This window comes from Triticum aestivum, chromosome 7A, assembly GCF_018294505.1.
Source record: "Triticum aestivum cultivar Chinese Spring chromosome 7A, IWGSC CS RefSeq v2.1, whole genome shotgun sequence".
Classification (NCBI taxonomy): domain Eukaryota; kingdom Viridiplantae; phylum Streptophyta; class Magnoliopsida; order Poales; family Poaceae; genus Triticum; species Triticum aestivum.
In genome coordinates, this window is record NC_057812.1 from 511,595,355 (window position 1) to 511,667,443 (window position 72,089).

Here is a 72,089-nt window from a genome sequence, read left to right on the forward strand (position 1 = left end):
TTTTGAATTAAACTAATCTGTTAATTCTAGAAAATGATTTAAAATCTTTAAAATTAATATAAAATAATCTATAACTCAGATGAAAATACTTGGTACATGAAAGTTGCTCAGAAAGACGAGACGAATGCGAATACGCAGTCCGTTCTTCCACTACACGTCTCTAGCATAGCGAACATGCAATAATCCCTCTTCGGTTCGTCTATCCGAAAATGTAACACACTGGGAATATTTTCCCGGATGTTTCCCCCCTTCGCCAGTAGCACCTACTACCGCATTAGGGCACACCTAGCACCGCTCATTGTCATGTCATGCATATGTTTGCATTATATTTACAGTTTCTTCCCCCTCTTCTCTCTTTAGACACCGAGACCGATGACGCTGCTACCCAGTATGACTATGGTGTTGACGACCCATCCTTCTCTGCCAAGCTTCCAGGCAAGCCAACCCCCTTGTTCATCCCGATATCGCCTACTCTTTCCCTCTATTGCTTGCATTAGAGTAGTGTTACTGTTTCGTCGGTTTGATCCTATACTGCTGCATAGCATGTCCTTGTTACTACCGTTGATACCTTTACCTGCAATCCTAAATGCTTAGTATAGGTTGCTAGTATATTACATTAGTGGCCCTACACTCTTGTCTGTCTACCATGCTACGCTACTGGGCCGTGATCACTTAGGGAAGTGATCACGAGTATATACATACATACATACATACATACATACATACATACATACTATACAGGTTACATGATGTGACTAAAGTCGGGTCGGCTCGTAGAGTACCCGCAAGTGGTTCCGATGTGGGGGGCTAAAGGGGCAGGTGGTTCCATCCAGGTAGTGATGGGCCTGGGTTCCCGAAGGCCCCTGACTATTACTTCGTGACGGAGCGACAGGGCAGGTTGTGACCACCTAGGAGACATGTGGGCCTGATCCCTGGTCGGCGTCCGCGGATACTTCAAATAACACGCTTAGCGAGATCTGGATATTTGATCTGAGTCTAGCCACTGGCCTATATGCACTAACCACCACGCGGGAACAATTATGGGCACTTGATGTTGTAGTATCAGCCGAAGCCTCCTAGACGTCAGCGACTGAGCGGCGCGCGCTGGGTTGGACCGCGTAACACAACTTCCTCTGTAATGGAGGTTGCTAGGTCTACTCCTCGGCCACGTTCGCAACATGCAGGTGTGCAACGGGCGACGGGCCCAGACCCCTGCGCGCTTAGGATTTAGACCAGTGTGCTGACCTCTCTTCTAGGCCTAGGTAGGGCTGTGGTGTGTTGATCTTCCGAGGCCGGGCATGACCCAGGAAAGTGTGTCCGGCCAAAGGGATCGAGCGTGTTGGGTAATGTGGTGCACCCTTGCAGGGAAGTTTATCTATTTGAATAGCCGTGTCCCTCGGTAAAAGGATGACCCGGAGTTGTATTCTGACCTTATGACAACTAGAACCGGATACTTAATAAAACACGCCCTTTCAAGTGCCAGATACAACCCGGTGATCGCTCTCTCATAGGGCGACGAGGAGAGGATCGCCAAGTAGGATTATGCTATACGTTGTTACTTGGTGAACTTACCAGCTACTCTCTTCTACAAGCTTCAAGATGGAGGCTGCCAGAAGCATAGTCTTAGATAGGACTAGCTATCCCCCTCTTATTCTGGCATTCTGTAGTTTAGTCCATAGATACTACCCATTTCATTGATACCAATGCATATGTAGTGTAGACCCTTGTTTGCGAGTACTTTGGATGAGTACTCATGGTTGCTTTGCTCTCTCTTTTCCCTCTTTGCATTCTTCTCAGATGTCGCAACCAGATGTTGGAGCCCAGGAGCTAGACGCCACCGTCGACGACGACCCCTACTACACCGAGGGTGCCTACTACTACATGCAAGCCCCCGATGACCAGGAGTAGTTAGGAGGATCCCGGGCAGGAGGCCTGCATCTCTTTAGATCTGTATCCCAGTTTGTGCTAGCCATCTTATGACACCTTGTTTAACTTATGTCTGTAATCAGATATTGTTGCTTCCGCTAACTTGTTTTCGATCGAGCACTTGTATTCGAGCCCTCGTGGCCCCTGGCTTGTAATATGATGCTTGTTTGCCTTATTTGTTTTCAGAGTTGTGTTGTGATATCTTTCCATGAGTCCCTGATCTTGATCCTACATGTTTGCGTGTATTATTAGCGCACGGTTAAATCGGGGGCGTCACAACACTACTAGGGAAAAGCCTATACACAGAACTTCAGCAGTAGCGCATGTTAAAAAAGGGCGCTACTGCTAGACAGCAGTAGCGCGCACTAAATAACCGCGCTACAGATACATATATAGTAGTAGCGCGTCCCGTTGTAAAAGTGCTACTACAAAAATTCCCACCTCTAAGCCGATCGGCTACACATAGTAGTAGCGCTCTTTTAGAAACAGCGCTGCCGCTAATTTTGTTGTAGCAGCGTGTTTATGTGTAAGGCGCTACTGCTAAGGAAAATAAAATAAAATGAAAAACAAGTAGAAAAGTAAATGAAAATGAAAGAAATATAAAATGAGAAAGGAGAAAAAAATAAAATGTAAAGAAAAATAAACGAAAAAAGGGAAAAGGAGGAAGGAATATTAGTAGCGTGTTTCAGGAAACGCGTTGTAGCTAACTTAGCTATAGCGCGTTTTCAGGAACGCGCTACCGTTACGTTTCACCTAAACAACGGTTTCCCACCCCCGGCCACCACTTCTCCCCCAAATCCCTCGCCCTCACCGCCATCTCCCTAATTCGCCGTCGCCCCACTTCGCCGCCGTCTCCTGCCAATGTGGACGCCCGCAACCTCACTGTCTCCCCCTCGAGGCCGCTGTTATCCTCACCGCCGCCGCCCGAGGCCGCCCTCAGCCTCACCACCGCCGCCCTCGACCTCACCATCGCCGCCCTTGACCTCCCCGCCGCCCAAGCCCGCCCAGGACCACCGTTGCCCGTGCCCGAGCCCTTCCTCTCTGCCCCTGCTGAGGGAGTCCTGGACCAAGGGGTCCTCGGGCGTCCGACCTGTTATCCATGGGCCGGACTAATGGGCTGTGAAGACATGAAGGCTGAAAGACTGCACCATGTCCGTATTGGACTCTACTTGGTGTGGAAGGCAAGCTTGGCGACCGAAGATTCCTTCTTATATAAGCGACTCCATGTAAACCCTAGATCCCCTCGGTGTCTATATAAACCGAAGGGGATAGTCCATAAAGGACAACACATATACTCATTACCATACCCACATAGGCTAGACTTCTAGGGTTTAGCCATTACGATCTCGTGGTAGATCAACTCTTGTAATACTCATATTCATCAAGATCAATCAAGCATGAAGTAGGGTATTACCTCCATAGAGAGGGCCCGAACCTGGGTAAACATTGTGTCCCCCGTCTCCTGTTACCATCGATCCTAGACGCACAATTCGGGACCCTCTACCTGAGATCCGCCGGTTTTGACACCGACATTGGTGCTTTCATTGAGAGTTCCACTGTGCTGTCGATGAAAGGCTCGATGGCTCGCCTTGTCATTAAAGACAACATTACCGTAGGGGTAGTTTGGGCCTCGGGCCAAACTCTCCGGCTGGGCGACTTTACTATGATCGCCCGTTCAGCTGCGGAGCCGACGATGACCTCTCGGGCCATCGAAAATCCCCTTCGCATCAACTCCGAGCACTCCAAGCAGATGGATCCGGTTGAGTTTTCGTCCTTAAACGAGCTCCTAGATCGCATCACCGCTTTGGGAATCGTCACAGATTATGATCAGATTGGGCCTAAAACCGATCAAGGAGAAATCGAAACTCTACTGGTCACCCACCAGATCGCGGCAGTCCTAGGGCAGGACAGCGAGTCTTCTCCTATATTGAAGACGAACTATGCTTGGGTCGCCGTTCATGAAGAGCCGGATACTCACCTGTGAAAGGACGCAACCAGCCCTCCGAACATATCATCGGACGACGGTTCCAAACAATTAGAAGATATTCCGGAACCTGGACTGTCTAGTCCGGAAGGTCGTCGGACTCCGGACAACCGGTTAGGTCGGGGTTCGGATTTAATTCCACCCACCCACCCGGACATAGAGGCTCTCATGAGCATAAAACAAAAATCTCAGGAGAAGGTCCACCACTTTTGGGCTAGATTCCTCCTTGTCAAGGACAAGGTAAAAGATTGCCGTGACGAGGACACAATAGTAGCTTTCTACAAAAACTGTGCGGACGAAGGAATCCTCAATGCCATCAATCGACGCCGCATACTAAAAGTTGCTGACTTAGCAACCATCGTACAAAAATACTGCGCGATGGAAAGCGCCTGGGAAACTCGGGCAGCTCGCTGGGAACCACCAGCCCCAACCCAACTTCCCCTATAGGTGAAAAGGGCGTACCCTAGGGGCACGCTTAGTCCAACAGTGAAAAAACACAAAGCCACTATACGGCACGGCACCGTTCTGGAAGGGTGGCTCGATGGCCCATGCAAAATACATATGACAACAGATACCGTGGCAACCCACAGCCTTAGAGCATGTTGGATACCACGATAGGTAGCCAAGAGCGGAGAGGACATCCTTATCAAGGACGCCCCAGAACAACACCCCGCAGAAGACGACGACCCAAGAGTATTGACAGTCTTCAAGACATTCGCTTCAAATAACAAGCGCAAAAGGGCACTTCGCGAGCTCAACAAAGTCTGCCAAATTGATGTAATAAACCCGTGGAACCACATGGCTATAACATGCAATGCTGGTGATGAGCCAAAGTACAGAACAATACGAGCACCAGCCGTGTTAGTCCTCAGCCCCATCGTGGATGGGTTTCGACTCACCAAGGTCCTCATGGACGGCGGCAGCGGACTAAATCTCATTTATGAGGACACACTCCATAAAATGGAAATAGATAGGAGCTGCATCAAACAAAGTAACACAACCTTCCGGGGAATTATTCCTAGTCGGGAGGCGCGGTGCGCGGGCAAAATCACACTTGACGTGGTATTCCGATCGCCGGAGAACTATCGGTCCGAAGAAATAACCTTCCAAGTGGCCCCTTTCAGCAGCAGATATCACACCCTATTGGGGCGGGATGCTTTTACACGCTTCCAAGCTATACCTCACTACGGATATATGAAGCTCAAAATGCCCGGACCAAACGGTATAATCACTCTCGTCAGTGATCCGGACATAGCACTCCGCGCTGAAAACAAAACCGCAACCCTGGAGGCGCTATCCGAAGCCCTCACGGCCGAAGAATTAAACGCACTACACTCCACAGTGGAAAGTGACAATGTGATCATCGACAAACGCCCCAAATCCACCTCGTTTAAACCGACAGAAGAAATAATCAAATTCCAGGTCCACCCAACGGACCCCAAGAAGACAGCATCCATCGGAGCTCAACTGAACCTAACAGTCGATGCCGCACTACAAGAATTCCTACGCAAAAACAGGGACATATTTGCCTAGCACCCTTCGGATATGCCAGGGATCCCACGCAAGTTGGCCAAACATAGCCTCAACATATTAAAGGGATTTAAACCAGTCAAGCAAACACTTCGGCGCTTTTCCGAACCTAAGCGACAAGCCATGGGGGAGGAGCTGGCCAAGCTCATCGAGGCCGGATTCATCAAAGAAATCAAGCATCCGGACTGGCTGGCAAACCTGGTAATGGTACCAAAGAAAGATAAATCCTGGTGCCTATGTGTCGATTTCAAGGATCTCGACAAGGCTTGCCATAAGGACCCCTTTCCCCTTCCCCGCATTGATCAAATCATTGACGCCACCGTAGGACACGACTCACTGTGTTTCCTCGATGCATACTCTGGATACCATCAAATTAAAATGAAGGAATCCGATCAAGCTGCAACAACATTTATTACCCCATACAGGCCATTCTGCTTTAATACCATGCCCTTTGGGCTCAAGAACGCCGGCGCCACATATCAACGCATGATTCAAACATGCCTGGAGAAATAGATTGGCAAAACAGTAGAAGCTTATGTTGATGACGTCGTCATCAAAACTAGGCACGTGGAAACACTAATAGACGACTTACGTCTTACATTCGACAACCTCAGGGTGTATGCACATCAAGCTCAACCCAGAAAAGTGTATCTTCGGCGTCCTCGCTAGAAAACTTCTGGGCTTCATCGTCTCCAATCGGGAAATCAAATCAAACCCAGCCAAAATCCGAGCTTTGTCACAATTGGCTAAGCCAACAGACCTTAAACAAGTTCAAAAACTTGCAGGTTGCGTGGCAGCTCTAAGCCGCTTTATCTCCAGATTAGGAGAAAAGGCACTGCCACTCTATCGCCTTCTACGGCGAACCGACCACTTTGAGTGGACGGACGCGGTAGCAGCCGGACTGGAAGAAATAAAAACCCTTCTTGTGAGCAATCCAATCCTGGCCGCACCATACGCCGGCGAACCGATGTTATTATACATATCGGCAACACATCAGGTGGTGAGAGCCGTACTCGTCGTTGAACGAGAACAGGATGGACATAAATTCCCGCTTCAGAAGCCAGTATACTATGTATCTACTGTCCTTACACCATGCAAATCCCGGTACCCTCATTATCAAAAAATAGCATACACGGTCTTCATGGCATCCCGAAAGCTCCGTCAGTACTTCCAGGAGTGTTCGATCACGATGGCCTCCGAAGTACCACTCAACGACATTATAAACAGCCGCGATGCTAGGGGCTGGATTGCCAAGTGGGCCATTGAGCTCCTGCCATTTGACATTACATATAAACCACGTCGAGCTATCAAATCCCAAGTACTGGCCAACTTCATCACCGAATGGACAGAGGCCGAACTCCCTAAAGAGTACGACACATACTCCAATTGGGTCATGCACTTCGACGGCTCCAAAATGCTGGCAGGGTTAGGAGCGGGTGTCGTTTTAACGTCCCCTACCGGAGACATCGTCCAGTACGTTCTCCAAATACTATACACAGACTCCAATAATGCAGCCAAATACGAGGCCTTATTGCATGGTCTCCGAATGGCTGTCTCCATGGGCATACAATGCCTAGAAGTGCGCGGGGACACAAACCTTGCAATATCTCAAATAAATGGAGATTTCGACGCTAAAGATCCGAAGATGGCAGCGTATCGTAACGCAGTCATAAAAATGTCGGCCCGGTTCGAGGGGCTCGAGTTCCATCATGTGGCTTGAGAAAGTAATCAAGCGGCGGATGTTCTTGCTCGTATTGGCGCTAAACACGACCCCGTCCCACCTAATATCTTCCTGGAAAGGCTCTTTAAGCCATCCATGGTGTGGCAGGGGGAAAACAGCAATACGCGTCCGAACCGAAACATAACCCAGATCCCAGAAACACTGACATAACACCGTCGGCGCATCTCATCATCGCAGTCATTGCCCCATGGACCGAACCCTTCCTGGCCTACCTTAATAGGAAGGAGCTTCCTGAGGACCAGAATGAGGCCCGCTACATTGTCTGGCACTCAAAGGCCTACAAGGTTCATGATGGAGAGCTCTACAAGAAAAGCACCACCGGAGTCCTTCAACGATGTATATCCGAGGAAGAGAGGCGGCGGCTCTTGGCTGAAATTCAAGCCGGACTCAGCGGTCACCACGCTGCAGCTCGGGCCCTTGTTAGCAAGGCCTTCCATACAGGGTTTTATTGGCCGACGGACCAATCGGATGCACAGGACCTTGTCCAACATTGCGTCGGATGCCAACTCTTTGTCAATCAAAGCCATATGCCCCCACTTCCCTACAAACAATCCCCATCACTTGGCCTTTTGCGGTATGGGGACTCGACATGGTTGGACCCCTTAAAGGGGGAAGCCATAAGAAAAAATATCTGTTGGTTATGGTGGACAAATTCACTAAGTGGATAGAGGCTAAACCGGTCAAAACGACTGAGTCCGGCCCGGTGATAGACTTCATATCCGATGTTGTGCACCGTTATGGTGTCCTACATAGCATCATCACTGACAACGGCTCCAATTTCATAGCTGACGAGGTAAAAACCTGGTGTACTAATCTGGGTATTAAACTAGATTACGCCTCCGTCTACCACCCACAAACCAACGGTCAAATCGAACACGCCAACGGTCTTATTATGAGCGGCATCAAGCCCAGACTAGTGCGGTCTTTGAAAGAATCAGACAAGCATTGGGTTGAGGAGCTCGACTCCGTACTCTGGGGGCAGCGGACCACGCCCAACCGTACTACCGGGTACACACCTTTCTTCATGGTGTATGGTACAGAGGCCGTATTGCCCTGTGATATTATTCACGACTCACCTAGAGTGCGTATGTATGAAGAGAGAGAAGCCGAGCTTGATCGGCAGGACAGCCTAGATGCCCTAGAGGAGGAACGCGATGTCGCAAAAGCCCGTTCAGCAGTTTACCAACAGCAGGCTCGAAGATATCAAAGCAGAGAAGTACGGGCCAAGACTTACAACGTTGGTGAACTCGTTCTACGGCTCCCGGAGAATAAAAAGGACAAACTCAAGCCCAAATGGGAGGGTCCCTTCATAATTGACGAAGTTCTCACTGGAGGAGCGTACCGTCTTTGCGATGCATTAGAAAATCGCCTCGAGCTGAACCCTTGGAACGCGGCCAGACTCCGGAGATTCTACGCCTAGCGCTAAACCCCTTGTTCATCTCCTCCTCCTCTGTAGTTTCCATTATTTTCTCTCTCTTTTCCGATTACTTTCTTCTTTCTCGCTTTAAAGCTTCGGTGCGGCTAGACCGCACACCATTGGCACATACATATTTAAACATGTACGCCACTAGTACCTGGGGGCTTCTCGGACAGAAGTTCTTGTCATTCCTTGAGCATCAATGTCAGGACCCCGATCCCAAGTCACACCGATCTAGCATGTAACACATCATATCACTTTGCGGCCTCACGCACGGTATTCCCACGGGTGCCACCTTACCTGGCCCGGGACCGTTTGCGCCTTTTGGCTCACGTATATGGTAGTGTCGCTAGCATCCATATGACAAAGAACCCGGGCTGACATGGCTAGTCGTGAACCCAAAGTGGCACTAACTTACAGGGACAGGCATCCATGACCCAGCATCGAACGTGTCAGTCATCAGCGAGTGAATCCAGGCTGTAGCACTGGGCTAGCAGGACTCCGGTGAACCAGGCTGTAGCGGGCTAACAGGACTCCGGTATTCATCGCATGACATTTCCCCGAAGGGACAGACACAGGAACGAAGAAGGACACATGCCGGCCAGCCTAAGTGTTCCGGAGCAGTAGCAAGCTACCATGGCTCGGTGGAAACACTAGGAGACATTTCCCGGTAAGAGAGGCTACTAAAGATAAACAACTAGATAGTCAGATCCCACACATACCAAGCATTTCAATAACATACACACAATATGCTCGATATGTGCAAATACAACATGGCATCACAACATGACTCTACAACTCAAGTATTTATTCAATAGGCTCCGAGGAGCGAGATATTACAAACATGGGTCTCATGACCCAACATTCAGAGCATACAAATCAAAGCACAAGCGGAAGCTATCATGTCTGAGTACAGACAACTATAAATGAAAAAGGTTGAGAAGCCTGACTATCTACCAAATCCTGCCAAGGGCACAAGATCGTAGCTGAGGTAACAAGCTAAACGTCGAAGTCCACGCGGTACTACTAGCGAGACTGAAGTCTCTCTGCAAAAACATAAATTAAGCAACGTGAGTACAAATGTACCCAGCAAGACTTACATCAGATCTAACTACATATGCATCATTCTCAACAAGGGGATGGTGGAGTTTGACTGCAGCAAGCCAGCTTTGACTCGGTGGCTAACCTGAACTACGACTGCAAGTAACTCTTTTGAGGTGGCGCACACGAGTCCACATATTCACCATATCAATACACCACTATGGATCCGCTCCCGTCTCCCTACGAAAACGCCATCCATAGCACTCACGCTTATCTTGCGTATTTTAGAGTATCCACTTTCACTTGTCTATGAACTGTACAAGGGGTCCACGTTTCCATATCCGAGGAATCCGGCTATTCGAATAGATAATGATAACCCTGCAGGGGTGTACTTCTTCACACACGCTTTCGCCACTTATCGCCCTGTACACGTCATGTACCTCGGCAACCTTCAAGCGGAAGCCGGGCGAGGGAGTCGGCCACGACCTGACTAACCGAACAAGTCTCTAGTCCAGGTTTATCGCCTATTCGGGTTCCATCCGCAAGGAGATCCGTCCGGGGTGTCGCTTACGGCCCCAAACGATGTGAGCAGGGTTCCCAAGCCCACCATCTGGGTGCTACTTGGTACACCGGGCCACTGTGCCTAGTCTGTCCCAAGCCCACCTGTACCGGGTGCCACTTGGTAGACTACTAACACTACCTACAAACACCAGAAACTAGTTGCAACTCCTGGACAGAGATCATGTTGATTAATAAGTCGAGAGAGTCAATTAAGGATCCCAATGTATGGTAGTAGCTGTTCATGGATCACAAACACAGAACTCAGTTCCTGAGGACGGCTGCAATGAGACAACCCACCATGTACTCCTACATGGCCTCTCACCGCTACCTTTACCAAATCGTGTTCACACACTTAGCTCACACACAGTAGGACATGTTCACACGCCTCTGATTCATCCCCAATGAATCAGACCTGACTCAACTCTAAGCAGTAGCAGGCATGACAAACAAGCATGAAAGAGTAGGCACATCAGGGCTCAAACAACTCCTACTCATGCTAGTGGGTTTCATCTATTTACTGTGGCAATGACAGGTCATGCAAAGGATAAAGGGGTTCAGCTACCGCAGCAAGTAACAAATATGTCGTTGTTGTCCTAATGCAGTAAAAGAGAGCAGGAGCGAGAGAGTGGGGTTTTATCGGAATGAACAAGGGGGTTTGCTTGCCTGGCACTTCTGAAGATAGCATAGCTCTTCATCGGTGTCATCGAACTCATCGTCGAACCACGTCTATCGAGAGGGGACAAATACCGGCAAACAAGGGAGAACACAATCAATGCAATGCACAATATGATGCATGCTATGACATGGCAATATGAATGTGTTTTGGGCTAATGCACCTAGCTATGATTTAAATGAAGTTGGTTTGAATACATGATTCAAATTCCAACTCCATATATGGTTATTTAAATGCCCTTTAATTGATTTGTGCTAAACAGCAGCTATAAGTTGTTCTAACATGCATGAAAATGGTACAGATGGATTCCTTGAATTTTTCTGATAATTTTTCATATATAAATTATTTAATTTAGAGTTACGGTTGAATTTCTATGAATTTAGAAGTTTTAGGCATTTTCTGAAATTAATAAATCATTTAAGATTTATTTAAATTCTAGAAAGGAATTATTGCGTCAGCATGACCTCATGCTGACCTCAGCAGGTCAACAGGCGCCGTCCAGGTCAAACTGACCTGTGGGCCCTGCGTGTCAGTGTCTGGACTAACTAACCTAATTAAAATTAACCCTAACTAACTTGGTTAGCCGGGCGGGGCCCGCATGTCAGTGAGTCAGTGGCTTAATTAAAATTAGTTATTAACTTAACCAAAAGTTAGCAGGGGACGGGCCCACACGTCAGTGACCCAGGGGGATCAAATCCCTGGTCAACCGGGGCTAATCCACCGGCGTCTAGCCGCCGGCAACGACCAGATGCGGCGGTGGCTCGCCGGAGTTGCGCCGGAGACGACGGATCGACGCGCCAAGGGCACCAGGAGGTAGCCCGTGCCCGTGCGCATCTAGGGGGACCAACGGGAGGTGCGGGGGTGGCCGGGGTTCGCCGGAGTGGAGCCCGAGGCGGCGGCCGGAGCTCGGGGGTTCGCGGGAGTGGCGCTGCGGTGCACGGGAGGACGAGTGGTTAGGTGCTTTGGGTTCCTAAGGTTGCGGTGAGCACGCTGGTGGGCTCGGGAGCAAGCTGCGGTGGCTGTGGCCACGGCCACGCCATGGCCGGCGGCGAGATGCTTCGGTCATGGTTGGGGATCGGGGCTAGAGCTCGCGAAGGACGACGAGGAAAGGGGGAATCGGGTCAAAGGCTCACCGCGGAGCTGCAGGGATGGTTAGTGGGCTCGGGGGCGCGCCGGAGTGGCCGAATTCGACGGAGAAGGGCGCCGGGGCCGAAGCTTGTAGACGATGATGATGGCGGCTGCTCGGGGCCCTTCTGGTCGCGTGAGACGACGAGGAGGACGAGGGCGGAACAGCGGAGCTTGGGAGCGCGTCGGAGAGGAGAGGGGGTGGCGGTGGCCGCGAGGGAGCTCGTCGGCGGCGACGGCTGCGTTCGGGCGAGTGAGAGAGAGGAAGCAGGGGAGAGGGATGAGCTCGAGGGAGTGAGCGAGAGGGACCAGGGGGCTGCGTGGTGATGCTAGAAGGCCGTGGCGTTGCGGTGGAAGCAGGAGGTGGCCGGGGCATCGCCAGCGCTCGCCACCGAGCAGCTTCGGGGCGAGGGGGAGGAAGACGACAGAGAGGAGAAGGTGGGCTGGGCCGCTGGAGGAGCTGGGCCAAGTAAGTGGGCGCCAGGTAAGTCCTTCTGCTCTTTTCTAAATTTTCTGTTCTGTTTTATTTTTATTTAATCTTTTGCCACTGTTTTGAATTTAAAATAATTCAAACAATGCCAAAAGCTCCTCTGAATATTTTTATTTTGCTAGATGGACTTTTCCAAAAGCTCATAAAATATTTCAGAGGTATTTGAAATTATATTCTAGTTATATGAATATAATTCAAATTCAAATAGCTAATGATTTAAATTCAAAGTCCCAAAAATAAATCCTTAAAAATGTTCAATATTTTGGTTGGGACCAGAACCCTTGCCAAAAATTATCAAACATTTAAGAAGAGCATTTTGGAACAATGAATGAGATTTTTAGGGTTTTTGCCCTTCTTTTATTTAGGGTTTTGAGGCTTCCAATTTCCCTCAGTTTAAGTTTCAAAAATTTAAACATGATGCACAGATGGAAGCAAGCATAGGTCAGGCCAGAACTAGGGATGTGACAATCAAGCTCCTCAAATATGAGTTTTTACATATGTACCTTTTCTTTGCCATTATATGCATCAATATGACTTAAGTTTTGGCCAAGCTGGGTTGCCTGGCTCCTGTTCTTATGCCCTACGTTCCCGTTAGTTCGGCTAGGGCATAAAGGGAGCACCTCTGTGATTGTTACTGTCGGGTCATCCGGATGTGTACCTCATACTGGGTGAAGCCGAAAGCTAGCGTTCTTAAGGGAATATTCGGTCGGTGAATTAAAGATGTTTTTTAAAACCCAGTCCATTGTGCACCCCCAGAAGTTATACAAACCTTGGTGCTCACACCACAATTCGGACATGCGCATTAAATGCATGCACACCCAGGGAAAGGAACCCTTAACGGAACTATTCTCTCTAGAAGATGTTTCTTACGATATCAATGTAATATAACATAGCTAGCCGGATACAACTTGTCTGTTCAAGCAACTATGACCCCTACGCCTAGTTTTCCAGGCATACCCCAGCCTATTCGGTTGTGACGGTATTCGGAAACAGTCCGCACCTTCGGGACCGGAGGTTGAAGCGAAAAGGTCTGCCATGACACATGATATACAATTCAGCTAGATGAGGAAAGTACACAGTCACTTGGAGTCGAAAACCTCCTCCTCTACACCTTCCAACAAGCAGTCTAACTTACAATCCTGTTGGGAATATTTGGCGGCCACTTCTACTTGGTCATATACTAAACTAACGGGAATTTCTTCCCCATTCGACCCTAGCGGTCTGACACGAGCCATGTGATTAGGATCTGATACGTCCATTTTGCATCATGCTTTTATATCGATATTTATTGCATTATGGGTTGTTATTACACATTATGTCACAATACTTATGCCTATTCTCTCTTATTTTACAAGGTTTACATAAAGAGGGAGAATGCCGGCAGCTGGGATTCTGGGCTGGAAAAGGAGCAAATATTGGAGACCTATTCTGCACAGCTCCAAAAGTCCTGAAACTTCACGGAAGTCATTTTCAGAATATATAAAAAATACTGAGCGCAAGAAGTTCCAGAGGGGGGGCACACCCTGGCCACAAGGGTGGGGGCGCGCCCTACCCCCTGGGCGCACCCCCTGCCTCGTGGGCCCCCTGGTGGCCCTCCGATGCCCATCTTCTGCTATATGGAGTCTTTCAATGAGAAAAAAAATCATAAGCGAGCTTTTGGGACGAGACTCCGCCGCCACAAGGCGGAACCTTGGCGGAACCAATCTAGTGCTCTGGCGGAGCTGTTCTGCCGGGGAAACTTCCCTCCGGGAGGGGGAAAACATCGCCACCGTCATCACCAACGATCCTCTCATAGGGAGGGGGTCAATCTCCATCAACATCTTCACCAGCACCATCTCCTCTCAAACCCTACTTCATCTCTTGTATCCAATTCTTGTCTCCAAGTCTGGGACTGGTACCTGTGGGTTGCTAGTAGTGTTGATTACTCCTTGTAGTTGATGCTAGTTGGTTTATTTGGTGGAAGATTATATGTTCAGATCCTATATGCATATTAATACCCCTCTGATTACGAACATGAATATGCTTTGTGAGTAGTTACGTTTGTTCCTAAGGACATGGGAGAAGTCTTGCTATTAGTAGTCATGTGAATTTGGTATCCATTTGATATTTTGATGAGATGTATGTTGTCTCTCCTCTAGTGGTGTTATGTGAACGTCGACTACATGACACTTCACCATTATTTGGGCCTAGAGGAAGGTATTGGGAAGTAATAAGTAGATGATGGGTTGCTAGAGTGACAGAAGCTTAAACCCTAGTTTATGCGTTGCTTTGTAAGGGGATGATTTGGATCCATATGTTTCATTCTATGGTTAGGTTTACCTTACTTTTGTTGTAGTTGCGGATGCTTGCAATAGAGGTTAATCATAAGTGGGATGCTTGTCCAAGTAAGGACAGCACCCAAGCACCGGTCCACCCACATATCAGATTATCAAAGTACCGAACGCGAATCATATGATCGTGATGAAACCTAGCTTGACGATAATTCCCATGTATCCTCGGGAGCACTTTTCTCTCTATAAGAATTTGTCCAGGCTTGTCCTTTGCTACAAAAAGGATTGGGCCACCTTGCTGCACTTTATTTACTTTTGTTACTTGTTTCTCGTTACAAATTATCTTATCACAAAACTATCTGTTACCTATAATTTCAGTTCTTGCAGAGAATACCTTGCTGAAAACCGCTTATCATTTCCTTCTGCTCCTCGTTGGGTTCAACACTCTTACTTATCGAAAGGACTACGATAGACCCCCTATACTTATGGGTTATCAGGATCCAGCTTGGTATATCGCATCTTCACCATGGCCCAGGCCTCTCGCGCACCCTCTCGGCATGCCGATATCTTCCACAGCCGGATACGCCGCCGCGCTCCCTTGAACAGCTCTACCAGCTTCTCCATGCTTCCTGGAGGGGGGTCAGATGGCCATAAAGCCTTGGCTACACTCGGCATCGCCTGCCGAGCTTGCTCGTGCAACTGCGATAGCCCTTGCAGAAGATCATTCGATGATCCGGACACCTCCTCTTCGGGGCGGTTCGTAAAAACACCTGCAATCACAGCTATATCAGCTACTGTTACCTCCAAAACTGTTATAAAACAAAAGTGGCCACATACTGAATATGCCGCCTCACAGCTTCTTGTTCTCCTTCACATAGTCAGCTAGCTGAGCTCGCACATCTTTCAGTTCTTCGCCCAGTTTGGAGTTCGAGTCCTAGAGTTTCTTTTTCTCTTGAACGACTTTTGTCAATACACGATCGCCCGCAGCTAGTAGCTTTTTGGCTCCGTGTTCTTTGCTTCGAGCGGTGTCCAGCTGCTCTTGTACTTGGTCTAACAGCCGAACACAAAGATTAGCACCCAGATTCGCACTATCGGTGTATCATTACGAATTTTCGATAGAAGGAAACATTACCGGGAGATGCCTTGTATTTCTCTAGTTCGGCATTGGCAGCAAGCAGTCGACGCTCACACTTTTCCAGCTCCTGAGCTAGCTGGGTGTTCTTCTCCGTAAGCACCTGGTCATACATTGATCCTTAAATCAGTTGTTTCAACTCCTTTAAGTCTCAGGGGCTACTGGCATATGGTTATCATAGTCAAACAAAATAAATTTACCTACACATCTTTCAAATGATGCTTTGTGGCCCTGTTAATCACATCTCGAGTAGCTCGGATGTATGCATCGCCCGAGTTGAAGGCGTTAAACGACTCTTCTGAAAAGCCAGGGTCTTGTAAAATGGCCCAGCGGCGCCGATGATTCATCGCACTCTCCACTTCCGAGTTGGTGACGAATACATCATCCGAGTCCTCGGCCGGAGGACAGTCCGGCTTCGCCTCCGCATCAACCACCGTCTTCATGGCAGGATTTGAATCCTGGCTGCGGGAAGTACGGCCGCTCGAACCGCCGGTAATGGTCCGGCGTGTCTTTCTCCTGACACATGGATAACAGGAAGGTCACTATTGGATGTGACTGCTCAGGTGCAGGTTGGCGAATTCATACATCTTCGATGAAGGCACGGCCGTATCTTCGTTTGCTTTCCTCTTGGAAGGCTCGCCCGGAGTGGGGGACACTCTCTTCGGAGGTACCCTTGGAGTAGTACAGCGCACTGAACCCTTCCCCTTTTGAACACAAAACAGTGCGGTCGGCAAGAGGGAAGGAGAGATCTCTTTTGAATAAGGTGTGTTCGGATCTCTTACTTGTGGAGCTGGAAGAAGACCGGGGTAATCGGCGATGATGCCTACTTCTGTGCCATCATAGCTCGCCTGGTAAAACACCCCCTCCGCAAGCAGCACAAATATACCCGGATCCTCTTTGAACCCGGGATCGAGCTCCCGGTTGTGGTCCTCCGGCTGTGGGGCGGGACTATAAAATCCCTCAGTGACCTTTCGCCAGTGCTAAGCAAACAAGCTAGAAGTTTATCAAAGGCAATTCAGAGAGGGAAGAAGTAAAAACAGAGGGGTCGGGTGTCGGTGTCAAAACCGGCGGATCTCGGGTAGGGGGTCCCGAACTATGTGTCTAGGCTGGATGGTAACATGAGGCAAGGGACACGAAGTTTTACCCAGGTGTGGGCCCTCTCGATGGAGGTAAAACCCTACGTCCCGCTTGATTAATATTGATGATATGGGTAGTACAAGAGTAGATCTACCACGAGATCGAGGAGGCTAAACCCTAGAAGCTAGCCTACGGTATGATTGTTGATGTGTATGTTGTATCGACTAGCCTGGCCCTGGTTTATATAATGCACCAGAGGCCTAGGTTAACAAGAGTCCTAGCCGAATACACCGGTGGGGAGAAGTCCTTGTCTTGATCGCCAAGTCTTTGTGGAATCTTCCTTGTATGTGGTAGCTGTCCGAACTGGCCCATGAGTATACGGTCATGGGGGGCCTCGGCCCAATCTAATAGATCAGGAGACGACGTGGTCAGTACCCCCTAGTCCAGGACACTGTCAGTAGCCCCCTGAATCGGTCTTCAAGTTAGGGACACTCCTCGATTCTTCCGAACTGTTCTTCATCTTCGGTCGTCGGTCTTGAAAACTGGTTCAACAAATCTTCTTTATCTTCGATTTTGAGGATCGCCGAAATGCATTCGACGAGTTTACACGTCGGGTATCCGAGGAGCCCCTTTAAGTTTCCGGCCTTTACCAATGCCTTGTTATTTTTATGCCACACCTCGGGTTTGAAGTTGTTCCCGGGCGGCAGCGTCCTCTTGCGTCCGAGCTCCAACGCCGGACTGTATTTGAGGTATCTTTTGCAACCGAGCACCAACGCCGGACCGCTTCCCAGCTCTAACACCGGAATGTATCCGAGCTCCAACGCCGGATTATGTATCCGAGCTCCAACGCCGGACTGTATATCCGAGCTCCAACGCCGGACTGTATCCGAGCTCCAACGCTGGACTATATCCGAGGTGTCGTAAATCACCTTGGTTCAAATAAGTTTGAAGGAGTTTAGCCGAGCTTAATGCCGGAAATGCCCTCTATGGAGCCAGCCACTAGCGCCCGAGCTTTATGCCGGGCTGCTTCCGAGGTGGTGCACCACCCCGAATGTGGGCCGATTTTTGTGAATATATTTTTTATTGATGCAATTTATTCTCTACCGAGATATATAGCCAGTAGCCCTCAAGGTGTGTATCGGTCTAAAACCCGAGATGCACCTGAAGGATGACATAAGACCGCTGATCCCAGTAGCTGCTGAGACTCAGGTTGATTTGCAAAATCGGCCTGAGGATCAAGTCCAAGCTCGGCAGAATACTTCGGGACACTAAAAGCGGCATGCTCAGTCCTCGAGACTCAGGTTGGGTGCGGCCGACCAACCTGAGGATCAAAATCTCCTCGGAAACTATATTGCACATAAAATTTTCTGCATTGGACAAGCAATGCAGTAGCCCCCGAGACACTAGTCGGGTGGTAACACCAGATCAGGGGATCAATGTGCCCCTTTAATATTTGTAAATAATAAGCCCGAAGCCCAGTAGCCCCCGAGCCTTAATGCGGGCACAGGTGGCCGAATTAAGGATCAATATCCATAGTAAAATCACAAATTATGTGTAGTGACTCTATGTATCCAAGTACTTTACGTCATTAATGCTCGGATCCGCATTGTACAAAACTTTGTTGACCGACCATCGGCTTCCACCTCCTCGGCCAGTAGCCGAGGAGTGTTTGTCCTAGTTTATAAAGCCTTTATTAGGGCAAAGGTTTACAACAAACAAGGCAATCTGGCCATACGGTTTTATAAACAAAGGTACGCAGAGAGTTATATTACTGTTTAACAGAAGAAATGTCTTCCAAAGAAAATAGTCCCGCTATCGGTTCCTTTCTTTGGGTTGTCATGCTAAGCATGATCATTAAACCTCAGCTCTAATGTAAGAGCAAAATATTGAGGATTTAGTTTGGGAGGCCAGTTAATAGCCCCCGGTAGTGTTCGGCGGCAGTCGGGGTCAAGCCGTAAACACTTCGGCCAATGTTATGAACGGCCCATCATTTAACATAGTCATTGGATCGCTGACCAGTTTACGCTTATTGTGAAAGTCAGTTTTCGGCTTTCTCCACTGAGGTGCTTAACCATGTGAGCTGGAAGCACAATCGCAGTGGTTCTCCCTTTGCACACCTAGCCGAACAAAACGGAACGTAGGAAGCAAGTGCGGGAGCCGGGCAACCCAACTATTGGCCGAAGACACAATTCGAAACCGATGCATATATAGCAATATCTGAGAATGTTTTTGCTGAATCCCTAAAGGTGTTCGGCGTTGCACTACGAGACTAATGCTGGAAAAGTACAAATAGTTTAAAAGTGCCAAAAAGCTTGGAAAACCAAGAAACGTCAGTAAAACATGACGTCCGAACAATATCAAGTGTTCGGTGCCAATCCAAAAGTTGGTCTTAGAAAAAAGAAGTGCTTCTATCGTGCTTTAACAAGATACATCCTATCTCAAGACTTCGAGCAGGTCAGCCTACGGATTCAACCTCCTATCCCGAGGGCGGAGTACTTCTCATCAGGCCAGTTTAGCAAACTAAACTCTAGCGGCTTTGAGAGAGAAATTAGGCTCCCCGGCTAGTGACCTCACACTCGTGTCAAAAAAAGGAGTGATAAATAATAATAATAAAACTTTGCAACGACTAAGAAGAAGAACACTTATTATAAAATAGCTCAAATAAACTTAAGAGCCCCCAAGTGACTTGGGTAGAAGAATGATTGCATGTACCGAAGTACTTATATCATATCTACGTTCAACCGAACTTTAAACGCGTCTTAACCGACCGTCAGCTTCTCCCTCTTCGGTCAAGGACCGAAAAGTGTTATTTACTCCATCGGTCGAGAATATCGACGGTGTTTCCAATAACCAGGCAATCAGGCCATAAGGCTGTAACAGACAAAGTGCGCTCAGGGAACTTATGCTATATTACCGTGAAGTGTAAGAAGCATCTTCGAAGAAAATAGTACCCCCACCGATACCTTTCTTCGGTGCTCATTGTTATTATGAGACTTGTGCAATAGATTTTTTGTACTCATGAGTTCCGTTGTGTGCCGACCATCATTGAAAACTATAAGAGTGCTAGCTTTCGGCTTCACCCAATCTGAGGTCCGGCTCGGGCGACCCGATCGTGACAATCGCAGAGGTGCTCCCTTTACTCCCTAGCCGAACAATCGAGAACGTAGGGGTAAACACAGGAGCAGGCAACCCAGCTTGCAAATCGCTTAAGTCAATATGGGGCATATTGTGGCGTAATACACGAACAAGGAACGAATCCGTACAAGTATAATCATATGCAAGTGGAAAAGCTTCATGAAGGAAGCCCCCAAATGAATTGGGTATTTGAATTTATGCGTCACAAACAAAGTTTGTACAAGGAAATTTTTTACAAGCAACTTTTTTCCAAAAAAAGTATAATGCTTGGTCGAACCGAACACAAGTTAGAAATCAAAGCTTTGAGCGTGAAAGCGACTTAGCTGGTTAATGTGTTCGGTATTGATGACGCGGTCTGAGCTTGATGCGGGGCAAGGTTCCATCCCCCAAGCTGGTCCCGAGGTGGCGGAGCGGAGAGCTCGACACGCCGAAGTGGTGACATAGCACGGTCAATGCAGACCGGCAGAGTGACGCCGAAGTCCCCGAATCATTTTCTTGTGCACAAAAAATAGTGCAAACTGGAGATAATAGTAATAATGATAATTAAAAAAATGTTGCATAATAAATAATTTATGCAAAGTGAGGAATAGAAGAAATATGGCCTGGCGCCAAAGTCAATGTCGATGCAGGGCATCGGCGTGATGTAGTAAAGGCGTGGCAAAGCCTGAATTCACAGGTCAGTCCGAGCTCCGGATGCGGCGTTCGCCGGACTATGTACGGAAACTGATCGAACCACCACGCGATCGTCGTTAATGCGGTCACCATTTGATAGACCTGTGTACATATCATGGACAAATCAGAGTAATAATTCCTAGGGAAAAATGAACCCAAACAAGCAAAAAATACTGGGATTAATAGCACCTGGTTTATTTGTTGTAGCAATCCGAAGGAAGGTGATTCCCAAAATTGGGACTCGCTCCGCACACCCATTGCCTGATGGGCGATAAAACGACGGCATGGCAATGCTGGTAAAGGTTGACTCGCCGAGGCAAAGCCCTCGGCCTAGCTAACGTGACGGAGCTGGTCGGCTAGTGACGCCGAAGTGTCCGGAGTAGGTTGATGAAGAGATGGCGAAGCCCCCGGTCCAGCCGAGATGTTGAAGCCTCGACGTCAGCCGGTGAGTAGAAGTAGGTCGGCGTGATGGACACCAGCTTGAAGAAGCAATAGTGCGGCCCTGTCGATGCAGGTCGTGACGTGGTCGATGCCGGCTTGATGAAGCGACCATGCGGCAATGTCGGTATGCCCACTCTGTGTAATCCATGGGGCGGCGATGTTGATGATGATTTATCCTTCGCGATGCCGGACTCTTGTTCGGCTTGCCGAGATGATGATCCGAAGAAGTTGAGCTCGGCTAAAGTGATGACGTGTCTAGCGCAGGTCGGCAGCCGTGGAGTAATATTGCCGGACTGGTTTGACACCAGCATGATGTTGAAGATCATATTCAAAAGATCTTAAAGTTAGTGAGATGTGTTCGGGAACAAAACACAATACCCCATACAAAACTTCCTTCAAAAGGGATGTCCGAAATCCCGTTCATAAAAAAGATGAACTCGGGTCGGATTCATTTTCGCGCAGAAAACAGATCCAAAAAGTGATGCACTAATAGGAAGGTTCTCGGAGTTTGGACGGTCGGATCAAGCTGAAATTTTGAGAGGTGGTAGATATAGGAATTCCGCAGCCGAGCAACGGTTGGATCTTCCAAAGGACGTCCGATCTAGAAGCTGTACACCACGCCCTAAACTCATCCAAATTCCCATCCAGATTTGATAGGGCTCCGGTATATCGTGGATTGCCAGAGATTCCTTCATCGAAACTCGACGGAATTTTCCAGGGTTGTTATAGACTCAATTCCACACAATTCCACCAAAGCAATCGTCAAAGCGATACTCGAGGAGGTGGTGGCGGCAGATACGAGTTCACTGTCCAAAAAAAACAACATGGTCGCTTGAGGGCAATGTTGACGTTGAGCCCCCGAGCTCCATAGATGGTTCCTCCGTGATCTTGATAGAGATCAGAGTTGATGTTTGATGAAGTCCCTCGTCTGAACATGGTGATCCGAACACGGGGCGCAATTCTTGGTCGAACCAAGGTGACCAGTCGAACTGGTGACGAAGACGCCGAAGTCGCAGTTGATCTGCAGGCGAGCCATCGATTCTTTTGTCGATCACCTAGCGGAACTCTCAATGAAAGCACCAATGTCGGTGTCAAAACCGGCGGATCTCGGGTAGGGGGTCCCGAACTATGCGTCTAGGCTGGATGGTAACAGGAGGCAAGGGACACGAAGTTTTACCCAGGTTCAGGCCCTCTCGATGGAGGTAAAACCCTACGTCCTGCTTGATTAATATTGATGATATGGGTAGTACAAGAGTAGATCTACCACGAGATCGAGGAGGCTAAACCCTAGAAGCTAGCCCACGGTATGATTGTTGATGTGTATGTTGTATCGACTAGCCTGGCCCTGGTTTATATAATGCACCAGAGGCCTAGGTTAACAAGAGTCCTAGCCGAATACGCCGGTGGGGAGAAGTCCTTGTCTTGATCGCCAAGTCTTTGTGGAATCTTCCTTATATGCAGCAGCTGTCCGAACTGGCCCATGAGTATACGGTCATGGGGGGCCTCGGCCCAATCTAATAGATCGGGAGACGACGTGGTGAGTACCTCCTAGTCCAGGACACCGTCATCGGGCCTTACCCAGCTGGGAGGGTTATACATAGAGTAACTGAGGGAGTCCTGGATTAGGGGGTCTCCGGATAGCCGGACTATATCCTTTGGCCGGACTGTTGGACTATGAAGATACAAGATTGAAGACTTCGTCCCGTGTCCGGATGGGACTCTCCTTGGCATGGAAGGCAAGGTTAGCAATACGGATATGTAGATCTCCTTCCTTGTAACCGACTTTGTGTAACCCTAGCCCCCTCCAGTGTCTATATAAACTGGAGCATTTTAGTCCATAGGACAACAATCATACCATAGGCTAGCTTCTAGTGTTTAGCCTCTACGATCTCGTGGTAGATCAACTCTTGTAATACTCATATCATCAAGATCAATCAAGCAGGAAGTAGGGTATTACCTCCATCGAGAGGGCCTGAACCTGGGTAAACATCGTGTCCCCCGCCTCCTGTTACCATCCGCCTTAGACGCATAGTTCGGGACCCCCTACCCGAGATCCGCCGGTTTTGACACCGACATTGGTGCTTTCATTGAGAGTTCCACTGTGTCGTCACTGTAAGGCTTGATGGCTCCTTCGATCATCGGTAACGATGCGGTCCAGGGTGAGGTTTTCCTCCCGGACGGATCTTCGTATTCGGTGGCTTCGCACTGCGGGCCAACTCACTTGGCCATCTGGAGCAGATCAAGAGCTACGCCCCTAGCAATCAGGTTAGGTTCAGAAACTTAAACTACACTGCCGACATCCGCGGAGACTTGATCTTCGACGGATTCGAGCCCATGTCAGGTGCGCCTCACGATCACGACGAGCATGATTTAGCTCTGCCGTCGGAGAGTGTTCGGGAGATCACACCTGCAACTACTCCGGCCTTCAATCCGGAGCAAATTGCACCATCCAAGGACAGGTGGATAGACCCCGCCATGGAGGCCGCATTCTTAGTGGCGATAGAGCCGGATACTGACTTCACCCCTTACGAGAGCCATGTTGCCGAACCACTGGATTCGTCTCCGGCCACGGACTCCGAGCCGCCTACGTCCATGCCTATCGAATCCGATTGGGCGCCGATTGATACGTCTCCAACGTATCTATAAGTTTTGATTGCTCCATGCTATATTATCTACTGTTTTGAATGTTTATGGTCTTTATTATACACTTTTATATCATTTTTGGGACTAACCTATTAACCTAGAGCCCAGTGCCAGTTTCTATTTTTACCCTCTTTTAGGGTTTCGAAGAAAAGGAAAATCAAACGGAGTCCAATTGACCTGAAACTTCACGGAACTCATTTATGGAAGGAAAGAAGCCCAGAAGACTTGGAGTGCACGCCAGGGGACTTACGAGGAGGTCACGAGGCAGGGGGGCCCCACCCCCTGGGCGCGCCCTCCACCCTCGTGGGCCCCTCGTGGCCCCCCTAACGTACTTCTTCCGCATATATATCTCCATATACCCTAAAAACATCCGGGAGCACAATAGATCGGGAGTTCCGCTGCCAGAAGCCTCCGTAGCCACCGAAAGCCAATCTAGACCCGTTCCGGCACCCTGCCGGAGAGGGCAATCCTTCTTAGGTGGCCATCTTCATCATCCCGGTGTTCTCCATGATGATGAGGGAGTAGTTCTCCCTCGGGGCTGAGGGTATGTACCAGTAGCTATGTGTTTGATCTCTCTCTCTCTCTCTCTCTCTCTCTCTCTCTCTCGTGTTCTTGAGATGATACGATCTTGATGTATCGCGAGCTTTGCTATTATATTTGGATCCTATGATGTTTCTTCCCCCCTCTACTCTCTTGTAATGAATTGAGTTTCCCCTTTGGAGTTATCTTATCGGATTGAGTCTTTAAAGATTTGAGAACACTTGATGTATGTCTTGCGTGGGATACCTGTGGTGACAATGGGGTATTCTATGATCCACTTGATGTATGTTTTGGTGATCAACTTGCGGGTTCCATGACCTTGGGAACCTATGCATAGGGGTTGTCACACGTTTTCGTCGTGATTCTCCGGTAGAAACTTTGGGGCACTCTTTGAGGTCCTTTGTGTTGGTTGAATAGATGAATCTGAGATTGTGTGATGCATATCGTATAATCATACCCACGGATACTTGAGGTGACATTGGAGTATCTAGGTGACATTAGGGTTTTGGTTGATTTGTGTCTTAAGGTGTTATTCTAGTACGGACTCTAGGGCTGTTTGTGACACTTATAGGAATAGCCCAATAGATTGATTGGAAAGAATAACTTTGAGCTGGTTTCGTACCCTACCATAATCTCTTCGTTCGTTCTCCGCTATTAGTGACTTTGGAGTGACTCTTTGTTGCATGTTGAGGGATAGTTATGTGGTCCAATTATGTTAGTGTTGTTGAGAGGACTTACACTAGTGAAAGTATGAACCCTAGGCCTTATTTCCTATCATTGCAATACCGTTTACGCTCACTTTTATCATTATTTACCTTTCTGTTTTTATATTTTCAGATTACAAAAACTATTATCTACTATCCATATTGCACTTGTATCACCATCTCTTCGCCGAACTAGTGCACCTACACCATTTACCATTGTATTGGGTGTGTTGGGGACACAAGAGACTCTTTGTTATTTGGTTGTAGGGTTGCTTGAGAGAGACCATCTTCATCCTACGCCTCCTACGGATTGATAAACCTTAGGTCATCCACTTGAGGGAAATTTCCTACTGTCCTACAAACCTCTGCACTTGGAGGCCCAACAACGTCTACAAGAAGAAGGTCGTGTAGTAGACATCAAGCTCATTTCTGGCGCCGTTGCCGGGGAGTCTGCGCAAAAGTCAACATACCAAGTACCCATCACAATCCCTATCTCCCGCATTACATTATTTTCCATTTGCCTCTCGTTTTCCTCTCCCCCACTTCACCCTTGCCGTTTTATTTGCCCTCTCTCTCTATTTGCCTCTTTTGCCATTTGCTTTTTGTTTTCTCGTGTGTTGGATTGCTTGTTTGCCGCGATGGCTCAAGATAATACTAAATTATGTGACTTCACCAATACCAATAATAATGATTTCCTTAGCACTCCGATTGCTCCTCTTACCGATGCTGAATCTTGTGAAATTAATACTGCTTTGTTGAATCTTGTCATGAAAGATCCGTTCTCCGGCCTTCCTAGTGAAGATGTCGCTACCTATCTTAATAGCTTCGTTGATTTGTGTGACATGCAAAAGAAGAAAGATGTCGATAATGATATTGTTAAATTGAAGCTATTTCCTTTTTTGCTTAGAGATCGTGCTAAAGCTTGGTTTTCGTCTTTGCCTAAAAATAGTATTGATTCATGGAACAAGTGCAAAGATGCTTTTATCTCTAAATATTTTCCTCCCGCTAAGATCATCTCTCTTAGAAATGAAATTATGAATTTTAAACAACTTGATCATGAACATGTTGCACAAGCTTGGGAGAGAATGAAATTAATGATACGTAATTGCCCTACTCATGGTTTAAATTTGTGGATGATTGTTCAGAATTTTTATGCTGGATTGAATTTTGCTTCTAGAAATCTTTTAGATTCGGCCGCGGGAGGCACTTTTATGGAAATCACTTTAGGAGAAGCTACTAAACTCCTAGATAATATTATGGTTAATTATTCTCAATGGCATACTGAAAGATCTACTAAAAAGGTGCATGCGATAGAAGAAATTAATGTTTTGAGTGGAAAGATGGATGAACTTATGAAATTATTTGCTAATAAGAGTGTTTCTTCTGATCCTAATGATGTGCCTTTGTCTATTTGATTGAGAATAATAATGATTCTATGGATGTGAATTTTGTTGGTAGGAACAATTTTGGTAACAACGCTTATCGAGGAAATTTCAATCCTAGGCCTTATCCTAGTAATCCCTCTAATAATTATGGTAATTCCTACAACAATTCTTATGGAAATTATAATAATATGCCCTCCGATTTTGAATCTAATATTAAAGAATTTATTTCTTCGCAAAAGAATTTTAATGCTACGATTGAAGAAAATTTGCTTAAGATTGATGATTTGGCTAGGAACGTTGATAGAATTGCTCTTGATGTTGATTCTTTGAAACTTAGATCTATTCCACCTAAGCATGATATCAATGAGTCTCTCAAAGACATGAGAATTTCCCTTGACGAGTGCAAAGAAAGAACCGCTAGGATGCGTGCTAAGAAAGATGCCTTTATAAAAGCGTGTTCTTCTAGTTCCTATGAAAATAATGATGAAGATCTAAAAGTTATTGATGTGTCCCCTATTAAATCTTTGTTTTGCAATATGAATATTGATAATGATGGGACTGAATATGATCCACCTTTACCTAGAAGGCGTTCTAAGAATTCGGAATTTTTTGATCTTGATGCTAAATTTGATAAATGTGGGATTGAAGAAATTAAAACCCTAGATGTTGCTAAACCCACTATTATGGATTTAAAGGAATTTAATTATAAAAATTTCTCTTTAATTGATTCTATTTCCTTGTTGCAATCCGTGCTAAAATCTCCTCACGCTTATAGTCAAAATAAAGCGTTTACTAAACATATCGTTGATGCCTTGATGCAATCTTATGAAGAAAAACTTGAATTGGAAGTTTCTATACCTAGAAAACTTTATGATGAGTGGGAACCAACTATTAAGATTAAAATTAAAAATTATGAGTTTTATGCTTTGTGTGATTTGGGTGCTAGTGTCTCTACTATTCCCAAAACTTTGTGTGATTTACTAGATTTTCGTGATTTTGATGATTTCTCTCTAAACTTGCATCTTGCGGATTCCACTATTAAGAAAACTATGGGAAGAATTAATGATGTTCTTATTGTTGCAAATAGGAATTACGTGCCCGTAGATTTTATCGTTCTTGATATAGATTGCAATCCTTCTTGCCCTATTATTCTTGGTAGACCTTTCCTTAGAACGGTTGGTGCAATTATTGATATGAAGCAAGGGAATATTAGATTTCAATTTACATTAAAAAGGGCATGGAACACTTCCCTAGAAATGAAATAAAATTACCATATGAATCTATCATGAGAGCCACTTATGGATTGCCTACCAAAGATGGCAATACCTAGATCTATTCTTGCTTGTTATGCCTAGCTAGGGGCGTTAAACGATAGCGCTTGTTGGGAGGCAACCCAATTTTATTTTTATTCCTTGATTTTTTCTCCTGTTTAGTAATAAATAAATTATTTAGACTCTGTTTTGGTTGTGTTTTTTGTGTTTAATTAGTGTTTGTGCCAAGTAGAACCGTTGGGAAGACTTGGGGAAAGTCTTGTTGAACTTGCTATAGAAAACAGAAACTTTAGCGCTCAAGATAACTGCTGTCATTTTTATTTGGAAAGTGCTATTTAGTTAATTAGTTTTCAATATCATTAATAGATAAATTCCTCAGGCCCAGCAATTTATTTTAGAATTTTATGAGTTCCAGAAGTATACGTTTGATCCAGATTACTACAGACTGTTCTGTTTTTGACAGATTCTATTTTTCGTGTGTTGTTTGCTTATTTTGATGAATCTATGGCTAGTAAAATAGTTTATAAACCATAGAGAAGTTGGAATACAGTAGGTTTAACACCAATATAAATAAAGAATGAGTTCATTATAGTACCTTTAGTGGTGATCTATTTTCTTATACTAACGGAGGTCACGAGTTTTCTACTTTAAGTTTTGTGTTGTGAAGTTTTCAAGTTTTGGGTAAAGATTTGATGGATTATGGAATAAGGAGTGGAAAGAGACTAAGCTTGGGGATGCCCAAGGCACCCCAAGGTAATATTCAAGGACAACCAAGAGCCTAAGCTTGGGATGCCCCGGAAGGCATCCCCTCTTTCGTCTTCGTTCATCGGTAACTTTACTTGGAGCTATATTTTTATTCACCACATGATATGTGTTTTGCTTGGAGAGTCAATTTATTTTGTTAGGATTTGCTTGATGTTATTTATAACAACGTTTTCCATCTTTTATTCCAATAAAAGTGGCATTGATAGTCTTTACTATGCCTATGTTACAAGTCTTCATGTTGCTGTTTGAAAACAGAAAGTTTACCGTTGTTGCAATAATTCCCTAGAAAAGTAAAAATGTGATAAAATGTTGAAACCTTTTGCATATTAAGATCTGATAAATTTAATACAGTGGGAATTTTCTATCATAATTTTTGGAGCTAGAGAAATATGGATGTTGCAGCATTCTTTACAGACTATCCTGTTTAGGCAGATTGCTGTTATGTTTGCATTGTTTGCATATGTTTGCTTCTTTAATGATTCTATTTGAGGAGAGGACTATTAAATATGCAGAGGAATTTAGTATGCAATGTTGAATAATAATTTTAGTGATTTTCTACAGTAGAGTATGATAAGGTTTTTGCAATGGTTTATACTAACTTATCTCATGAGTCCTTGTTGAGTTTTGTGTGGATGAAGCTTTTGAGATTTAGGGAGACCGTGATATGAGAGGAATTAAGGAGACACAAAATCTCAAGCTTGGTGATGCCCAAGGCATCCCAAGATAATATTTCAAGAAGTCTCAAGCATCTAAGCTTGGGGATGCCCCGGTTGGCATCCCACCTTTCTTCTTCAACAATTATCGGTTAGTTTCGGTTGATCCTAAGGTTTTGCTTCTTCACATGATGTTTGCGATTGTTAGATGTCATTTTATTTTGCTTTGCTTTCTGTTTGAATAGAATACCAAGATCTGAAATTATTAAATGTTAGAGAGTCTTCACATAGTTGCATAATTATTCGACTACTCATTGATCTTCACTTATATCTTTCAGAGTAGTTTGTCGTTTGCTCTAGTGCTTCACTTATATCTTTTTAGAGGATGGTGGTAGTTTTATTTTGAAGAAATAGATGAACTCTCATGCTTCACTTAGATTATTTTGAGAGTCTTAATAGCATGGTAATTCGCTTATAATCATAACATGCTAGGCATCCAAGAATAGTAAAAACTTTCATATAGAGTATTGAATACTAAGAGAAGTTTGATGCTTGATGATTGTTTTGAGATATGTAGGTAATAATATCAAAGTCGTGCTAGTTGAGTAGTTGTGAAATTGAGAAATGCTTGGGGAAGTTTGCAAGTCCCGTATCATGCACGTATGGTAAACGTTGTGTAACAAATTTGAAACATGAGGTGTTATTTGATTGTCCTCTTTATGAGTAGCAGCCGGGGATGAGCGATGGTCTTTTCCTACCAATCTATCCCCCTAGGAGCATGCGTGTAGTGCCGAGGTTTTTGATGACTTGTAGATTTTTGCAATAAGTATGTGAGTTCTTTATGACTAATGTTGAGTCCATGGATTATACACACTCTCACCCTTCCATCCTTGCTAGCCTCTTCGGTACCGTGCATTGCCCTTTCTCACATTGAGAGTTGGTGCAGACTTTGCCGGTGCATCCAAACCCCGTGATATGATACACTCTTTCACACATAAACCTCCTTATATCTTCCTCAAAACAGCCACCATACCTTCCTATTATGGCATTTCCATAGCCATTCCGAGATATATTGCCATGACACATTCATCATTGTCATATTGCTTAGCATGATCATGTAGTTGACACAGTATTTGTGGCAAAGCCACATCTCATAATTCTTTCATATATGTCACTCATGCATCATCGCAATCCCGGTACACCGCCGGAGGCATTCATATAGAGTCATAATTTGTTCTAGTATCGAGTTGTAATCATTGAGTTGTAAATAAATAGAAGTGTGATGATCATCATTTTTAGAGCATTGTTCCAAGTGAGGAATAAAAAAAGAGAAAGGCATAAAAAAAGAGAAGCCCCCCCCCCAAAAAAAAGAGAAAGGCCATAAAAAAGGAAAGGCCCAAAAAAATGAGAGAAAAAGAGAGAAGGGACAATGCTATTATCCTTTTACCACACTTGTGCTTCAAAGTAGCACCATGATCTTCATAGTAGAGAGTCTCTTGTTGTGTCACTTTCATATACTAGTGGGAATTTTCATTATAGAACTTGGCTTGTATATTCCAACAATGGGCCTCCTCAAGTGCCCTAGGTCTTCGTGAGCAAGCAAGTTGGATGCACACCCACTAGTTTCTTTTGTTGAGCTTTCATACATTTATAGCTCTAGTGCATCCGTTGCATGGCAATCCCTACTCCTTGCATTAACATCAATCGGTGGGCATCTCCATAGCCCATTGATTAGCCTCGTTGATGTGAGAGTTTCTCCTTTTTGTCTTCTCCACATAACCCCTTCATTATTCTATTCCACCCATAGTGCTATATCCATGGCTCGCGCTCATGTATTGCGTGAAAGTTTATAGGTTTGAGATTACTAAAATATGAAACAATTGCTTGGCATGTCACCGGGGTTGTGCATGATGAGAGCATTCTTGTGTGACGAAAATGAAACATGACTAAACTATATGATTTTGTACGGATGAACTTTCTTTGGCCATGTTATTTTGAGAAGACATAATTGCTTAGTTAGTATGCTTGAAGTATTATTATTTTTATGTCAATATGAACTTTTGTCTTGAATCTTATGGATCTGAAATTCATGCCACAATTAAGAAGAATTACATTGAAATTATGCCAAGTAGCACTCCGCATCAAAAATTCCATTTTTATCATTTACCTACTCGAGGACGAGCATGAATTAAGCTTGGGGATGCTTGATACGTCTCCAACGTATCTATAATTTTTGATTGCTCCATGCTATATTATCTACTGTTTTGAATGTTTATGGGCTTTATTATACACTTTTATATCATTTTTGGGACTAACCTATTAACCCAGAGCCCAGTGCCAGTTTCTGTTTTTACCCTGTTTTAGGGTTTCGAAGAAAAGGAAAATCAAACGGAGTCCAATTGACCTGAAACTTCATGGAACTCATTTTTGGAAGAAAAGAAGCCCAGAAGACTTGGAGTGCATGCCAGGGGACTTACGAGGATGTCACATCCCTAGCTTCTGGTGCTGCCTAGTGTTTGCATCATGTTTAAATTTTGAAACTTGAGCTGAGGAAATTTGGAAGCCTCAAAAACCTTAAATAAAAGAAGGGCAAAAACCCTAAAATCTCATTCATTGTTCCAAAATGCTCTTCTTAAATGTTTGATAATTTTTGGCAAGGGTTCTGGTCCCAACCAAAATATTGAACATTTTTAAGGATTTACTTTTGGGACTTTGAATTTAAATCATTAGCTATTTGAATTTGAATTATATTCATATAATTAGAATATAATTTCAAATACCCCTGAAATATTTTATGAGCTTTTGGAAAAGTCCATCTAGCAAAATAAAAATATTCAGAGGAGTTTTTGGCATTGTTTGAATTTGATTTAATTCAAAACAGTGGCAAAACAAATTTAAAAAAATAGAAAACAAACAGAAAATAAAACAGAGCACTCACCTGTAACTTACCTGGCATTCTAGCCACCTGGCGGCCCATCTGAGCTGGCCGGCCCAGCCCACCTCCTCCTCTCTGTCGTCTTCCTCCCCCTCGCCCCGAAGCTGCTCGGTGGCGGGCGTCGACGCCGCCCCGGCCACCTCCTGCTTGCCGCTTCGCCCTGGCCTCTTCGGGTGACGCCACGCAGCCCCCTCGCTCCTCTCTCTCACTCTCTCCCGACCCCTGCTCCATTCTCTGCTCTCCCCCTCTCGCGCCCGAGCGTGCTCGTCGCCGCCGTCCACTGCCACCACGGCCACCGGGCCTCCCTCGCTTCCCCGACTAGCCCACAAGCTCCGCCACTCCGTCCTCGACCCACCTCACCGAGCCACGCCCCTCCAGAAGCCCCCGAACGACCTCACCGGGCTCGTCTTCCACCTCGGACCCGCCGGCCATCACCGTCAAATTCGTCGGCTCCAGACCGTCCCCGACCTCGCCGAGCGTTCCGTCGTCATCGCCGTGAGCTCCTGCTCCTGCTCCCCCTCTCCGCTCTCTCTCTTGCACGCCGTAGCTGCCGCACCACATCCAACCGCATGCGCTGCCGCCCGCACTCGTCGCCGGTGATGCTCCGGTGACCATTTGGTCCCGGGCATGCGCCCAACGCGCTCCCCGCATCACCTAGAGCCTCAGTGGCATCTTGCCGCGCTCGTTTGCGCACCGCAGCCCCATCCCCACTTGCACCCGAGCTTCGGCCGCCGCCGAGCTCATCGCCGGCACCACTCCGGCCACTTCTCGGCCGCGCCACCACCACAGTTGGATGCGGACGAGCGTCCGCATCCCGAAGCTGTGCTCCGCGCGCCAAACCGAGCCCTGTGGGCAAAACCCGAGGCTCGCCACCGCGGCTGGCCTCGCCGGCGTCAAGCCGCCGGTGGGTTTGACCCACTTTGACCACGGCGGGACCCCCCCTGTGTCCATGACAGGTGGGGCCCAGCCCTGTTAGCTAATTAGGATTAGCACTAATCGAATTAGTTAAACTAATTACCCCCTGCTGACACTGACAGTGGGCCCCGTGGCTATTAATTTGATTAGTTAGAGTTAATTAACTCTGTTAGTCACCTGAGTCACTGACCAGTGGGCCCCACTGGTCAGGTTTGACCTGGACCCGCCTAGTTGACCTGCTGACATCAGCATGACCTAGTGCTGACGCAATAAATCATTTTCTGGATTTATTTTAATTCAGGAAATTCCAGAAAATTGTATAAACTTCTAAAATTCATAGAAAATCAACCGTAACTCCAAATGAAATAATTTATATATGAAAAATTATCAGAAAAATTCAAGGAATCCATCTGTACCATTTTCATGCATGTTTGAACAATGTTTGTCCTCTGTTTTGGACAAAACAAATAAAGGGCATTTAAATAACCATATATGGAGTTGGAATTTGAATCATGTATTCAAACCAACTTCATTTAAATCATAGCTAAGTGCATTAACCCAAAACACATTCATATTGCCATGTCATAGCATGCATCATATTGTCGCATTGCATTGATTGTGTTTTTCCTTGTTTGCCGGTAATTGTCCCCTCTCGATAGACGTGTACCGGCGATGTGATCGATGACACTGACGAAGAGCTATATTATCTTCAGAATTTCCAGGCAAGCAAAACCCCCTTGTTCATTCCGATAAAATCCCACTCTCTTGCTCCTGCTCTCTTTTACTGCATTAGGACAACAACGACATATTTGTTACTTGCTGCGGTAGCTGAACCTTTTATCCTCTGCATGACCTGTCATTGCCACAGTAAATAGATGAAACCCACTAGCATGAGTAGGAGTGTTTGAGCCCTGATGTGCCTACTCATTCATGTTTGTTTGTCATGCCTGCTATTGCTTAGAGTTGAGTTAGGTCTGATTCATCGGGGATGAATCAGAAGTGTGTGAACATGTCCTACTGTTGAGAGCTAAGTGTGTGAACACGATTTGGTAAAGGTAGCGGTGAGAGGCCATGTAGGAGTACATGGTGGGTTGTCTCATTGCAGCCGTCCTCAGGAACTGAGTTTTGTGTTTGTGATCCATGACCACCTACTACCACACATTGGAATGCTTAAGTGCCCCTCTCGACTTATTAATCAACTTGATCTCTGTCCAGGAGTTGCAACTAGTTTCTGGTGTTTGTAGGTAGTGTTAGTAGTCTACCAAGTGGCACCCGGTACAGGTGGGCTTGGGACAGACTAGGCACAGTGGCACGGTGTACCAAGTAGCACCCGGATGGTGGGCTTGGGAACCCTGCTCACATCGTTTGGGGCCGTGAGCGACACCCCGGCCGGATCTCCTTGCGGATGGAACCCGAATAGGCTATAAACCTGGACTAGAGACTTGTTCGGTTAGTCAGGTCGTGACCGACTCCCTCGCCCGGCTTCCGCTTGAAGGTTGCCGAGGTACATGACGTGTACAAGGCGATAAGTGGCGGGAGCGTGTGTGAAGAAGTACACCCCTGCAGGGTTATCATTATCTATTCGAATAGCCGGATTCCTCGGATATGGAAACTTGGACCCCTTGCATAATTCATAGACAAGTGAAAGTGGATACTCTAAAATACGCTAGATAAGCGTGAGTGCTATGGATGGCGTTCTCGTAGGGAAACGAGAGCGGATCCATAGTGGTGTATTGGTTGGTGAATATGTGGACTCGTGTGCGCCACCTCAAAAGAGTTACTTGCAGTCGTAGTTCAGGATAGCCACCGAGTCAAAGCTGGCTTGCTGCAGTTAAACCCCACCATCCCCTTGTTGATAATGATGCATATGTAGTTAGATCTGATGTAAGTCTTGCTGGGCACATTTGTACTCACGTTTGCCTATTTTATGTTTTTGCAGAGAGACTTCAGTCTCACTAGTAGTTTCGCGTGGACTTCGACGTTTAGCTTGTTACGTCAGCTACGATCTTGTGCCTCGGCAGGATTTGGTAGATAGTCAGGCTTTCAGCCTTTTTCATTTATAGATGTCTATACTCAGACATGGTAAGCTTCCGCATGTGCTTTGATTTGTATGCTCTGAATGTTGGGTCATGAGACCCATGTTTGTAATATCTCGCTCCTCGGAGCCTATTGAATAAACTACTTGAGTCGTAGAGTCATTTTGTGATGCCATGTTGTATTGCACATATCGAGCATATTGTGTGTATGTTATTGAAATGCTTGGTATGTGTGGGATCTGACTATCTAGTTGTTTATCTTTAGTAGCCTCTCTTACCGGGAAATGTCTCCTAGTGTTTCCACCGAGCCATGGTAGCTTGCTACTGCTCCGGAACACTTAGGCTGGCCGGCATGTGTCCTTCTTCGTTCCTGTGTCTGTCCCTTCGGGGAAATGTCACGCGATGAATACCGGAGTCCTGTTAGCCCGCTACAGCCCGGTTCACCGGAGTCCTGCTAGCCCAGTGCTACAGCCTAGATTCACTCGCTGATGACCGACACGTTCGATGCTGGGTCATGAATGCCTGTCCCTGTAAGTTTGTGCCACTTTGAGTTTACGACTAGCCATGTCAGCCCGGGCTCCTTATCATATGGATGCTAGCGACACTGTCATATACGTGTGCCAAAAGGCGCAAATGGTCCCGGGTAAAGGTAAGGCGACACCCGTGGGAATACCGTGCGTGAGGCCGCAAAGTGATATGAGGTGTTACATGCTAGATCGATGCGGCATTGAGTCGGGGTCCTGATAGCATTGGTATCAGAGCTTGACTGCCTGTAGGATTACCAAGCCAAACTGGTCGAAGTTGTGTCTAGAAATGCTTTAGTTATGTAAGGGAATTGTTTGTGGGATGGAACGTAAGGCTCTTTTTACTCCTTATACCTCATGGCCTTCTGATCCGAGTCATCATCTTCTTTCCTACGGGGTTAAGGAACTAGGATTTCTCTTCTTCTATCAGGATCATGTGTTACTAATCCGTAGACTTATAAGATTGTTGGATTTAAGCTTGAGTTCAGTTCCTACTACTTCTGTATGTTAACTGTTGATCTCCAAACCTTGATATTGTGCCTCTGAGTGGCTATGCCACCATTTTTGTAGCATGTTTCAAATCTTTTTGAGCATTTACAGCCGTTATGCTGTCCGAGTCATCTCAGGTCTCTAAACAGTCTGATGCACTTGCAAATTCCTTCCTCCCGTTTCAATGTTCCTTGGGGCCAGATTAACCACACTAATCAGTGAGTTGAGGTACTCTGTTACCTTGACATATATGTTGGAGATATTATTATGACCCTAGGTGTCTTAGGGGATCATCTAGTAATTTAGCCATGATTTGTGTTCCCAGTGTGATGATTCTGGCCATCATTCTCGAAAGCATCCCGTGATGCTACTTAGTAATAGGTATTCTATTCCTGGGTTCTTGAACCCGAGATTCACTCTACCTACTTCATGTTGATAGTAATTGCTAGTGCCTTTAGGATATTAGTAACCTTTGCGATAGTCCTTGAAGTCCGTGGTATCTTCTTCTTCCAAATACCATGAACTACTTATGGCAGAAGTTCCTCGTTGAACTGAAATATCACAACAGGATTATTCTTGATGAGTTCTCCATTATATATTGTGGCTCTGCCAGTTCTACCTTTCTGCATGGGTTATCCGAAACAAATATGTTGAACTTTGCTCGACATGCTAAACCATGCATCCACAACTCAGAAAATCGTATGTTCCTTTGAGTTGTCCCTCTGTAGTTGTATTTTGATCCTTGTCTATCAGTTGATAGTCAAGTTGATGTCGTGCATTCGTGTTCACCGATGCTCGTTATTCTTGTGGTCTGTTAAGCCATTCTATTCAGGATGACTAGGAGAAATGAACTCCAGTACATCATCCATATCTAGGATTGGGTCAAAGAAGTTGTGCTCCGCAGAACAAATTGCTAATCCAGCCTTTGCTCTGTTCTACCTTGGAGTATTACCATCTTTTATATCGGGATTGTTATAGGAATTGCACACCCTCCTATGAACTCTCGGTAGTGATACTTCTCACCATCGTTAGTCATTTCTCGGTCCCCGTGTTGTTGAACCGGAATGCCGACAAGTGAATCGTGATGTGTGAAATCAATACTCCTAGCAACCTTGTTGCTTAGTAGTTAAAGGGCAATAATTTCATTCTTAGCGTGTTGGTTTTTGAATCATCATTCTAAGACTGATTGTGCTACCTAGTCCTTATTTCGGTGCACCCTTCGATTGATGAGTTAGGATCTTGTCAAGTCCTCACTCATTTGATCATATCGTCTTGCCCTCAAAAGTGAGATTGTTCTCGAGCTTAGTAACATATCGGTGGATCGTGATTTTCCGAATATCTTCTCGGAAGTGTTACCAGGTTATCACCTGACTGTTATGTTGAGCTCGTGATCAAGTTGGTTTATCCTGTAAACCACCCTTTCTCCAAGAATCTGTGTTGGGTACCCCTGAGCTAGTTGGCTAAGATGAACAACAACTTGGAGAATTGGAAGATAAAAGCTTGTCCGATCTAGTTCATCTTAAGGGATATCTTGTGTGTGTGCGTGTGTGTTGAACAAAGATGACATCTTCATTGATTGATCCTCGTGGTCAACGGCTGGATCTATTATCTTATCCAATCTTTGATTTGAGTATGGGCTATCGTCAAATCAAATCAGAACCAACGATATTCGTAATGTTGTCTTACTCATGGTTGATTCCTCGAGCATACACCATTACATCTTTTGGTCTGACCAATGCTATCACATTGTTCACATAACGGTGGAAGTCCAGTGATATGGAAATTCTGATGAGTTGCTGTTGAGCCATCAGCGGCATTTTGTCTCCCCCATGATTCATGTTGAACATCAACCTAGTGTTGGAAACTTTGTAAGCAATGCCTTCGTGTTCCATTCATGAAGCCTATGCTTGGATGGAAGAAGTGACTTCCTCTAATTCATGTGCATTTGGTGCAAGTTGCCGCCGTGGGTTTGAGAAAGGTTTGTTTTGTTTCCTCTGGAATCGTCCCAAGTCAGTCATGCATGTGCAAGTATACTATGGTCTGGTAGATTAATTACCTCCACTCCATATGTATTCCGTAGCACCCCAAGCCACTGACTGATTTGTTCAGGAAAAGGAGTTAAGTGTTAATCCATGGTAACGCACAAGACTCTAATATCCCCGATGATGGTTCCCTACCAGAACTCGGTAGTGTTTTATTGCAAGACTACCATGTGATCATGTTTGTCTGGGACAACGTGCTCACATGTGTGTAGCAGAACCAGCTCATGTTTTCGAGCTTGCTATCATAGTTCATTTTCCGAGAATCTCGCAACGTCATCTCATCGATTTGTGTTGCAAACTTTCATTTTTCTTCCTAGACTCGATGAGTCTGGAATATCCTGAGACCAACCAGATCTGAATCTCAGGCAAATATGATGGTTTGGAACATTTCCCAAGAACTATAATAATGGTCTCTCTGTAACCGGTAAAGTGGATGTCGTGGCCAGCACCACCCAGCCGAAAGACCTATTATTGTAGTATATCTTGATTGAAGAAGTTGGCCACCTCCCCATAAGGATTTCGTAGGATTTACCTCCCTAGTTGTGCCTTATGATTTTTGTGTTTCCGAAGTCCGACCTTTACTTGATGTTCTAGATACCAGACCAATTCTATGAATGGGTTACACTAGCACATCAAGGAGAACATTAGAAGCGGAGTGCTAAATGTCTCTCGGTCGATCATCCAGATTTTGTTTCCTTGGCCTCGCTAAGGTGAAATCTGAGAAGGTGTTATCTTCCTTTGCATCTGCATCATCCATCATTAGCCATCACGGTAGTATGTTGTGTTGTCAGCACCCTTGACACGGATGTTGATAAAACCTTGATGATTGTGGAAATGCTCAAGTTCTTAAGAGCACACGCAAGTGCTAGGTTTGATCGTCGGCATTAACTGTATAGTGCTCTCAGTTCCTCGATTATGCTATGACCTTTTCAAACAGTGAATTCACTCTCTGTTGTTGGGTTCTTCCCTAGTTACCAGAATCATTCCCAGCATTTGCATTTTGTTCCCAGCTTGCACCGCCAATGTGCCATTCTACCACGGGTCTCTTCCATTTCCTGTGATAAGCAAATTCATCCCTTACATTGTCTTCAACAAGGTAATCCACATCATCCAAGTCCGAGTATGCCATTCTACCGACCCCCGCCAATCGATTGCTGTGATTTGCCTTAGGCTGGTATGAAGAGTTTCAATGATCTTTGAATCAAAGGTAATTCTTTTTGCCACTTAAGGGGATATATCTTCGAGTCACCTTCCCTAAGGTGCATCATTATGGTGTCATGTCAACTTAACTCCTCGCTACGTTGACAACCGTTCACCACCCTCTTAGGTGTGGAATTGTTGCCTACCTAGTAAACCTTCGTCATCCGTTTCACTCCATCCCTCTAGATGTGTGCTTCGTCTCTCAGCTCAAGAGAGGTTGCTATGTCTCATTCCGTGAGTTAATCCTGAGTTGTTCGACCTTCGGGAAGATTGATCCTTCTAGAGTTCCCTTCTCCTCTCGTTGTCATGATTGGCTGGAGTTCTCAGAGCAAGACGACAAGACAAGATGGTGATTGAATCAACGTTCATTTGAAGTGCAACCTGGATCGTGAAGATTATACTAGTTTGCGTTTCCCCTTCATCTTACCCTACGCTTGAATCTCGAGACGAGATTCTTGTTTAGTGGGGGTGAGTTGTCACATCCCTAGCTTCTAGTGCTGCCTAGTGTTTGCATCATGTTTAAATTTTGAAACTTGAGCTGAGGAAATTTGGAAGCCTCAAAAACCTTAAATAAAAGAAGGGCAAAAACCCTAAAATCTCATTCATTGTTCCAAAATGCTCTTCTTAAATGTTTGATAATTTTTGGCAAGGGTTCTGGTCCCAACCAAAATATTGAACATTTTTAAGGATTTATTTTTGGGACTTTGAATTTAAATCATTAGCTATTTGAATTTGAATTATATTCATATAATTAGAATACAATTTCAAATACCCCTGAAATATTTTATGAGCTTTTGGAAAAGTCCATCTAGCAAAATAAAAATATTCAGAGGAGTTTTTGGCATTGTTTGAATTGATTTTAATTCAAAACAGTGGCAAAACAAATTTAAAAAAAATAAAACAGAACAGAAAATAAAACAGAGCACTCACCTGTAACTTACCTGGCATTCTAGCCACCTGGCGGCCCATCTGAGCTGGCCGGCCCAGCCCACCTCCTCCTCTCTGTCGTCTTCCTCCCCCTCGCCCCGAAGCTGCTCGGTGGCGAGCGCCGACGCCGCCCCGGCCACCTCCTGCTTGCCGCTTCGCCCTGGCCTCTTCGGGTGACGCCACGCAGCCCCCTCGCTCCTCTCTCTCACTCTCTCCCGACCCCTGCTCCCTTCTCTGCTCTCCCCCTCTCGCGCCCGAGCGCGCTCGTCGCCGCCGTCCACTGCCACCACGGCCACCGGGCCTCCCTCGCTTCCCCGACTAGCCCACAAGCTCCGCCACTCCGTCCTCGACCCACCTCACCGAGCCACGCCCCTCCAGAAGCCCCCGAACGACCTCACCGGGCTCGTCTTCCACCTCGGACCCGCCGGCCATCACCGTCAAATTCGTCGGCTCCGGACTGTCCCCGACCTCGCCGAGCGTTCCGTCGTCATCGCCGTGAGCTCCTGCTCCTGCTCCCCCTCTCCGCTCTCTCTCTCTCGCACGCCGTAGCTGCCGCACCACATCCAACCGCATGCGCCGCCGCCTGCACTCGTCGCCGGTGATGCTCCGGTGACCATTTGGTCCCGGGCATGCGCCCAACGCGCTCCCCGCATCGCGTAGAGCCTCCGTGGCACCTTGCCACGCTCGTTTGCGCACCGCAGCCCCATCCCCACTTGCACCCGAGCTTCGGCCGCCGCCGAGCTCATCGCCGGCACCACTCCGGCCACTCCTCGGCCGCGCCACCACCACAGTTGGATGCGGACGAGCGTCCGCATCCCGAAGCTGTGCTCCGCGCGCCAAACCGAGCCCTGTGGGCAAAACCCGAGGCTCGCCACCGCGGCTGGCCTCGCCGGCGTCAAGCCGCCGGTGGGTTTGACCCACTTTGACCACGGCGGGACCCCCCCTGTGTCCATGACAGGTGGGGCCCAGCCCTGTTAGCTAATTAGGATTAGCACTAATCGAATTAGTTAAACTAATTACCCCCCTGCTGACACTGACAGTGGGCCCCGTGGCTATTAATTTGATTAGTTAGAGTTAATTAACTCTGTTAGTCACCTGAGTCACTGACCAGTGGGCCCCACTGGTCAGGTTTGACCTGGACCCGCCTAGTTGACCTGCTGACATCAGCCATGACCTAGTGCTAACGCAATAAATCATTTTCTGGATTTATTTTAATTCAGGAAATTCCAGAAAATTGTATAAACTTCTAAAATTCATAGAAAATCAACCGTAACTCCAAATGAAATAATTTATATATGAAATATTATCAGAAAAATTCAAGGAATCCATCTGTACCATTTTCATGCATGTTTGAACAATATTTGTCCTCTGTTTTGGACAAAACAAATAAAGGGCATTTAAATAACCATATATGGAGTTGGAATTTGAATCATGTATTCAAACCAACTTCATTTAAATCATAGCTAAGTGCATTAGCCCAAAACACATTCATATTGCCATGTCATAGCATGCATCATATTGTCGCATTGCATTGATTGTGTTTTTCCTTGTTTGCCGGTAATTGTCCCCTCTCGATAGACGTGTACCGGCGATGTGATCGATGACACCGACGAAGAGCTATATTATCTTCAGAAGTGCCAGGCAAGCAAAACCCCCTTGTTCATTCCGATAAAATCCCACTCTCTCGCTCCTGCTCTCTTTTACTGCATTAGGACAACAACGACATATTTGTTACTTGCTGCGGTAGCTGAACCTTTTATCCTCTGCATGACCTGTCATTGCCACAGTAAATAGATGAAACCCACTAGCATGAGTAGGAGTGTTTGAGCCCTGATGTGCCTACTCATTCATGTTTGTTTGTCATGCCTGCTACTGCTTAGAGTTGAGTCAGGTCTGATTCATCGGGGATGAATCAGAAGTGTGTGAACATGTCCTACTGTTGAGAGCTAAGTGTGTGAACACGATTTGGTAAAGGTAGCGGTGAGAGGCCATGTAGGAGTACATGGTGGGTTGTCTCATTGCAGCCGTCCTCAGGAACTGAGTTCTGTGTTTGTGATCCATGACCAGCTACTACCACACATTGGAATGCTTAAGTGCCCCTCTCGACTTATTAATCAACTTGATCTCTGTCCAGGAGTTGCAACTAGTTTCTGGTGTTTGTAGGTAGTGTTAGTAGTCTACCAAGTGGCACCCGGTACAGGTGGGCTTGGGATAGACTAGGCACAGTGGCACGGTGTACCAAGTAGCACCCAGATGGTGGGCTTGGGAACCCTGCTCACATCGTTTGGGGCTGTGAGCGACACCCCGGCCGGATCTCCTTGCGGATGGAACCCGAATAGGCGATAAACCTGGACTAGAGACTTGTTCGGTTAGTCAGGTCGTGACCGACTCCCTCGCCCGGCTTCCGCTTGAAGGTTGCTGAGGTACATGACGTGTACAGGGCGATAAGTGGCGGGAGCGTGTGTGAAGAAGTACACCCCTGCAGGGTTATCATTATCTATTCGAATAGCCGGATTCCTCGGATATGGAAACTTGGACCCCTTGCATAGTTCATAGACAAGTGAAAGTGGATACTCTAAAATACGCCAGATAAGCGTGAGTGCTATGGATGGCGTTCTCGTAGGGAGACGGGAGCGGATCCATAGTGGTGTATTGGTTGGTGAATATGTGGACTCGTGTGCGCCACCTCAAAAGAGTTACTTGCAGTCGTAGTTCAGGATAGCCACCGAGTCAAAGCTGGCTTGCTGCAGTTAAACCCCACCATCCCCTTGTTGATAATGATGCATATGTAGTTAGATCTGATGTAAGTCTTGCCGGGTACATTTGTACTCACGTTTGCCTATTTTATGTTTTTGCAGAGAGAATTCAGTCTCACTAGTAGTTTCGCGTGGACTTCGACGTTTAGCTTGTTACCTCAGCTACGATCTTGTGCCTCGGCAGGATTTGGTAGATAGTCAGGCTTTCAGCCTTTTTCATTTATAGATGTCTATACTCAGACATGGTAAGCTTCCGCATGTGCTTTGATTTGTATGCTCTGAATGTTGGGTCATGAGACCCATGTTTGTAATATCTCGCTCCTCGGAGCCTATTGAATAAACTACTTGAGTCGTAGAGTCATTTTGTGATGCCATGTTGTATTGCACATATCGAGCATATTGTGTGTATGTTATTGAAATGCTTGGTATGTGTGGGATCTGACTATCTAGTTGTTTATCTTAGTAGCCTCTCTTACCGGGAAATGTCTCCTAGTGTTTCCACCGAGCCATGGTAGCTTGCTACTGCTCCGAAACACTTAGGCTGGCCGGCATGTGTCCTTCTTCGTTCCTGTGTCTGTCCCTTCGGGGAAATGTCACGCGATGAATACCGGAGTCCTGTTAGCCCGCTACAGCCTGGTTCACCGGAGTCCTGCTAGCCCAGTGCTACAGCCTGGATTCACTCGCTGATGACCGACACGTTCGATGCTGGGTCATGGATGCCTATCCCTGTAAGTTTGTGCCACTTTGGGTTTACGACTAGCCATGTCAGCCCGGGCTCCTTATCATATGGATGCTAGTGACACTGTCATATACGTGTGCCAAAAGGCGCAAACGGTCCCGGGTAAAGGTAAGGCGACACCCGTGGGAATACCGTGCGTGAGGCCGCAAAGTGATATGAGGTGTTACATGCTAGATCGATGTGGCATTGAGTCGGGGTCCTGACAGAGGAGGTCACGAGGCAGGGGGTTCGCCCACCCCCCTGGGCGCGCCCTCCACCCTCGTAGGCCCCTCGTGGCCCCTTGACGTACTTCTTCCGACTATATATCTCCATATACCCTAAAAACATCCGGGAGCACAATAGATCGGGAGTTCCGCCGCCAGAAACCTCGTAGCCACCGAAAGCCAATCTAGACCCGTTCCGGCACCCTGCCGGAGGGGGCAATCCTTCCCGGTGGCCATCTTCATCATCCCGATGCTCTCCATGACGAGGAGGGAGTAGTTCTCCCTCGGGGCTGAGGGTATGTACCAGTAGCTATGTGTTTGATCTCTCTCTCTCTCTCTCTCTCTCTCTCTCTCTCTCGTGTTCTTGAGATGATACGATCTTGATGTATCACGAGCTTTGCTATTATATTTGGACTTGTATCACCATCTCTTCGCCAAACTAGTGCACCTATACAATTTACCATTGTATTGGGTGTGTTGGGGACACACGAGACTCTTTGTTATTTGGTTGCAGGGTTGCTTGAGAGAGACCATCTTCATCCTATGCCTCCTACGGATTGATAAACCTTAGGTAATCCACTTGAGGGAAATTTGCTACTATCCTACAAACCTCTGCACTTGGAGGCCCAACAACGTCTACAAGAAGAAGGTTGTGTAGTAGACATCACCGATCATGGAGTTCACCTCCGCGGATATCTTTCAGAACTCACCTTTTGGCGACGTGCTAAATTCATTAAGGTCTCCCTCCTTGTCAGGAGAACCTTGGCCGAACTATGTCCGGCTAGAATGGGATGCGGACGACGAAGAAATTCGCTCCCCACCCACCACCCACTTAGTAGCCACTGTCGATGATTTAACCGACATGCTCGACTTCGACTCCGAAGATATCGATGGTATGGACGGCAATGCAGGAGACGAACAGGAACCACCGCCCACAAGGCGCTGGACCGCCACCTCATCATATGATATATATACATGGTGGACACCCCTAAAGAAGGCAATGGCGACGAGACAGCGGAGGATGACCCCTCCAAGAAGCAACCCAAGCGCCAACGTCAGCGGCGCCGCTCTAAGTCCCACCATAGCAAAAGTAGTGATACTGGCACAAGAGACAATAACACTCCGGATAGTGCCGAAGACAACAACAATCCCCTACATCACGATTTAGAGCGGGAGGGTGAACAAGCTAGCCCTCCAGAGCGGGCAACAGATGGAGAATCGGAGGAGAACAATTACATGCCTCTCTCCGAAGATGAGGTGAGCCTCGGCGACGAAGAATTTATCGTGCATGAGGATCCCGTCGAGCAGGAGCGCTTCAAGCGCCGGCTTATGGCCACAACAAATAGCTTGAAGAAAAAGCAACAACAGCTTCAAGATGATCAAGATTTGCTAGTAGACAGATGGACTGAAGTGCTTGCGGCCGAGGAATACGAACTCGAGCGTCCCTCCAAGAGTTACCCAAAGCGCATGTTGGTACCTCACCTCGAGGAGGAAGCATTGAAATCTACATCACTAGCGTATGATGCGGCTGACGGGCCACCTCGTGGCTGAGACAGAGAGGCATTTCAGCCCGAAGTCCAGCCCGCACCCCACCGCCAATCAAACAAAAATGCCAAGGCCCGGAGCAACACCCGGGACCTGCGAGACGTATTGGAAAACAAGGCAAAACATGCAAGATCGATCTACGGATCACGGGGGCATGCACCAACACGCGACGATGACCGTCACGCCGGATACACTAAGAGCAAATCCGCCCGAGCCGAACACGGCAGACAAGACTCATATGAACCACGTAGTGATATAGCCCGGCACAGAGGCACCGCACACCCTTATGCTTCACTAATGAAGTAATGGATCACGAATTCCCAGAAGGGTTTAAACCCGTAAACATTGAATCATACGATGGTACTATAGACCCCGCGATATGGATAGGAGACTTCTTCCTCCACATTCACATGGCCCGCGGGGATGACCTACATGCCATCAAGTATCTCCCGCTAAAACTCACAGGGCCGGCTCGGCATTGTCTCAATAGCTTGCCAGCAAACTCCACTGTAAGTTGGGAGAACCTGGCAGAGGCATTCCTGGATAATTTCCAGGGCACTTATGTGCGACCGCCGGACGTTGACGATTTAAGTCATATAACTCAGCAGCCAGGGGAATCGGCCAGGAAATTCTGGACCCGGTTCCTAACCAAGAAGAACCAAATTGTTGACTATCCGGATGCAAAGGCCTTAGTGGCATTTAAGCATAATATCCGTGACGAATGGCTCGCCTGGCACCTCAGCCAAGAGAAGCCAAAATCCATGGCAGCCCTCACGACACTTATGACCCACTTTTGTGCGGGCGAAGATAGTTGGTTGGCTCGTTGTACCAATACAGCAAGCAAACCTGGCATATCAGAAGCCAGGGATAGCAGCGGCAAACCACAACGCAACAAACACAAGCGCCACAAATATGGTGAAAACGCCGAAAATACGAGAGTTAATGCCGGGTTCAGGGGCTCAAAGTCTGGTCAGCGGAAAGGACCACCCAAAAATAAAAATCCGGGTCCATCCAGTCTGGACCGCATACTCGATCACCAATGCCAAATTCATGGCACCCCAGAAACGCCAGCCACCCATACCAACAGAGAATGTTGGGTCTTCAAACAAGCCGGCAAGGCAGGTGCCAAAGACGAAGAGGGGTCTCAAAGCGACGATAGCGACGAACATCCCAGATCACCGAACACGGGAGGGCAAAAGAAATCCCCCCCATATTAAATCGGTGAATGTGGTAAATACCACCCAAATTGCCAACTCGGACCAGATATGCACCCTTAGTGATGGCGACTCAACGGAACTAGCCGTCCCACAATATAAACTAGGGCCGGTCACCTTCAACCGCACTGATCGTCTGGTTAACGCCAATCAGGGCAATCCAGCCACACTAATCCTCGACCCAATAGTAGACGGATTCCACCTCACTCGAGTCCTTATGGACGGAGGTAGCAGTTTAAATCTGCTTCACCAGGACACAGTGCGCAAGACATGCATCGATCATTCGGCGACCAAACCCACTAAAGCCACTTTTAGAGGCATCATACCAGATATGGAGGTTAGCTGTACAGGCTCCATTGACCTTGAGGTAATCTTTGGATCACCAGAAAATTACCGTATCGAAGAGTTAATCTTCGAAATCGCCCCTTTCCGCAGTGATTATCAAGCACTGCTCTGACGAACCACGTTCGCTTGATTCAATGCGGTGCCACATTATGCCTACCGTAAGCTCAAGATTCCCGGTCCACGCGGCGTCATCACGGTTCATGGCAAGGCCGAACCTTCCTTCGGCACCAACAAATACACTACTGCCTTAGCAGCAGAAACAATGAGCAGCACCTTGCAGCCAAACCTTGAGTCAACGTCCAGACTCCCGGACACCGTCAAGGGGCTCCGAACTACTTCACGGAAGGATACCCCGGCTCGTCCAGAGCTCAAATAAACACTCCGGCAAAGGCCATGACAGACCAAACTCAGCAGTTCAACCGCCCTCCGGCACGTAAACATTTCTTATATTTCCTTTGCAGGTTCACCTTTGCACCGACCAGGACGAACTACACGGAGGCAGCTTGAACGCGTTAGGCAATCCTTAGACATTCCCCGTAGTGACCGTCTGGTTATATTACGGATCCGCACTCAGCCTCTTCCCCCTGGTCACAACAGGTTCGGCTATCACAACCCCTTTTTATCACATTACTTGTACCCATACGCATAGACATATTACTCAAATACAACATGTGGATTTATATGACGTTTACCTGCTGATTATTTCATATCAAAATCATTTTGTCAAGTGGCATCCATACACAGCGAGATGCCTTAAATATGCCAGGGGCTTCGTTTTTCCCGTAACACGACAATAAAAGTCCGAACACCTTCATGGAAGTTCGGCACCCCGAACCTATAGCATTATATGCATCAGCTCCGAATCATGTCTTGGGTCAATAGTTGGGTTTGCCCGGCTCCCATGTTTTGGTACCTTACGTTCCGCTATATCGGCTAAGGTAGCACTGGGAGAACTACTGCGATTGTGTCCCGGTTCTTCTGGATGAGCACCTCAGTAGAGAAAGCCGAAAACCGACTGTCATGATACGGCGAGAGCTGGTCAGCTGTTCGAGCGGTTACAAAATCTTTAAGGATTTTTCCCGCATAATGCCATAAACAATGCAGCATGCCATGGATCGGTTTTTTCTCCGATCAGGTGCTTATAGAGCCCCTAGTACAGTCTTTCGAACACAAGGGGCTGCGCCGACCATACTAAAGCTCCTATGGCTAAGTGAGAGTGATAAAGCCCTATAGTCCGATTGCCTGGTTTGTTGTGCTGAGCACCTCCTTCGAAGGACCCAAAACTAGGATAAAGAGTGCTCAGGTTTATCCCGAACACCCCCGTACTTATTACGTGGGGGCAGAAGCCGACGACTGGCCAACTCTCAGGTTTAATATAAAAACGGCCACACAGGAGGGTAAACTTTTATATAATAGGCGACAAATAAATGACCTTGTTCAAACATTACAAAGAACAACATGATTGGCATTCATGGAAATATAATGTCCTTGGTGCATAGCTCCGTTGCAAGGTAGGATCCTTTCAGGACACTCTCATAATATAATTCGGGCTTGCAGTGCTCCTTCCCCTCTGGCGGTCCTCCGGTCATCAGCTTTTCGGCATCCATCTTCCCCCAGTGCACCTTTGCGCGGGCGAAGGCCATTCACGCTCCTTCTATACAGACCGACCGCTTGATGACATCAAGTCGAGGGCAAGCGCTTACAAGCCGCCTCACGAGCCCAAAGTAGCTGCTTGGAATTGGCTCGGCAGGCCATAGCTGGATAACCATATCTTTCATGGATAGTTCCGCCGCCTTATGCAGTTCGATCAGCTATTTCAGTTGATCAGCAAAAGGCACCGGATAATTCGGCGCCAAATACTGTGACCAGAAGAGCTTATCTGTGGTGTTCCTTTCTTCGGCTCGGTAGAATTGGGAGGCATTTGATATGCTGCAAGGTAGCTCAGCAAATACACCTGAGAAATCCAGATTCAAAATCAGAAACATAGTTTTCCCTTCAAATACTTGCTTTACATGGGAAAAGCCTTACCCGCCGCGATCTTTCTCGCCTCTCGGGTCCCCTGCAGGGCACTTTGGGTTTCCCCCCGGGCATCGCTCGTGGCTTGATGCGCCTTGGTGAGTTCAGACTCTTTCTCCGTTAAACTCTGCTCCAAGGTCTCACATTTACTTACGGCCTCTTGCAGCTCCTGCTCAGCTTTAATAACTCTGGCCTCGTGTTGCTCACGAAGAGTCCGCTCTGTGGCCGCCTTTTTCTCGGCCTCGGCAACATCCCTTTTGAGGGCCTCGACTTCGGTCATAACCCCTAGCACAAATTATGCGGCTTATTTCAGACTAGACATTTATTTCACAATAAATTCGCGCAACGCTTGTGCATACCTTGTTTATCCCTCAACTGCATTTTCAATTGGCCAAGTTCTTCTATGGCCCACTCCAGACTTTGATTCAGTCCGGAGATCTCCGCAGTACGAGAGGCAGCAGCCGCTACAGGTACCTGCTTGAAACAGAAGAGAAATCAATGTCATTCAATGAGTCTTCCTGCGATCATCAATTCGATCCCCTGTTCGGTTCTTTCTTTCACCGAACAGTGTATCAGGGGCTACTATCTATACTATGACACTCTTCGACAACTCATAAAACATACCTCAAAGCCTCTTATAAGGCTGATGCAGGCTTCGTTCAGTCCACTCTCAGTTGACTGAATCTTCTCAATCACCGCACCCATAAGGGCACGGTGTTCATCAATGACGGAGGCATCTTGCAACGCCACCAACAAAGCATCCGACACTTCTAGATGGACAGAGGTCGCCAGCGGAACAGGCACGCCCCCTCCAGCCGAAGGAGGCTGCCTTCTTGATTCTGGAGCCGTATAGGTCTCTGGAATCGCATCCGGTGGGGAGCCGAACTCAAGATCACCCCCGCTGTCAGACCCCATGGGAATCTTTTCACCCACGTGTCCGTCCCCTGCGGTTTGACCTCCAGGCGCCGCCTTCACAGTTTCTTCCTTTCATCCTTGGCCGGAGTCCTTCTGGGATGAAGCCTCGGTGTTATGCACCTGTTTGGAGGAAGGGGCCTTTGGGCGCGTCCCGCTCTCCATAGCATTTGAGCTCAACAGGTCCTCTGATGAGGATTGTTTGGTACGGGACCTCGCCGGACTACAAAAAATAATATGCTCAGGTTAAAATACCAAGCCACGATGAGTCCGGATGCTTAAACGTACTCGGATTTTATATACTTACGAGTTCACCAAGGGCTGGGCCATGGGATCCCATGCCGGGCCGCTGTCGGCGGTAGCAGTGGACTCCTCCAGAAGAGGAGCCTTTCCCCTTTTGGGCAGTTCGGCCTCCAAGGGTGCGGAGGCCGTCCTCTTCCTTCTTCCCCCCGCAGGGGATTCATCTTTCTCCTCCTCTTCGTCCTCTTCAGAGGCAGAATGTGCACCAGAACCTTTGGATATTGTGTCCTAAGTGCCGCGGCGATGAAGGCCGCCCCAGGTCTTTTTGGCCTCCTTCTCGGCTGTCTTTTTCGGCACCTTGTAAGGCGCCATGACCAGCATCTTCGTCAGATGTGGGATGGCCGGGTCTTCGGGCAGCGGGGCCGAACAATGGATCCGCTCCGCCTTCTTCGTCCAGCCCTGGGAGAGTTGAATAACACGCGTTAAGCGCTTCTTTTGGGTCATGCGGATAGAAAAGTTGGATAAACTCACCGAACTTGCAGGGCGGGACAGTTGGTACCCGCGGTCCTCGGTGGAGTCCGGCCATGATTTGCTGGACTTGAAAAGCACCTTCCAAATGTCCTTGTGCGAGGAGACGAAGAACCCCCGCAAGGTTTGGTGCTTGGCCGGGTCGAATTCCCATAGATTGCAAGTCCGGTGTTGACAAGGCAGTACCCGGCGGACTAACATCACCTGGACTACGTTGACAAATTTAATGTTCTTATCTCCCATATCTTTAACGTGCGTCCGGAGCACCGACAGTTCGTCGGACGAGGACTAGTCCAGGCCTTTCTTAACCCATGATGTAAGCCGCAGAGGGGCACCAGATCGAAACTCGGGAGAGGCGGCCCATTCCTTGCCGCACGGCTCAGTGATGTAAAACCACTGCTGTTGCCACTCCTTGACAGAAGCATTAAAGGTTCCCATTGGCCATATGACATTGGGCATCTTGCTCACCATAGCGCCCCCACACTCGGCGTGCTCGCCGCCCACCACCTTGGGCTTCACATTAAAAACCTTCAGCCATAAACCGAAGTGCGGCGAAATGCGGAGAAAAGCCCCGCACACGACAATGAATGTCGAGATGTTGAGGAAGGAATTAGGGGACAGATCGTGAAGATCGATCCCATAATAATACATGATGCCACAAACGAACGGGTGGAGGGGAAACCCTAGCCCGCGGACAAAGTGAGGGAGGAATATAACCCTCTCGTGGGGTTCCGGAGTGGGGACGATCTGTCCCGCCGTCGGGAGACGGTGGCTGATATTCTTGGCCAGATACCCGGCCTCCCGAAGCTTTTTGATATCCTTCTCTCGGACGGTAGAGGCCATCCTTTTGCCTCTTGCTCTGGATCCGGACATCTTTGGAAGACCTTTTGTGGGCAGAGAAGGTGAACGCTTGGGCGCTGGAGCCTGAGCAGAAGGGAATGAATTGGGAAGAAGGCGTGGGTGAAAAGAGTGAATCCTTGTCCCTTTATAAGGGCGAAAGAGGCGATGTGCCTCCCCACTCACCCGGTAAAACATCTCATTCCCCAAGCACCGTAATTGATGGCGCGGTTGGGTTACCCACATCCGTATTGATGAGAATCCCATGATAAGGGGACATGATCTCTGCTTCGACAAGACATGCCAAGGAAACCACCTCGTGATATGTGCAGTAGCTGGTTGAGAAAAACGGTTCGAATAATGACCGGGCCGTGGTATGATGTCATGCTGTCAAACGTGTTAGCAGATTAGATTTGTGGAAATATTATTCTCTCTACGGTGGTATGTGGAACTTGTTTTGCAGAGCCAGACACTATCCTTGTGTTCAAAATCTGCTATGGAGTATTCGGAGGAATAACCCGCCTTGCAATGCCGAAGACAAAACTGCGCGCTGGACTCATCGTCATTGAAGCCTGGTTCAGGGGCAACTTAGGGAGTCTTGGATTAGGGGGTCTCCGGACAGCCAGACTATATCCTTTGGCCGGACTATTGGACTATGAAGATACAAGATTGAAGACTTCGTCCCGTGTCCGGATGGGACTCTCCTTGGCGTGGAAGGCAAGGTTGGCAATACGGATATGTAGATCTCCTTCCTTGTAACCGACTCTGTGTAACCCTAGCCCCCTCTGGTGTCTATATAAACTGGAGGGTTCTAGTCCGTAGGACAACAATCATACCATAGGCTAGCTTCTAGGGTTTAACCTCTACGATCTCGTGGTAGATCAACTCTTGTAATACTCATATCATCAAGATCAATCAAGCAGGAAGTAGGGTATTACCTCCATCGAGAGGGCTCGAACCTGGGTAAACATCGTGTCCCCCGCCTCCTGTTACCATCCGCCTTAGACGCACAGTTGGGGACCCCCTACCCGAGATCCGCCGGTTTTGACACCGACAGTACCCGTCTCTAAATTTGATGCGGATAAGTTCCTTTTCCTCCCCTATAGTTTGGCTAATATCTTACCCAAAGCGGCAGGGGTATCCGGACCTTTCCCGCCGCAGCAAGAGGTGTCGTCCTCCCCATTGTAGTGCCACATTGGAAGCCCTTTGTATTGGAGCGACTGAACCCCTCACACTATGGAAATCGCCATAACCTCGATTACTGTGAGTCTGGACTGGGTGAGCTCTTTTATCCTGCTCATCAGCTGACGAACCTCTGCGCCATCTTCCTCTTTAAGACTCCGGGGACGCCAATTGTGGCGTTTCTTCAACGGGACGCGTGCAAATTCAGGAAGACCCTTTCGAATCGGGTCGGGAAGCGCAACGTCCTCTATATAAAACCATTCGGAGGGCCATTCATCGGGTGCCTTCCTTGGTGTGCCGGATGGATATCCGGTATCGGCGACGCGCCATACTTCGGCTCCGCCTACTTCAAATATTGACCCTTTGTGATTGCACGGGACGACACAGAACAACTTCCTCCACAACTTGAAATGAGCCTCGACGCCCAAGAAAAGTTTGCATAAAGCGACGTAACCCGCAATGTGCAGAATAGAGGCCGGAGTGAAGTTGTGCAGCTGGAGGCCGTAGTATTCCAGAAGCCCTCGGAGGAACGGATGGATTGGAAATCCAACGCCTCTTAGCAGGTAGGGGACAAAACACACTCGCTCTCCCCCGGACGGATTGGGGAAGTCCTCTGCTTGAGTCCCCTTATTGAAGAAAGCTAGCCCCGTTCGAACAGGGACTAGATCTGCATGGGGAGGGAATCCCTGCGTTTTCAACTTCGTCAATCAGCTATGAGACACGGAACACCTCTCCCACTCGCCTTTCTCTGGGCTGGGACGAGCGGAGGAGCTGGGAACACTAGCCATGCTGGAATAGTTTCTCCTAAGCAGTCTCTGGGGATTTCTTCTGTGTAGCGCTGCATGGATCTGGGATCCAATCTCTTTAAATAGGCGCTCTTCCTCGCATGGATGGGGTGTTATTCGCAAAAATACCCTGACTTTCCACATTCACTCGACACGTGGAGGACAAAGATTATTCAACGCGCAGAAGCCAAGGAGGCGACATTGGATCAATGGCCGAATACATTACATGGAGATCATTGAAGGGGGAACCCGCCTTGTAGTGCCGAAGACAATATGTGTGCCAAGCACCTCACTATTGAAGACTGGTTCGGGGGCTACTAAGGGAGTCCTAGACTAAGGGGTCCTCGGGCGTCCGACCTATTACCCATGGGCCGGACTGATGGGCTGTGAAGACATGAAGGCCGAAAGACTGCACCGTGTCCGGATTGGACTCTACTTGGCGTGGAAGGCAAGCTTGGTGACCGAAGATTCCTTCTTATGTAACCGACTCCATGTAAACCCTAGATCCCCTCAGTGTCTATATAAACCGAAGGGGATAGTTCAGAAAGGACAACACATATACTCATTACCATACCCACATAGGCTAGACTTCTAGGGTTTAGCCATTACGATCTCGTGGTAGATCAACTCTTGTAATACTCATATTCATCAAGATCAATCAAGCAGGAAGTAGGGTATTAACTCCATAGAGAGGGCCTGAACCTGGTTAAACATTGTGTCCTCCGTCTCCTATTACCATCGATCCTAGATGCACAGTTCGGGACCCCCTACCCGAGATCCGCCGGTTTTGACACCGACACCTGCCTCCGTCGCCGAGCACCTCCCCGCCACCGTCTCTCCCCTCTCTGTAAGTCCCCCACCCCTTCCCCACTCCTATCTCTCTGCATTTTAGAGCAAAAGTTAGTTTATAGCAAAAAAATTGTTTAGAGCAAAAGATGTTAAGTAGTAGATGTTAGAGCAAAAATTAGTTCAGAGCAAAAAATTTGGTTTACAACAAAAGTTATTTAGGGCAGTGGGGTTTAATTAGGGTAGATGCTGCTTGTAGTATATAGTGATACTAGTAGATGTTAATTAGGTTAGGGCAGTAGTGGTACTAGTAGATGTTAATTAGATGTTTTTTAGTTAGGTCAGTAGAGTTTTGCTAGGTTAATTAGGTTAGTAGTGTTGCTAGTAGTAGTGGTACAGTAGGTTAATTAGGTGAAGTTAAATGAATAACCTAAATGAATAAAATTAGTAGTTAACTGGTTTTTTTCCTTTCATCATTATAGAGCACTAAAGTTAACTGAATTTTGTTCTATTAGTAGTTAAATGAATTTTCTTCTACACTTTGTTTTTGAATTACCTTGTGAAATTTGGACATGTATATTTGGACATGTGGTTGCTCGTGTATATTTGGACATGTGTTGCGTGTCGAAGATGGATATTTGAACACTGTTTCCAGGGAATGAAGCTGAGTGGCCTATGTTTTGCCGGAATGCTGATTCATTTCCGTTCCAGCAAATTTCAGGTTCTCGATTTTTTCACTTTTTAGCAAAGGTCATGCCGAAATTTTTCGTGAATTTCGGCATGACTTGTGCTACAAACTAGGACATATCGAGTGCCCGGGATTTGCTGCACCGGTAAGGAGTCAACGTTCCTGCAAAACATAGGCCTTTTTATGTCATTATTCATTTTATTAGGTCTAGAATTAATTGACTAGATTTAATCGTAGGAAACATGGCTAGCAACAATGAAGGACAAGGTTCTGGTGATTGTGATGACGTCTACCTGGCGGCAGACGAATTTTTGAGCCTTGCCGACGATCAAACGATGTTGTTGCTGGGCCCACCGGTCGCGTCGGGGACTGAGACCGACACGCAGACCGGTGCTGAGAGACTGAGGCGGGTGCTGAGACTGAGATCGGTGTTGAGACTCAGACCGGCATCAAGACCTGTGCTGAGACTGAGGCCGGCGCTGCCTCGGGGAGCGGAGCCGGTGTAGAATTGAAAGCAAAGAGGCAACGACTTCCTTACAAACTCAGGACTACTAGACTGGTGGTCACGGAGGTGGATGACGACAATTTTGAGCCATACGTGCCCGAGGAAGCGTGCGCATGCTACGACAATCAAATAGGCTGCATCGTATGGACAACCGCCACCATCAATGACGAGAAACTACAGAAGATAGATAATATGAGGCCCTCCCTCCTAAAGAAGTTGCACCAGATATTCTTGTTCCCGGGCCGGAATGAAAAAGATTATAAAGATCCAGATAAGTACCCGACAATAAAGAAGATAAACAAACACACCATGACCAAGTTTAGCGACGTGTTGGCCGCCTGGAAAACAAGGGTGAAAGCAAGGATCATCGACAAAAAGGAACCCTACTACGAGATTGTAAAGGATAATCCGACAATCACAGCAGAGCACTTTGAAATATTCAAGGCGGCCTGAGAGAAAAAAGTCGAAGTACATAAATGGGCTTCAACAGAGGAACATTGGGTGCCACCACCTCGGAAGCCACGGTTACGGTGGGAAGAGGCTCCATATGGGCCAAGGAGGATGCGGAAGCCGCGAGTATGGGCATCCCAGACCCCTTGGCGGAGTTCACCGTCCCGCAGGAGCGTGACGTCCTCAGGGCCCGGTACCTTTGGGACCCAGTGAAGAAGGTTTTAGAGACGAACGCGGTCACGACGGAGTTCATGAGACTGCTGGTAATTTTAGGTTTTGATCAATTCGACTGCACGTTAGTCATATTTGTAAATGATCCTTGTGCCTTTTGCAGAGAGAGCAACACAGGATTGTGGCCGAGAGTGACTCGCCGTCTGAGGCATTGGCGAGGCCCAAGTGGGACACTCCATTCAACCGGGTGTTGAACATATTGAAACGACTCCCGGTGGAGACTCGGCCGTCGTATGGACGTGTGCACGGTGTCGGAGATGGCACCACGTGGAATAAGTACTACCATGAGACCACGGAGGAGAGAAAGGAAAGATGGAGGTTAACTGAAGAAAACATCGACAAGAAGGTTGAGATTGCGGTTGAGAAGAAATCATCTCAGATAGTCGCAACAACGGTAGCTGCCGCAAAATAGGTGGTTGTAGATATGTCTACTTCCTTGGTTCCGTCCGTTTTCAATTGGACTAGGCAAAATCCATAAAAAATATAGCGAACTTTCCCCTTGCCGACTTCTTGGGGAGCAGCTCGACTAGCGCTGCACCAGCACCTGTAGCTGCACCTACTCCCGCACCTGCTCCGGCGTCGGCTCCGGCACCGGACGTGCTCGGCGGTGCTTCGTCTTTAGCTGAGCTCAATGCCCTCATGGTATCTATCACACCGGCCCCCCCTTCAATAAATGTATAATCTCCAGTTTTTGTTGCCTTTCGGATGTCTCACGTCGCAGACTTTTCTTTGCAGGCCGACGAAACCCCGTGCACCATATTGTACACCATCAGCGACCAGAAGGTGGACGTGGGGAAGGCGACGATAATGAAGCCGAAGGAACCATTGTTCCACAACCGGCCGATCCCCCGGAACGTCTTCAAGGTTTCCATGGCCAGTGTCAAACCGGGCCACGAGAATTTGGCTCCTCTGGTACTAGTGGGGGATGACGACGAGACCCCGCGGCGGCTTGGTGATTGTTGCAATGGGTGGGTCCTATTGTGGCCAAAGAGTGCTTCGTCTGGAGGCGGCCGGGAGCACACCCACGAGCACGTAGTTAGGTATGAACATCAACACCTCACCTACCCAATTAGCATGAGATGTCGTGCTGGGTGATAGCGGAAAGGGTGAGGAAAAGGCTCCATTAGTCGCTGGCGACGTCGCCATAGATGAGGATGACGATGACACTCAACATTATGTTAATACTGGCGCCTACTTAGGGTTTGAGCGTCATGAGTCGGTGCCTGAATTGTCATCTCTGGAGGCTGAATGTATTATGGACGACCTTCCGGTAGTAAAGAAGTCTAGGAAGAGACCGAGGAAAGGCAAAAAAGCTGATTCTATGATCTAGCCGCCTCAGCAGCCTCGGGTTCAAGACCGTATAGATATCCCTGGTGCGAATAAATGGCATATCCCCGGTCAACCAATCCTACCTACATCAGTGCTAGGGGCTAGATTTGGCGATCTAAGGAGACTTCATGAAGATGTGCTGCGGATAGAGAAAGGCCTCATCGCCTCGAAAGATCCAGGATACCCACTCTACGTGGTTAACGTTCCGTGGCAATTGTCGTACGTCGACACATTCCCCGTGGAGAAGTTCTTCCTTCGATTTGATTACATATTCGACATGTTTCACATGAAGAAGCTGGATTTTATGTTTGTCCACCTTTATGCCTTGCACATGAACTACATCATCGGGGTTGAGCAGATACCTCATATCTGTGTCGCTGACCCGTACTTCATGCACGAGGGCTTCTTGGGAGTTTGCGCAAAGCACGGTGAATACGCGAGGGAATACATCGTCAATTTGATGCTTGCCAATAAGGATAAGCAGGCAATTCTCATGCCTTATCATCCCCTGTAAGTCAACCGCATGGATATCCTTCCTTTGATTTCAATCATTCATTTGCACGGTGGAGGCTAATTAATTTGAGGTGTACTTATTTTGCGCAGCGGCGGGCGCGCTATCCTCATCATCCTCTACCCTCGATACTCCCACGCTCTTTACTTGGACTCGTCGAAGAACATTAACAAAAAGGATTACACCCACATCAAGGATGTTCTCGACAGTGCTATGTTTTACTACGACGCATGGGGTGGAGAGGTCAAGGACGAGAAGAGAAGGGACGGCAGGCCCGCCTTCGGCCATAAGACCGACTTCTGCTGCATCCAGCAACCGAGTGATTCTCTTAATGATGGATTCTATGTCCTACACACTACAAAAAAATACACTTCCGTGATGATACGTGTTTGTCATAGTAGGTCACTTTTTTTGTCATGCATGTACATCCATGACAAATTTATGACAGAATCAAGATAGTCATACTTGTGTTGTCGTAGAAGTGGTCCATGACATTACCAAAATTATCATCACGGAAGTGTCCACTTCCATGACGATAAATCGCACGTCACAGAAGTGCTTTCGTCAAGGGTGACCGACACGTGGCATCCACCATAACGAAACGCCGTTAAGCTATCGGGTCGGGTTTTGGATCCGATAACCCGTTAACAGCCCCGACCAATGGGGATTTTCCACGTGTAAAATCATCATTGGCTATAGGAAACACGTGTCGGCTCATCGTCGGGACAGATGTCATCCACTCACTGGACAGAAGGCGCCTATGATACATCGACACGTGGCACGACCCAACAAGTTTAAATGGGCCGGCCCAACTAGAGGCCCACAAGATTTTGCGGACCATAATGGGCTGGCCCAGATAAAGGCCCACGAAATTTTGCGGACCATAATGGGCTGGCCCAGCTAAAGGCCCACAAGATTTTGCGGGCCATAATGGGCCGGCCCAGGTAAAGGCCCACAAGATTTTTTTGTGTCATAATGGGCCGGCCCAGGTAAAGGCCCACAAGATTCTTGCAGGTCATAATGGGCCGGCCCAGCTAAAGGCCCACGAGATTTTGCCGACATTAATGGGCCAGCCCAGTTGTAGGCCCACAAGATTTTGAGGACCCTAGTAGGCCGGCCCATTAACTGGGTGCCATGTTTTGGGCCAAATGTCGGCCCATATTTGATCCGGTCCATTTATGGCCTGCCACGCTCCGGGCCTAATAGTGGCCCATATGAGATCCAGCCTGTTAAAAGCCTACCACGTTCTGGGCCAAATTACGGCCCAAATCAGGTCCGGCCCTTTAAGAGGCTTTGGGCTCAATTATGGCCCATATCAGATTCGGCCCGTCAACTGGACACTATGCTTTTGGGCCCACTTGCTAAAGGCCCACTTAGTAATTCGGCATGATATTAGTTTTGGCCTGTTAAGGGCTCGTTTAACATTTCGGCCCTATATTAATTTCGGCCTGTTAAAAGCCCGTCATATAGTTGGGCCTAACTACAGCCCGGTTTGCATCCGGCCTGCTCGCAGCCGATATCTGATTGGGCCAAACAAGGACCCAGACAATTTTAGCTTGTTAAAAGCCCGTGATTTGATTCGCACAATCATGGTCGGGGTTCATTTCGGGATGCTACCGGACCGTGAGCTGATCGACACATTTCAGGCCCAACCTACATCGTGATTGCATGACGGCCCAATTATGTACCGTAATTTTACGGTTTGGCCGGTTTACTGCGAAGACAGGATATATATACAGTAAAATAACTGCGGCATCGTGAATAAGAAAAAACCTATACTATACAATAAAGAAATTACGGCATATTACATCCACTGGGCATTAAAGTTCGCCACTATGATAATAAAGCACAAGCAGACAGCAGATTACATACACTGGGCATCAAAGATCGCCACCAATGCAAATAAACACGCCGACAAAATAATATACAAAACTGACATCACTTCAATAGAGTTCAAGAAAGGTTAGCCCTGCTGGGGAGCTACAGCGCAAACAGCTGAGCAAGATGATGAGACTGTGCTTGTTCAACACTTATATCTTCCTCACTCTGAAACATAAACAAGTAGACAGATGACATGTTTTGCACATAAAAGTATCAGTGCTAACAATTCATCACATTTCTTACTGACGAATAAAGTGACACAGTTTAAATTTGCATTAACACAATATGGTATTGTTCAGGTCAAGACATGGCATGAAATGACATTATGAAGGAGTTGGCAGCTTCACGACACCACTGGATTACAGATCAAGAACTCATAAGTATCAATGGTTAGTGTGCTGTCAATTTATACCATTTCAGATTGGCAAATAAAGAGACTGTTTAAATAATAGTAGAATGATATGACATTTTTCATAGTTAAGACATTGCAGAATATGACATTGTGCTGTAGTGGGTAGGTTCACCACACCACTGGATTACAGATGAAAAACAGAAGCATACATGCAGTGCAAAAGAAGATCACTTGCTCTGTATAGTTTAATTTACATGGTATGAAGAAGGAACTTGGTTGTACAACTGAAAACTTAAATTGATAAAGGACGAACTTTTGTTTATGAACTACATATAATAAACTTTAAACAAGCAATTTAATGCAAACACCAAAAATAAACAGTTGTTGCAGTCATGCCTAACCAAATATATACAACAAAGTTTGAAGGCTTGAGATGGACAAACTTACATTATTGGTGAAGGCAGGCTCTATAAAGGCCTTGTCCATGCTGATGGGGGGGGGCAATTCAAGAAGTTTACCACAGAATCTTCTTCAAAAGCATTGCCTTTATTCTACATTTTGTTAAGAGTAAATATAGATGTGATAATATACGAAAAAATGGAGAATATTTAAGATAAGATGAAGAGTCATGCTACATAACCAAGTAGCTATAAATGTAAGTGCAGCAATACATGCAAAAGGTACAGCCAAGAGCAATGAATAGCTAAAGTTCTTCAGTACCAACCTTATGGTAAGAGTAAATATAGATCTGATGTGTAGAAAATGGAGGGCAAAGGAAAATAAGCTGTAGAGTGATGGTACATGAACAACTACCTGTCATTATAAATACACTGATAAAGGACAACATGTACTTACAAGAACAATGCAGAGCTAAAAAAACATTGGCATTGGATATATTCTACACTAATGTAACCATTCATACAGATCAGATAATTTGGAGCGAACAATTGATAAGCAAGCTATCATGCATACTGCTGTCACATAATGAACCAGGTATGTATGCAAGTACAGTGATACAGGACAACAGGTACTAACAAGAGCAAAGCAGCGGGCAACATATTTGAGATATCCTGTCGTTCTTGTTGTAAGTGCATCTAGTGCCCCTTAGTGATTTTGGTGTATTGAAGACTTATAGGTTAAGGGACTAATGCGTTTGTGAGTGTACACAGGTCTATAAGTCTATGAGGAGTTTGATATTTACAGAGAAAGTCGACCCCTAAAAATGAAGTTCTTCGACTGAAGACTTTGGATCACTGAAGACTTTTTGAAGACTTTGAAAGTGAAGAAATTGGTGTGACCTTGAAGACTTGGTATTCGTTCGAGGAACATGAAGCGTGAAGACTTTTGTTTTTGTAGTTTCATTTTCTCTTTCTTGAGTCATAGGAAACACCGTACTGATAAAGGGAGTCGAGGAAATACTAAGGAAAAATTTCCATGTGATGCTCAACTCAAAATCCTGCACCTACCAATCCCTTCGAGTGAAGCCATTGGAAATCTCATACAGTTTAGTCAATTTCTTCAGTGACAGAGACGAAGTTCTTCTGGTCTCTGAGGAATTTTTCCTGACTGAGGAGTTAGGAATTCGCCAGTGCGGATTGCCTACACAGTGAAGAACATGATAGCCCTGAGGATTTTGCTACTCAAAATTCCGACCGTTGCTGTGCTATGTGCCAGCTGTCCCAAAATATCTATCCACCTAACGGTCATATCATTGAAGGGCATTTATGTCTTATCATGTTGGGCTGCTCCCTAGGCTATAAATAGCCGCCCCTACAACCACTAGCTGGTTGGCTGCTCCGAGAGAAACCGACACTTGTCATTTGAGAGCAACCCATCCTCTGAGGACTTTGAGCAAAAATCATCAAGTGAGGAAAAACCCAAAACCCAAACACCTACAAACCCCAAGTGATTGAGCATCACTGAAGAGATTGATCCTGCGTGGATCCGATGCTTGTTACCTTTGAAGACTGTGCTTCTTCCAGACGGTTAGGCGTCATGGTCTAGAGCATCCAAGAGGAATTGTGGATCGCCGAGTGACCAAGTTTGTGAAGGTTCAGAAGTCACCTGAAGACTTACCACGAGTGATTGGGCAAGGTCTGTGTGACCTTAGCTCAAGGAGAATACAGTGAGGACTGGGTGTCCTGAGCAGCGTGTTCAGGATTGGGTGTCCGGGACTGTGTGTCCTCGAGTTTAAATACTCAGCCGCTCCAACCAGACGTACAACTGAGACAGCAGTTGGAACTGGTCTACCAAAACATTGTCTTCACCAAGCTTACTAGTTCTATTCCCTCAACTCTTTCATTTCCTCATAACTATGTTGTGTGCTTGTTCATATCTGTGTTTGAAGACTTTGACTAAAGACTTTCTCAATTTCCTCAGTTCAATTTCTTCAGTCTGTTTGTCTTCATCCTGTGTTATCCTGTGCTTACGCTTTCTGTACTCTGTGCCTGTCTTCATTTCATCATGATGACTATGCTTGTATTCTGTTATGTTTACTGTTGAGTACTTATTCCACTGCTAGTAGTTCTTCGCTAAGGAATTTCCTCACCGGCAAATTCCTCAGTGAAGAATTTCATAAAAATCGCCTATTCACCCCCCTCTAGTCAATATAACGCACTTTCAATTGGTATCAGAGCAAGGTACTCCCTTGTTCTGTGTGATTTTGGTTTAACCACCTGGAGTTTTAGTTATGTCGACCGCAGGAATGACGAAAGTGACATACCCCATCTTTGACGGTCATGAGTATCCCAAGTGGAAGGCCATGATGAAGAAATGCCTCATGGCGATGAATAGCGAACTGTGGACCGTCACTGAGATTGGTCTGACCGATCTGTTCAAGATGGCGGAAGCTGATGACATTCGCAAGTACACTCTTCTCAACCTCACGGCGAAGGATGTCATCTGCTCCTGTCTGTCTCAAAATCAGTTCAGGAATATCATGCATCTCGATCATGCGAAGCTCATCTGGGACTGTCTCTCTAAGGTCTATGAAGGTCATCGAACCTGTCATGATCCTTGGTTTGAGGACTTCAAGGAATCTCTCAAAGCGATGACATACAAACCAGAATCATCATCTTCTGCATCATGCCTTATGGCAAAAGATGCCGAGGTAACTGAATGCTACCTATCAGAGTCTAGTGATGATGAATCTGGTGATGAATTTGGACCCAGCTATGTCAAACTTGCTTCCCTTGCCACTAAACAACAAAGAGCTTTGGAAAAAGTTTACTACATGCTAAATAAGAGCGATGATATGTTGGGTGAAGAAATGGATCAGTCAAAAGCTTTGGCTGAAAGTCTTCATAGACTTCATACTAAGTATGACACCCTTCAAGATCAACATAACACTCTCTTATCCGATCATGAGAAGCTTTCTTATGAATTTCTTCAAAGAAAGCAAGACCTTGAGAAGCTAAGAGTGAGTTATGAAGATCTTCAGAAGGAGCGCGATTCATTACTTGCTCAACAAATCAGCGCATCTCAGGAAAAATTTGTTCCTCCATGTTTGAAATGCATTGAACGTGAATCTGCTAATTCTTCACCTGAATGTTCAAATGCTGCTAATGTTTCAAATTCTTCACATGCCTCTGCTATCACTAATTCCTCATCCGAGGACATTGCTAGTATCACTAACGATGCAGGGCTGAAGGAATTGTACATGACAGGCATGTACAAAAGCCTCAAAGGGCATCAGACTCTTTGTGATGTGCTTAAAAAACAGATCCTCAACAGGAACCCCAGGAAAGAGGGTATTGCTTTTGAGAGGAAACTCATTGCTGATGGTACATATTGGAAGCCTGAGCAGTACCCCAAAACTACATGGGTTGCTGCAAAGGGACCTCCAGTTGATCCATCTAACCTATCTGGATATGCATGTGAATCTCCTCATTCTGATGATGAGTCATTTGAGTCCAAGTACAAACTGTTCAAAAATTAGAATGGTGAAGTATTTGCTATATATGTTGGCACTAACTGCAGGAACTATCCCCCTATGAAGAAAATCTGGGTTCCCAAAAGATGCCTTGAAAATCTTCAGGTGAATGTCATCATGACGCCACATGTGAAGAATAGGAACCCCAGATCAAATTCTTCATATGGACCAAATTCTTCATATGGATCCAAGTCCTCATACAGACCAAACTCCTCACATGGATCAAATTCCTCAAAAGGATCAAAGTCCTCATATGAACATCATTGTACTAACCCGTCTATTTCGCAGGGAAGATCTAAGGATTATGGATATGTGCATTATTCTTCAAATTATTATGTCCATAAGTCCTCGAAGAATTTCTCTGCTTACTCTTATGCTTATTCTAACCCCTCTTATGTGAAATGAAATGGACTGGCTTCTATGCCATCCTTCTCTTATGGAGCTTGCAGAATGATGAACTCTTTGCCACCCCTTCAGATGTGGGTGGTGAAGAAAAAGAACTAATCTCTTTTGCAGGGTCAGGTCTCCAGACGTACGTAATCGTCTGAAAAATTTGCTGGAGACCTGAGTATGCCTGATAGGACATAGGCTAATCATGAAGAAATGAACTTTCATTTCTCATGTCCTCATATTGCTTTATCTGTTCTTTTGCTTGATGAAATTGATCTGATGAATTGATGTCATATTCTTAACTGATGAAGTATATGAGTTTGTAAGCTGCACTAATTCATCTGCAGGATGATCAACCCAAAGCCACTGAGTGGGTCCTCGATAGTGGATGTACAAATCACATGACTGGTGACAAGAATCTTTTGATGGATGCTCCATTATCTCCGTCGCATCTGAAGCATATCATCTTTGCTGACAAAGGAAAAAGTCAGGTATTGGGTCTAGGTAAGGCTGCAATCACAAAGGATCGACACATGGACAAAGTCATGCTTGTTGAGTCCTTAGGATACAACCTTATGTCTGTCTCAATGCTTTGTGATCTTGATATGGTTGTTGTCTTTGGCAAGTACCGTTGTGTTGTGGTTATGGAAGCTGACAATTCCAAAGTCTTCGAAGGCTTTAGGAGAGGAGACCTATATATTGTTGATTTCTCTACAGGACCACAACTAGCTGTGTGCTTACTTGCAAAAGCTTCAGAAGGCTGGCTCTGGCATCGACGACTTGGTCATGCGGGCATGAGGAATTTGCACACGCTTGCGAAGAAGAAGCATGTCATTGGCATCGAGAATGTCAAATTCCTCAAGGATCACCTATGCGGAGCCTGTGAAGCTGGGAAGATGACGAAGGCCAAGCATCCAGCGAAGACTATCATGACCACCACTCGCCCATTTGAATTGCTTCACATGGATCTCTTTGGTCCTAATCATTATTCTGCTATTTCAAATGAAGCATCTCAATATGGATTTGTTATTGTTGATGATTATTCTCGTTACACATGGGTACACCTTATTACTTACAAACATGAAGTGCAGGAAGTCTTCAAACGATTTTCCTCGAGGGCTTCAACCAACTTTGGTGTGAAGATCAAGCACATCAGAAGTGACAATGGCACTGAGTTCAAGAATTCTGGTCTCGATGACTATCTTGATGAACTTGGTATTACTCATGAGTTATCTGCTCCTTATACTCCTCAGCAGAACGACGTCGTGGAGCGTAAGAACAGGACTCTTGCTGAGATGGCTCGCACTATGCTTGATGAATACAAAACGCCTCGTCGGTTCTGGACTGAGGCAATTGGTACTGCGTGCCACATCATCAACATAGTATATCTTCACAAATTCTTCAAGAAGACTACCTATGAACTCCTCACTGATAAGAAACCCAATGTAAGTTATTTCAAAGTCTTCGGTGCTAAATGTTGGATTAGAGATCCTCATCACAACTCAAAATTTGCACCGAAAGCACATGAAGGTTTTATGCTTGGTTACGGAAAGGACTCGCACACCTACAGAGTCTTCAACGACGTTCTTCACAAGGTTGTTGAAACTGTAGATGTGCGGTTCGATGAAACTAATGGCTCACAAAGAGAGCACCTACCTACTGTGATAGATGAACCAGCACCTGAGGAAACTATCAAGTTCAAGGCTACTGAGGATGTCATTCCTACTGAAGAATCTGCTGAAGAATTCATTCCAGAACATGAAGAACGTCGAGCTAATGCACTTGAAGAAAATGCTGAAGAAAATGGTGCTGAAGAAAATGCTGATCAAATTCTTCAACGACAACCAGCTCATCCTCGCATTGCAAAAGAAGTGCAAGTTGAAAATATCATCAATGACATCAAAGCGCCAGGTCCTCTCACATGCTCAAAAGCTTCACATTTGTCTAACTTTTGTGGGCACTATGCTTTTGTCTCTATTACAGAGCCCACTAAGGTAGATGAAGCATTTCGGGAGCCTGAGTGGATTCAGGCCATGCAAGAAGAATTACATCAGTTCGAGCTCAACAATGTCTGGGAACTGGTCAAACGTCCAGATCCTCGCAAGCACAATATCATCAGCACAAAGTGGATCTACCGCAACAAGCAAGATGAAAATGGCCTTGTGGGGAGCGTATGAGTTTCATTGCATCCAGAATGACACTCAATGCCTTGGTGCCAATTTTGTAAGTCATTGCAGTGTTTAGCTTCAAGAGTGGACTGCTGCTAGTGCGACACAAAGCAGCTACACAGATCATAGTGTAGATATAATGGGAAAACCTTAAGCATCATCGTAAAATAAGCAAAGTGGAACTTGCTGGAATATATGTGCTAGTATTGCCGGTACGGCTAGAAAGGCTTCGGATACCAGCTCTCTTCAAGTGAAGGTGTGGTACTGTTAATATCAATGTAACTCTCAAAGGCGACACAGCTCCCCGCATTTCCTTGCTATTCTTATAGGGTTCAAGTGGGCAGGCCACTACAAATCCTATTCCTATGTTTACAAGATCCTACGAATCAAAGAGGCTCAAAGTGTCCATCACAACCGACCGTATAGACCTCTACACTGCAAATGTCCCTGCTCATCTTCAGTACAAGGAACATACTGTACTACTACCATACTCCCTCCGTTCCAAAATATAAGTCTTGGTAGAGATTTCCACTATGGATCACATACAGATGTATCCAGGTACATTTTAGAGTGTAGATTCACTCATTTTGCTCCATATGTAGTCCATGGTGGAATCTAAACAAAGACTTGTATTTAGGAACAGAGAGAGTACATATTAAAGAAGAACGGAAGAGGAACATTGTAAAGAAGAGCAAGCAGATTTTGGATAATAAAATGTTGGTTGCGCAGTGCCCACACATGATGAACCAGAGCGCATTAAGAATGCAACTCCTAGCTGTCTGTTGACCATTTCAGGCGGTTGGAGGAAGATCCTACATCTCCTAACCCTTCTTCTTCCTCGTCTCTGATTCTTCCCATACAGAACACCGCACGGGCCGCCGGCCGGATCACCGGCCCCCACCGCCTGTGTTCCTCCACCACCCCCACCCCCACCCCCACCCCCACCCGCATCGAGTTTTCTTCGTTCGGCGAGGCCCCACAACCACCCGAGCCCCTTCGATTGCACCGGCGAACTCCAGCAAGCTCTAAAAAATCGACTTACCCAATTTTGAAATTTAGTATACTGTGATTTAACTAGTGTGGAATATAAAAGGGGAAAACCATAAGCATTGCGAGTATGGTGTTGAGCATGCCATGGCGGATCTGAAGGTGCAAACCGGACAAAGGCAACTTCGCAACCAAGATAAGAAATCAGAGTAGAGCAGTGGCGATCTATTTTCTTGCTGCGATAAATAAGTTGAGAAAATACGAAAGAGTACCGCCTCTGGTGCGGCGCCGTGTAGGCATATGCTGAGAATTTGACGGTGCTGCGATAGCGATGGCTGTCGGTGGTGTGGAAGAAGATCTAGGAGGGTAGACAATGGTGGCGGGGCGCGGTGGACGAGACAGTCATAGGAGCGGCGCCGGCAAGGTGGATGACGGCGGGGATGAAGCGAGAGGACGAGATGCAAGGATCCCGGTCCGAAGCCGTGGATGAGAGAGGTCGATCTCTTGTAATGGACGGTGGTGTCGGGGTATCAGCTCCGGCATGGTGGAGGAGGACAGCGGTGGATGGGGTGGCGGACGACGGCGGACGAAGGAGGGTGGGGTGGAGACGGTGTTTTGGCGCCCACGGAGTACGAATGGGGAAAAGGGAGGTAGAGAGGAAGGGGGAACCATGTATTCAGGGCGCGCTTGTCTCAAATGCGAGGAAATTTACAAACTTAGCCCCCGTTTCAAATTTCTACTACATCACAACAACACTAGTCGGCCGGGGATAGGACGGTTATCTCGTGTACACCGAATATTTGCCGACGAGAGTTTGTTTTTGGCGCCCACCGTGTATGATTATGAATCAGGGAGGGAGTCGATTTCGGCCAAGGACACACGGTGTTTTGGCGCCACCGTGTATGAATCTGGGTGAGAGGCGGCTACGTCACGTTTGGGTGAAATTACAAACCTACCCCTATCGGAACCTATAGAAATCCAGCATATAGGCTTTGCGTGGCAGGGATAGGCAGCAGTGATTTCCATCTCGCAGATTTTGGTTCCGGGTGGTTACTGTGACTTTCCCCGCTTCGTTCAAATTTTGCAGAGTGCACGTTTACCGTGCCAACTCAATTTGAATCCCGTTTGTATTCTATTTTTTCAGGCGGGATCCATTTTCAATTGGAATTACATTCTATATACATCATTTTTTTATATATACTTTCAAAAGCACAACACCATTTATACATAAATATGGTTTACAAATGGCATGATCTCAGATTCATAAGGTTGCATCCATCAATTTGGATTTTCAAATATTTGAAACCACTTTATGTTGAAATCCAATGTATGCATTCCTCGCTAACTGTCTCCAATTAATGTGTGTTTCATGCGGTTTTTTTACTTCTCAAACATGTATAATGTGTTTCACACACGCAACATATAGTGTAATCCCGTTTAGACATTAATTGCATATAAACCATGCATTGTTTGTAATTGAAGAATCTATGGATCACCAATATTGATAAACTATATAACATTACACGTGTGCCCAAATTCAAATGAATATGCATGTTTGATACACCAATTTGCGTTATGATATTATCGATGTCGTGATCTCCAGTTTAAATATTTGAATCCCCTTTAATCCAGATATTCGTCTCATATAGCTATCTCTCATGCTTATATAGGACTATCTCTCTGGACCTATACGCGTTCATCATCTCTCAGGTATCTCTCGTGCTACCTGTATGTCGACAATGATCTTTTATCTTCGTAACACACTGACGGTACTCTCTCCCTCGACCTTCATCACTCTATATCTCTCTAAGTATATCTCGCTCCCTGCTATGTGTCTCTAACTATGATTCTCCATGTGGAATCTCTTTCTCTCACACAAACACAAAACTTTGTCTCCCAGGGTCTCATTTCTTTCTACTATTCCCATGTGTGCCACTCGCACACCCCTCATACAGAGATGTCTTTCACTCCTTAGATATGAGAACCTACGACTCTTCCTCATCAATATCTCTTTCTCACACACAAACACAAACTCTGTCTCCAAGGGTCTCATATTTCTCCATTGTTTTCTTGTATGTCGCTCACACACACCCTCTCTCCCTAGAGATATCTTGCGTTCCCTCGTATGTCTCTCTAGCTATCACTCTCGTTGTGAAATATCTTTCTCTCTCGCAGACACAAAACTCCGTCTCTCTGGATCTCATTTCTCTCTGATATCTATTTGTATGTGACTCACACGCACCCTCTCTCTATATCTCTCACACCCACACACATAACCCAACCTTCTGATCCACTCGACTCCTATCTCTAACGCACATTAGCTAGCATCTTTATCTTTCTATTTATCTGTTTCTCCATCAACCTTATTTCTCGCCCTCACTCTTGATTCCTATCACGCACACTACATATGTTTCTCTCTACATGCAGTCAAGTGCCCTCACACACACATATATAATTTCACCCTTTGAACCACCCGACGGTCATCTCCAACACCCAAACTAGCGGATGTCCCTCTAGCTAGCATCTCCATCTCTGTATCTATCTGTAGTTTCTCCGTCAACATTTCTTTCTCGCACGGAGTCTTGCTTCCTATCACCCACACTATATATGTCTCTCCATACATATGCATTTATAGGTTGTTCTCTTTTGCACAATCGTTGCGCCTCACTCCCTCTGCTCGCCATAGATGCATGCTCCAGCCCACGCCACTATCTCTTAAAGACAAAACCACATGCTCAATTGTCGGGACTTCTTCCATGCATTCTGACATGCATGCATGTTGTCATACCGATCCATCTCTCCCATGTCATTGATCTTATGACTTATGTCTTCTTTCTTTTATCATGATCATGTGCGCGTGCACACACACATCCCACGTATACATGTATACCTCTCACACATGCACGTTCATGGTCTCTATATCTCCATACATAGTTAATTACCCTCAATCCTAACGCCACATCGAATCATTCTCCTCTTTTGTGCACATAACTTCCACCTGGATGGGTAAAACACATACTCACACTTAACAATCTCCTTCTAGCTAACACCCCCCGCCTCTCACTCTTCCCCTATATCCCTGAAACCAATAAGACCATCCCTTAGTTTAATTCCCGCCTACATGCACCATCGATATATAGTAGTCTTCCTCGGTGTCTCTCGAACAAACACGTTCTCTCGAAGTCGACTCCTCTCACGCGCACACACCTTCTCTCCCCTCTCCACGGGTATTTTCTCTCTCACACCCCATCGTTGGTGGCCTCTGCCATACACATCACCTCTCTATGATGAAAGCCATGCACACTTAAATTATATCCGCCACAAAGGACCCCGCGACACACACACACACACGCACGCACCCTCCCAACACACACACACACACACTAAGACACCATCTCTCTCTCTCTCTCTCACACACACACACACGCAAGCACGCACGCCCCCCCCCCACACACACTAAGACTCCATCTCTCTCCCTCTCTCTCTCACACACACAAACTAAGACTCCATCTCTCTCTCTCTCTCCTCTCTCTCTCTCTCACACACACACATGCGCACACACACACACACTAAGACTCCATCACACACACACATGCTCTAGGCGGAGCATTTGTTCCTACCACCCTTCATCCAACCTTACCCATATGATAAACAAACACCTTTATTTACTTGCATAACATGGACAAATTCCACTTTACTTTAGTAGTCAGCAAACTTATCATCTGTACCCTTATAAAAAAATGAGTTGGTGGTGATGGTGTGCCTGCCATCTTGTAATACAGACCGTATGATCTATATCTGAGGATAGAAAGCAAACTATGATAATTTTACAAAAGATACCGGCACCTCTCTCCACATCATTATCTCTCGCAACCTCATTGCTCAGCAATTAAAAAGGAATAAGTCTCTGGAACAATCTAGCATGCATGGTGGCCGCTGCCACCTGCCGGCGCCGTCCATCCCCATGCCTCCACCCATTTCGACCACCAGTCACCACCACGCTCCACTCCTCCTCGCCTTATCTCTCATCTTTCATTTTTTCGATTCTCGAGATACCAGTTTTCCGATAAAATTCTTGAGATATCACTAGTTTTTACACATGGGATTACTCCTGCATGGGTCAATCACAACAGGTGTTCTGTAAAAAAATGCATATTGATGTTCCGTGCAATGCACGAGAATCTTGCTTGTAATTATATAACGCAAATCACGAGCAGGAAGTGACATTTTTTGACACAACCACGTTAACATGGCCACATAAATCACTAGCTAAAGTAAATACCATTATACTTATATCCCGATGCAAAAGGTTGAGTACATGTCCGAGGAGTAGA